This window comes from Olea europaea, unplaced genomic scaffold (genome assembly GCF_002742605.1).
Source record: "Olea europaea var. sylvestris unplaced genomic scaffold, O_europaea_v1 scaffold1187, whole genome shotgun sequence".
In the NCBI taxonomy this organism is placed as follows: domain Eukaryota; kingdom Viridiplantae; phylum Streptophyta; class Magnoliopsida; order Lamiales; family Oleaceae; genus Olea; species Olea europaea.
In genome coordinates this window covers 156,614-218,104 of record NW_019229281.1, presented here as the reverse complement: position 1 = coordinate 218,104, position 61,491 = coordinate 156,614, and the positions used below count along the sequence as shown (strand labels likewise).

At 34.9% G+C, this 61,491-nt stretch overlaps 1 protein-coding gene across 1 annotated transcript; it reads right to left on the bottom strand.

The window, feature by feature from the left end:
* Positions 1–835: 835 nt before the first annotated feature.
* Positions 836–25,559, bottom strand: LOC111373975 (protein MICRORCHIDIA 2-like). The gene is made up of 16 exons (XM_022996574.1): positions 25,170–25,559; positions 24,988–25,062; positions 24,661–24,695; positions 23,753–23,831; positions 23,566–23,655; positions 19,535–19,610; positions 19,081–19,159; positions 18,819–18,947; positions 18,302–18,400; positions 14,817–14,924; positions 14,479–14,628; positions 14,095–14,187; positions 13,695–13,746; positions 13,501–13,612; positions 1,179–1,431; positions 836–942 (listed from the first exon to the last, which is right to left on the bottom strand). Exons 1-16 carry the CDS (start codon positions 25,432–25,434, stop codon positions 853–855), a joined length of 1,785 nt encoding a protein of 594 aa, XP_022852342.1. The 5' UTR covers positions 25,435–25,559; the 3' UTR covers positions 836–852.
* Between the last annotated feature and the right edge of the window lie 35,932 nt (positions 25,560–61,491).

Below are 61,491 nucleotides of genomic sequence, written 5' to 3'. Positions count from 1 at the left end.
TCGTAGGGTACTTCAACATAATCAACCATCACTTCAGATCGATTAACGTCCATCGACAACTCCTTTCAAGATGGATATATTTGTATGATGACCAGTGTTCCATCTCCCCTCAACAAGTTAGTACAGCATGTGAAATCTTAATGTACAACGTAAGAGAAATGATCTACTTTGCACCGTGCTAAACAATAATGACATGCCATTTTGTTAATCGACAAGCATGTATAGAACATACTAAACTTCATTTGTACGTGCACAGGGGTGTCGAGATGGTGAGGAGAAACGCGAGCTTCATATGATATAATCATAAAATTTGCAGTTGACCAAATATGCATGCCTACAACTTCTCAAAGAAGCCATAAAGACTACATACTCCAAAGAAGCTACTTTTGAGCTTAGCCAAACATGGTCAAAATAACGTACCATTTCATGAATGCCGTCACCACCTGATGTTATGATCGTTGTCCTGTAAGCATTTGCATTCTCTGGCTTTCCAAGTGAGAAGAAAGTCTGGCACACTTCTTTCTCGACTCCTCTAATTCATTCTCCAATTCCTCGATCTGTATTTCAGTTTAAATACATTAATAATTTTAATCCGTAATAATAAGATGCAAGTATCAACAAATATATAAATATATGAATATGTGCATATGTGCATAAGTCTTTTCTTTAACTACCACAATATGTAATAAAAAAAAAAAAAAAAATGGTTGGTCAAGTGACCCACCGGGACCCACTGTAGGTTCACCAGTGCACATGCCCCTTCCTACACCCCACCTCTAAAGTTAACAAGCTGAGTTTAATATTTGTTTCTTCAGGTGGTATTAGATTATAACTGATATAAGAATGTACTATTTACCTATTGATCAGCTGGATGTTCTCTTCAGATATCTGATCAATTGATCTAGAATTTAAACCATCTAGAGATGCTTCTCTGGCAGACCCCTGCAACCAGTGCCAGTTAACCAGAATAAGCAACAAAAACAATCTCTCATTTGTCTAGATTAAAAGTTAGACTTTGGGCACAAGTTGCACTTAAATATGGGCATATAAAACGTTCAAACAGCAAGGAACTCAACAAATATCACTCCTCAACAACAATACATGCTTGAAAGAGACCATCTTCACAAGGCATCAGGTACAAAGATTCAGCCAGTTAAGGAAGAAAATGTCACACTTACAGCTACAGGCCAAGTAATATTAGGCAATTTGCCACTGACACTAGTTCTGGTGCTTCGGGTTTGTTGACCAGGCAACTGATGGTGCAGATCATCGGCAAGATCAATAAGAGGTTGAACCGGATGCATATGACTATCAGTTACAGACTGCTTTTGCATAATAGATCCATCTCGAGGTTGCACAATATATTGTTTTTGCAGATTACTCTTGCTCATGCCATCAGGCTGGTGTCCTATCAAGTGACAGTGACCTTTCCTGCAACATCCAATATATACTTGATTTTTCACTTTTTAGAGGAACTTAGATAACATAGGACTGTATGAAATCCTATTGTGAAAAAAACTAGTTCAATTATGTAGAAAGGTAGATGGAGACACAGACAGATGAAAAAATTTCTCTATGAATAGGTAATACCAATGCTGAAAGTCGTCCATTACAAGGATCATTCACCATGGTGTCATATTGGTTTACTAGAAAACGATTTCATTCTACAACAACTGCTATTAAAAGCTGAGAGTGAGGCACCAAAATGGCATATCTTATTCGATTATATTAACCAACTACACGAGACTTCAAGCGATATCGTGGAAGTGAAATAAGGCAGGAAATAAATTTTGTTAAAAGACAAATACAGCACAAAACATTGCCTTTTCCCAATAAATTTGTTGTTGGCTACATAAATGCTTTTTGGCCAGTCCAGTTCATTGATACGTCTATTGTAAGGTCCAAAAGTAACTAAATCCTAACAATCACAACTGCCATGTTAATTTTGGTCCACTCTTCTCTCTTCTAACTTATTTTCCTTTGATAGCATCAATCTTATGAAAGAAAGCCTCTTTAAAGTTTCGCTTCCTAATTACCTAGGTATTTTTCTGATTTTTTGCCAGTCCAGTTCATTGATAAGTTTATTGTAAGGTCCAAAAGTAACTAAATCCTAACAATCACAACTGCCATGTTAATTTTGGTCCACTCTTCTCTCTTCTAACTTATTTTCCTTTGATAGCATCAATCTTATGAAAGAAAGCCTCTTTAAAGTTTCGCTTCCTAATTACCTAGGTATTTTTCTGATTTTTTGCCAGTCCAGTTCATTGATAAGTCTATTGTAAGGTCCAAAAGTAACTAAATCCTAACAATCACAACTGCCATGTTAATTTTGGTCCACTCTTCTCTCTTCTAACTTATTTTCCTTTGATAGCATCGATCTTATGAAAGAAAGCCTCTTTTAAGTTTTGCTTCCTAATTACCTAAGTATTTTTCTGTTAACTTATTCTCAACCTTGCCACCTCCTCTTGTTGACATATATTCTCATTTCTTATGTTCACACATCCATCATAATATCCTCAATTCCACAATGTTCATCTTAAGATTTTTATCCTTTAACAACCTTTCTAACATTCAATACCACAAAGCCTAGCAGGTTCAATAACCAATCAAAGCCTAATAATTGTTTTATAGAAACTGACTTTTTCCTCGTAAGGATATCCTCCTACCACAAAATTCCTGCAAAATTTTTCTATTTCATCCACCCTGGTCTGATCAGTACATTACCTTTTCATCAATTTCTCATTCCTTGTTAATAATCGGATATAAATATTTAAACCAATCCTGTATGGTAAATCCACTATTCCTATTCCAACTATTACTAGGCTTACGCTAAATCAATAAAAACTATATGCATGTCCTGTTTCCTTTCTACATGCATTTGTAGTCAATCTCCTAAGCAGGTAAATGGCTTCCATAGTAAATTGTCCAGGCACTATGCAAAACTGATTTTCTGATACCTTTAGAGTTTCACATTAATCTACGCTCAATTGCCCTTTCCCATAATTCTACAGAGATGGCTAATGAGTTTAATACCTTTGTGGTTTGTACAATCTCAAATTTCTACTCAATCAGACAAGGACACACCGATACATGATTTTTTAAAAATATATTGACAGGACACACAGTCGACAAGTTGAGTAAATTATTTAAAATTCTTCGTTTATATAGTATAAATTTAATCTCATACTAGTTATTAATTTTTCTTATTGAAATCATGCAAAAATGAGTACCTATTTGTTATTTAATAATAATTTTGAATTAAAAATATATAATATTTGTTATGAGCTACATGAATTAAGTTAGGCTTAAATATATTCTGTACATATACGATGGATGTATATATGGTAGGTGCATAGGCATAGAATTATTTTCCTAATTAGACAGGATTGTTTCCTAATTAGAAAGAAATCAAATTAATTATTCTCCTAAATCAACTCAAATGGTATCAGAGCCCCAAAATTTTTCTTGTAGTGTGGTTATCTATTCATAGTTGTCGGTGGCATTGGTGGCTGCTGCTCGTGGTTTCAACGCCATCGGTGGTTGAGTCTTGGGGGTTGACATTTGAAGTCGATTCTCGATCTGTGTCCTTTGTTTTCGATGACATTTGAGGGTTCTGCTGGTGGTTTCGACAAGTTTGTTGTGGGTCGTGATCGAAGCTAATTTAGCTTCGCAATTTCAGTTTCCAGCACCTCTGAGTTCATCGTTTGTCTTCGTCTGAGGTGAAAATCATCATTTCTTCATTTGGATTTGTGAGTTCGTTCGACTACCTGTGTGACAATATTGGGATTGACTTATTTTGGTTGTCCTTTGTTTTCGATGACATTTGAGGGTTCTGCTGGTGGTTTCGACAAGTTTGTTGTGGGTCGTGATCGAAGCTAATTTAGCTTCGCAATTTCAGTTTCCAGCACCTCTGAGTTCATCGTTTGTCTTCGTCTGAGGTGAAAATCATCATTTCTTTGTGAGTTCGTTCGACTACCTGTGTGACGATATTGGGATTGACTTATTTTGGCGGATTAATTTATGCTATTGGGCTTGTTGGGATCTTATATTTTCTAGAGTTGGTCTGGTTGCCTCTTAAGTGGTGTTATTGGACTTGAGTATTTGGTGGATTATTTTGGTTATTGGGCTTGTTAGGCTCATTATTATATTTCTCCTAGGTGATTGATTGGACTATTAAGTTTGTCTGCTGGGTCATGATTACTAGTTTGATTTTTTGTTTGGGCTACTTTCTCTTTGACTTCCATAATTTGTTTATTTAGTTGGGCAACTCCCTTTAAACTTGAATATTTTTCGGCTACTTTATGTCTGTTGGGTTGCTTCCTTTGCCTTTCTGTTAATCATGGCCGATAGTGATAAGAAAGTGGTGAACGAAATCACGGTAACCCCATCCTCAAAAGTCACAAAAAGAAAGTTAACGGGTAGTAGGAATTATGCTCAATGGAAGATAATAGCCCGCTGGTACATGTCAAGTTTGGATTTGGGCAATCATTTGACGAATGATCCAGCTCCACAATCTGTTGCTAATCCTGGTATTCCAAAAGAAATGGCTGATGGAGGACGATACTCTATAATTAGATTCAAAATACCCTCGACTGTATGTCATTAATCATTGTGATACTATAAAAGAATTGTGGGATTATCTAGGATTTTTGTATGCTAGTAAATAGGATGTATCACATATTTATAAACTGATGTTAAAGATTTATCGGGCTAAGCAAAAGGGATGAAATCTGTTTCAATATTATACTGAGGTAAAATAGGCATTTAAAGAAAAGCGGGCCATGTTTCCTATTACTAGTGATGTGAAGACAATGCAAGAATAAGAAGAGCAAATTATGGTCCAGTGTTTTCTTGCAGATTTAGGTCCTGATTATGAGATGGCTCATACTCAAATAGAACCAGTGAGGCACTACCTTCGTTGAGTGATATATATGCCCGTCTCGTACAGGTATGCAAAGACAATGACAATAAGCAAGGTATAATACCAAATGAGATGGTAGCCCTAGTTAGCACAAATTCAAATATAAATAGGCAAGAGGGGGACGGTAGTCGAGATAGAATTTCTAGTGGCAATCCTTGTGGTTGTTATTATTGTGAAGAGCAAGGACATGTAAAATGAAACTGTTGAAAACTAAATGGTAAACCGACAAAGTACACAAGTCAGATTTGTATGAGGAAATTTGCCAATGTAGCTACTCAAAATGGTCTTCTATCTACATCTCTGGCACTTCCATCTCAGCATCAAATAACAATTTTAGCAGATGAGTATGCTCACCTTATACAATTTTATGCCTCTTTAACATCTTGCTCAACAACTTGTTACACCTTCCACTTAAGCTAATACAGGTACTTCTATAGCATGTCTTTCTACGTCGTTTCGCAATTGAGTAATTGATTCTGGTGCCACAAATCATATGATTGGGAAAACAGGTATACTTTCATCATTTCAATCTTTTTCTAATTTACCACGTATCACTTTAACTAACGGCTCTACAGTTCTTATAGTCGGATGCAGGAGAGCACGTCTAACAAACTCTCTCCATTGTCTTCTGTTTTATGTTTACCTTAGTTTCCTTTTAATTTTTTATTTGTGAGTCAAATGACTAAATCTCTTTATTGTAGTGTTCTTTTTTTCCTAATCATTGCATTTTTCAGGATCTTGGGACAAAGCAGCTTTTTGGTAGAGGACGTTAGCTCAATGGCTTGTACATGCTCGACTGTTGTCCCACACCAGTGCCAAGGTCGACTGCATGCACTAGTACCTCTCTTCTAGAGCTCTATTGTAGCTTCAATCATCATTTTCTCCCTATTTTGAAGAAATTATGTCCCAGTCTTAGACTAGTGTCTCAATTGGATTGTGAATCATGTCACAGCAAAGCACCACAGGGTACTATATCTCTCGAGAATAAATAAACAAGCTATGTCCCCTTTTGATTTAATACATTTTGATATTTGAGCCCGTGTCCTATTTTATCTACAATGGTTTGCACTATTTTGTTATCTTTGTAGATGATATGATATATCTTATGAAAAATTGTTCAGAACTATTTTCAATTTTTTTGTGCCTTTTATATTGAGATTAAAACTCAATTTGATAAATCTGTACGTATCTTAAGGAGTGATAATGCCAAGGAATATTTCTCATCTACATTTAATTTCTTTCTTTTTCAAAATGGCATTCTTCATCAATCTTCCTGTGTCATTACACCACAACAAAATGGAGGGGCAAATAGAAAGAATCTTCATTTATTGGAAGTTGCTCAAGCTTTTCTTTTTCATATGAAAGTTTCAAAAGAATTTTTGACAAATGCAGTCTCTACTACACGTTACTTAATCAATCGTATGCCTTCCTTTGTCTTAGATGGTAAAATCCCATATTCAACTCTATTTCCCTCAGACTTTATTCTCTCACTCTTAGAGTGTTTTGGTATACTTTCTTTGTTCAAGATATGAGATCTCAAGCTTCCAATCTTGATCCTAGATCTCTTAAAGTGTATATTTTAAGGTTATTCTCGACATCAAAAAGCTTATAGATGTTTTTCTACTTCCTTAAGACGACACTTAGTGTCTGCAGATGTCCCATTCTTCGAGTCCGAACCCTTTTCCACTACTTCTATATCTTCTGCTCCATCTTCTGTTGAATTCGAAGATGATTTTCTTGTTTATCCTGTGACTATCCTTGTACAACGAGTATCTTCTCGTCCTTCTATTAAAATGTTTACACTTGTTGTATGCAACAATCTTTGTTGGCACCAACTATCGACCATAACTCATCGCTTCTACCTGTTGCTTGCCTCCGGATTCATCACCCCCTCCTGATCCTAGTCTTGATCTTCCCATTACCTTCTGAAAAGGTAAACGGTCATGCATTTATCCACCCTTTTCCACTACTTCTATATCTTCTGCTCCATCTTCTGTTGAATTCGAAGATGATTTTCTTGTTTATCCTGTGACTATCCTTGTACAACGAGTATCTTCTCGTCCTTCTATTAAAATGTTTATACTTGTTGTATGCAACAATCTTTGTTGGCACCAACTATCGACCATAACTCATCGCTTCTACCTGTTGCTTGCCTCCGGATTCATCACCCCCTCCTGATCCTAGTCTTGATCATCCCATTACCTTCTGAAAAGGTAAACGGTCATGCATTTATCTTGTCTCTTCTTTTGTTTCTTACCATGCGCTATCACCACCTTCCATGTCCTTCACTGCCTCTTTAGAGTGTGTGTTAGTGCTAAAATCTATTTTTGAAGCTTTGTCCCATAGTGGTTAGTAGTGGCAATGCAAGAAGAAATGATGGCACAAGAACATAATCATACTTGGGATTTAGTTCCTTTACCCCCTCAATAAAAAGGAAATCGGATGTAAATGGGTATTTACTGTCAAGATGAATCCTAATTGATTTGTTGCTCGACTGGTTGCTTTGAGGTATGTTCAAACTTATGGTGTGAATTACTCTGAGACTTTCTCTCCAGTTGCTAAACTTGCTCCAGTTTGGTTATTCATTTCTCTTGCTACTATCTATCAATGGCTGCTCCACCAACTGAATGTTAAAAATGCATTCTCCATGATGATTTAAAAGAAGTTTACATGGAACAACCACTAGGGTTTGTTGCTCAGGTGGAGTCACGAAAAGTATGCAAATTGCAAAAGTCGTCGTATGGTTTGAGCAATCACCCCGTGCATGGTTTGGGATATTTAGTGAGGTTGTGATTGAATTTGGCTAGCAAAAAAGTATGTATGATCACTCAGTATTCTTTAAACAATCTAAAGTTGAGTGTATTTTGTTAATGGTATATGTTGATGACATTGTGATTATTGGTAGTACGCTGAAGGCTTTCTTGGGCACAAAGTTTTAGACAAAGGAGTTAGGTCCTTCGAAATATTTCTTAGGAATAGTGGTCTCTCGAAGTGGTAAAAGAATTTTTCTACCTCAAAGGAAGTATGTTCTAGACTTACTAGATAAGACAGGTTTAGCTGAAGCACAACGTGGTGATGCTCCCATGATACCAAATGTAAAACTTGAAGCTGAAGATAGAGATGCGTTTGTTGATGAGGACAAGTACAAAAGGATAGTGGGAAAGTTGAACTATTTCACAATTACTCATGTAGATATTGCCTTTCCATTAAGTTTTGTTAGTCGGTTTATGTCATCTCCTAGAACTTCACATTGGGATGCTATAACTCATATATTAAATCTCAAAGGACCTCCAGGACGTGGGATTCTTAATAGAGACCATGGTCATTGTAGAGTTTGAGGATTTCTTAGATGCTGACTGTACAAATTCTCCTATAAATAAGCGCTTTATTATAGGGTATTTTGTTTTCGTTGGAGGTAATTTAGTCTCTTGGAAAAGTAAGAAATAAAGTGTTGTAGCTTGACCTAGCATAGAATCTGAATATCGGGCTATAGCACAGGTAACTTGTGAACTTATGTGGCTACATAACTTACTTTGGAAGATTGACATTGATAATTCCCACTCTATTAGCTTGTGGTGCAATAATCAAGCAGCTATTCACATTACCACTAATCCTGTATGTCATGAGAGAGAACAAAGCACATATAGGCCAACTATCATTTTGTTCATAAAAATCTATTGTAAGGATTGATTTTGACTAAGCATGTCAGGACAAAGGATCAATTAGCTGGTGTGTACGCTAAGGCCTAAATTGGAAATCGAGTAAATTATATTTTTAACAAGCTGGGCATGATTGACATGTATGCTCCAGCTTGAGGGGAGTGTTATAAGCTGTACGCATTAAGTTAGGCTTAAATATAATCTTTACATATACAATGGATGTATATATGGTAGGTGCATAAGTATAGAATTATTTTCCTAATTAGAAATATCCGTTGTATATGTGTGTGTGTGTAACCTGTTTATGAATTTAAAAAAAATAAAAATCAATTATTCTTCCAAATCAACTCACATTTTAATAGAAAGATAAATGACAATGATAGAGCGTCCGATGAATGTCAGTATTCGACACCAGCCCGTTACGTGTTGGATAAGGACACGCTACTCTCGTTAAAGTGTCCGTGCTACAGAGTCAATCACCCTCATGGTTTTAATTTAACTACTTCAGTGTTTTCGTAAGATTATATAGCATTCTCTTTTAGTCTTGATTGTCATTTAAACCATGTTCCACCCCATATTTCTTTATTAGCCTGTTTCTACCCCTAGATTCTCTAAAATCACATTTCCTAAATTTCTAATGTAACTAGTCATCTTATTCAACATCATGTTACTATCTTTGTCTCTATCCCACTTTTCTTCCATTGAAATTCCATCCTTAAAGCTCATATATTTTTTTACCATCCAGGTTCCACCATCTTGTTATATGATCTCAAACATCTTTGCCTAAATGGTAATTCTTTTCCATTTCTTAACAACGTCAAGCATCACCAACCTCTCATGCATTTCATCTCTAACAAGGACTAATCACCTTCCTGTAAAGACAGAATCTATTTGTCTAAATCTCTGCAGCTTCTAAAAGTTATAAGTTGGGTCTCTTTATCAGTGCATGTATTTGCTAACACCAAATGATAAGCAATCCGATGTCCAAAATTGTATCACCATCTTCATGCTGATCTCCTGAGCCAAAAATTACCATGAACTCTTTCCTATCTTCAGTTACTTTACCATATAACTGTTTAAACCACAAACAACAAATATATAATTAACTAAGGGTTGCTTGAATAAATCCATCCATGTCATCCCAAAACTATTGTTGTCCAATCCTATCCATCCATATGCACTGATAACTGTAATTGACTCCTCTAAAAGGTAGTATAACAAATATTATCCTATTCCCAATCCATTTAACTTGTAATGTATGACTTCATTTTATAAACCAGCTTCAACAATTATACTAACTCCAACTCTATCATTCTCCTTGCCCATATCTGAAAGTTTATATCCCGTTTTCCCTATTTCTTTTACCTTCTCCCCCTCATTTGACCTGTCTATTACATCACAGGACCATTGGTATTCAACGCTCGTGGCGACAAAGCGTTGGGTTGCTGATGGGGTATGCTGACTAAGCCTTGCTGACTTTTTATTAGAGTCTACTTTCGGCTAAACAAATTAGTTTACTTATTTCCATATATAGGCTAATTAAATCACAGAAAATCAGGGATTAATCTTATTGTATAGCTAATTATTTTCCATTCCTTTTATAGCTTGTAATATTCTATAAATAAAATGGAATACGCACGAGAAAGGATATTCAGCAATTTAGCAAGGTAACAGAGCCCTAAGATTGACTTTCCAAATTTCCGACGTCTAGCCTTGGGTCATGGTCGGAGAAGTCTTCTTTCATCGTTTGGAGTTTCTTTTTTGCCATTGCCTGGATTTACCTCTTTGCAGCTTCAATTTCCCCACTCGTGTCTATGAGTTTTTTCAAGTCATCAGGTTGGTTTTTCATCTACAGTGGTCTCGTGTTATTTATGTGGGCTGAACTTAATTGATTGGATAGTGTTTGGGCTTGGGCTTGTTGGATATTGATTACGTAATATTTGGTGTTTTTGCGTTATTGGCCTAGTGTTATCTTGTTGGACTTTAATTTAATTGGTATTTCTTTGAGTTTGGGTTTACAAATCTGATTAATCATGTCCTTGAGAAGGATGATCCTATTGCATTAGCTTTACCAGCAATAACTATTTTTCTTGGGCATTACACTTTTAGTTGGTGGTTGAAGGGAAAGGGGATCTATGAGGACATATTAATGGAAGCCTTCTATCTCCTGATCAAGAAAATGATAAGAAATAGTACCCTGCCTGAAAAACCAAAGATTACCGAATTATGGTCCGGATCATTAGATCGGTTGATGCTCAGATTATTCTTAATCTTAGGCCTTACAAAGCTCATGGTGTGTGAGAATATTTGAAGAAAGTCTACACTCAAAACAATACTCGATGACTTCAGCTGGAGTTTGAATTGGCACAATTTTCATAGGACTCGGACCATTGAAGAATTTTAGAATGAGCACATAGATATCATCTATGCCTCGATTTACCTGTTGGGTTGAAGGCAATATAGGCTGTGCATGAAATTACCTAGTAAGATCAGTTTCTCATGAAATTGAGAAATGAATTTGAATACATCAGATCAGTCTTATGAATCGCATATCTCCGACGTTGGATGATTGTTTGGGTGAGTTACTGAGGGAAGAAGAACAGTGTATCAGTCGTGCCTCTTTGGAGCAATAGCAAAATCAAGTAACACCAGTTCCAGTTGCATATGCTGCTCAAGGAAAATTCAAATTTGGATTTTATGTGCAATATTAAAGAGATGAAAAAGATAATCAACACAAAAATTTATGTGGATCGGCGGTGTGCCTATGTCCACGAGAGTGAAGCAGAAATTTCTTTTTTCAATAGTGAAAAATAGAGTTACAATATATTATTTATACTAACCCTAGCCTGGACCCATATAAGACTTTAAGGCCCGTACAGGAAATACCCCTGTACCGTACCGCGGGGGCGTTGTCCCTGCACCCCAACCCATTCGGCGTCCCTAAAAACTAGACAGTTAATTAAACCCGCGCAATGTCGATATCGTTGCTCCGCTCCGCTCCTCTCACTCCACTCCGCTCCGCGCCGGCATCAGTCCATTTGATCCAGGATTTGTGTTCCACTCTATATGAGCCACATGCACAACAATCTCTACCTTGGCGAATATTCACCTCTTAGGAGAAAAAAATATAACCTGGAAAAAAATCACACCATCTAGAACCAATGGGTTGGGACACATCCTCTCTAACACCTAGAGATGTTAATCAAGTTCAAGCAGTGCTTGAACCTATCCATTGTGACTGGCTTTGCCATCATGTCTGCTACATTCTCTGAGGTATGCACTTTCTCTAACAGCTCTCCTGAAGTAACCAATTCTCTTATCTTATGAAATCTCACATCAATGTGCTTGATTCTTGCATGATAAATCTGATTCTTCGCTAGGAAGATGGCGCTCTGACTATCACAGTACAACTTCATCCATCTTGCTTGATCCCAAGTTCCCTGACAAGCCCTTTCAACCACAATAATTCCTTGGCTGCCTCAGTTGCCGCCATGTACTCCGCTTCAGTTGTAGATAATGCTACAAGTAACTGCACCATTGATCTCCAACATATGGGCCCACCTGGGAGTGTGAAAACATGACCTGTATGGGACCTTCTGTCATCCAAGTCCCCTGCATAATCTACATCTACATATCCTTGAACTGAAATATCACCATGTTGTCTCTCAAACATGATCCCGCACTCCATTGTACCTTTCAAGTACCTGAAAATCCACTTTACAGCTCTCCAATGCTCTCTACCAGGATTAGCCATATACTTACTAACCTGAAAATCCGCTCTGTTCCATTCGATGCGCTCCACTCCTGTCACTCCACTCCGCTCCGCCGGCATCGGCCTATTTGATCCAGAACTTGTGTTCCACTCTATATGAGCCACATGCATAACAATCTAGTGTTCAATATTACAGCAGTAATAGTTTTGGTCACATGGCTCTTCGGTGTCCCAAAAAGTAAGCAATTATTGCAAAAAGCTTGGACATGTCATTAAGGAATACCCTATTTGACCTCTACACAAGACCAGAGTGGGTTTTATTGTCAATTTAGCCTCTAGTTCTACTACACCAGCTACTTCCAATCATGCTTCACCAGTCCTTCACAAAACATTGTCACTCCTGAGATGATCCAATAAATGGTTATTTCTGCTTTGTCTACCTTAGGTGTCTCAGATAAACATCAATTGCTTCTTTTGCTTGGTTATTAGACTCAGGTGCTCTTAACCATATAACTCATGATTCTCAGTTGCAAGGTAATCTTAGACCATACACTGAATCTCTCCATATAAGCACTGCTAATGGTAACACTTCCCATCTCGACCGTAGGAGACATTACTAGATTTGGCTAATATTTTAGTTTCTCGTCTATCAACTAATCTTATATCTGTTGGTTAGCTTATTGATAACAACTGCACTGTGTCTTTTTCTTCTAGTTCGAGCAGGATCAGGTGTCCGAGGACGATTGTGAAGAGGTCTAAGGAGGGACGTCCCTTTCCTATTTCACTGAAACTTGTTTCATCTTTTCCCATCGTTTATAATTCTACTACTTTCGATATTTTTGTCTAGCATAAGAAATTGGGACATCCCAATTCTAATGTGTTACAACATTTGTTAAATTCTGGTTTGCTTGGCCGAAAATAGATTCTAATACTTTTCACTACTCCCAAGATCAGATAGAACACATCACTAGTAGGGATACCCGAACAAATTGCATAAGTTGATTTATGTCGTAAAATGTGACAAGCCGGCTGTCAACCAACAACCCTCTACCCAGCTTAGAACTGGCTATTAGAAAAAGGATGCAATAGAAATTATTTGCCAACAAAACAAAACTAACCTGAGTTTCAACTTAATAGAGATCATACAAAATAATGATACCGCTGATTAAATTTAAAAAATAAAAAGCAAATAAGTAAAGAAATAATACCAATATTCCATAACCATTTGTTTCAATCTCATCTCCAGCTTGGAAAACAGAGATGACCTCTCAAAATCCTGTTTGTCATGTGCTGGTTCTATGAAATTTGCTTCCAGTACTCCTGAACAAAATAGATTAGTTAGTTTGAAAGAAATAGTAGAAAAGTAGCCTGAACAAAAGAATAGTATATCATTAAGCATTACCAACAACACCGTGTCCTTTATTAGAACCATCCCCAGTAACTTTCCAGAAGGGCTGTTGGAACACATCATTTTAAACATCAATGTAACTTGAGATAGAATCCCCATCATTTAAATGTGAAACTTCAGCATGCATAGTATGCATTCATTAATTATTTCCATTTCAGACCACGTCTTTGCTGTAGGCCATTTTGATTACCTCAAATTATTAAAATCCAGCTGTTTAAACTTTCTTTCAAAGATTTATTCATATATACCATATATTCAACGACTGTCGCAAAATTATATATATGCATGAAGGCTGGCAAAATAATAAACTAAAACCTCACATTGACCGTAATTATAGAGATTACTAGGGAAATGAAACTACACCCACTGATTTTTCACGTATGAATACGCGTACCCTGATGAGACGATTTTTATGGTACACATTGAATCCACAAACTCTAAGTGCAGGTGCTTCTTTAATAAAGCCAATGGTTGTTTCCACCACCACCTACCACAGAAGGGGAAAAAAATTAGAGTAACAAACATTGATAAAAATAACCAATCAACTTCCAAGATCCACCCCAATCCGCATATTAATCCAAAACATAATTGACCACTATCAGAGCAAATATCCAATACTGATTCCAGCAACACCACAAATATCAACTTCCACTAACAAATAGAATGTTGTAATTTCATTGTCCATAACATTTCATGTGAGAACACTCAATCAAAATGGGATCTACCTAATTGAATTTTTTTTCAAAATACCCCCTCATAAATCTATTGCAAATCATACCTCTTTTGATGACAAACCAACAGTGGGCCTGTATGTGATTGCTTTCGAGTATTTCAAGTCATCCGCAATATATAACTGCTGAACAGGCTTCCCTCTTAAAATAATTTGGAAGTTCGTAAATTTTCTGAGATACAGTACTGACGCATATGCCTGAAAAGAGACATCTACTGCACTTTACATTCATTAAGAGAAACTTATGAAAATATCTAAAAGTGATGATCTAAAAATGCAACCAGTCTGTGTTTCATATCCATGTAGAGTAGTATCTATGTCTTGAACCTGAAGTCTGTGTTTCTTAGAAAATAAGACACAAGGGAAAGATAAAGTTTAATGGTCACCCTTAGTGAAAAGCGTATCCGGTAGGAAATATGTGATTGAAGTTCAAGGACCCTCTTCAATGTTTTGGATGGATTTCCTCGATTAGCTTCATCTCTCAACCTAATATCCTACATCAAAGGGTAATCAGATATACATTTTTAATAAACAAAAGTCAAAGAATGTCACAAATGTTTCCAACATATCATCGGTAACAAATAACCATAGTTACTCGGAACCAAGAACCAACAATGTGAAATGCGAATAGCTGCAAATAAACTATATAGTAGTCAAAAGAAAAGATCATATGTGATAAAGCCTCCTTTTGGCAAAAAATTATAAATCATTTTTAGATGGTCAAACTTCATTTGAACCACACTTTCCAACATCCACAAGTATTATCCACTTATCCATCACTCATTTCTATGAATTTATAAATTAAAACATATATAAATTCTTCCCAAACGGAGGCATAAATGTATAGAAAGACTTCAAAAGAAGAGTCGTTCATTAAAACCAAATGAAGTACTGCTTCTAACTGAGCCTGAAAGCCTATATGAGCAGTCCTTTTTAATGTTTAAGGTTAAGAAAAGGATGCTGTGGTTACAGATGACAAAACAAAGTGTCGCTTCACATAAATACTAATATACACATGCTCAATAATGATATAAAGTGCCACAAAGTACTGCATGTTCAATGTCAAAAACACACACAAGAAAGGGAAAAAAAAAACAGTTATTTATTACTGATACATGTGCGTCAAAGACAAATGATTTCAAACCAAGCCTCGTCCTCGTCTAGGATTCCTAACAAGCTATTGTTATCAGCATGTGATATGGTGTGAACTCTCTTTTCAATTATCGCCCACCCCAACACACCCCTTTCTTTTGGTTGGAGAGGACAATGAGCTATCAATGCTGAAATTCTTGTAGGAAATATACAAAGAAAGTAGCACCAGAAGTAGTGTGGACAAGCCTGCACTTTGGAGACAAAAGCTGAAAATCAATATGAACTTGTTTGTTACGCGCCATGGTATATTTTAATAGTTCCTCCCCTCCAAAAAGTTGTCTGGTTGCACTTCCAAATCTTTTGAAATCCCGAAAATATGATGAAAATTCTACCTACCTTAATTAACATTGTATACTTAGACAAATTATTATTAGGAGATTAATTGAAAGAGATTCTTTAGAAAAATTTTGGAAATTTGTTGATTTGTACCGAGATTCAACTTAAGTATCTCTCAAAGGAAAGGTAAGGGTTCGAATCATGAGAACACGAAGAAATCTGTAGAAAGTAAGATCGACTCAAGCTCTCCCATAGTGGAGAATATGTAAATTAATCACTTGGGCACAGAGACTGCATCATCATTACAAAAAAAAACATGCTTAGTACCAACTACCAAATAATATAAAAAATAAAGAAGTTAAATTTTTTTTTTTCTAGTATACTATTTTAAATTAAGATATATCAAACATAAGATTATATTAGATATTTAATACAGCTCCTAGTGAGGTTATGCCGCTATGGCACGAGCTACAAATTGGGCTCTGAAGCTCTTGCTCCGACTCTTAACCCCTTCTCCGAGTTACTCCTCTAACTCTAGCAACTCTAGGAGGCAGTACTTCTAGGCTCGAGTCAGTAAAGAATATTTCTTTATATATATACAACAAGAATGATCTACTAAGCACCGATGATTTTCTTATGTTATGCACTGGTGACATATTATATAAATCCATTGGTGGATAAACATATGGTGGACCTCAATATTTGAATTAAATTTAAAATCTACCAATGAATTTATGTATGACATGTCATTGGTGCTTAACATAAGATCTGCATAGTAGATCATTATATATACATAATATTTAGATTCATGTATGAATAATGCTATTCACCAATAGTGCTAATGTACCCATCTGTTCTCATATTGTTCAATAAAGTTAAAGAACACTAGACCTGACATTGCGTTCGCAATTAGTATGGTGAGCCAACATATGCATTCTCAAAAGGAAATTACCTAGAAACAATCTACCACAAGATACTCAGATATCTTAAGGACTCCTCGAAAAAAGGACCATTCTTTAAGAAAAGTGAAAAGGAAAACTGTAGAAGTCTTCATAGACGCGGATTGGACAGGTTCCACAGAAGATAGGAGGTCGACTGCTAGATATTGCAATTTTGTACGGGAAAATCTGGTAACATAGAGCAAGAAACAAACATGGTAGCAAGAAGTACCGCTGAAGTTGAGTTTAAAGAGGTGACAAGGAATATGGAAAGGACCGTGAATGAAGAAACTTCTAAAAGAACATGTTACAATGAAATTTTCAATCAAACTATGTAAAGTTGCCATCAACATCTCTCAATTCAGTCCATCATGATCGAACAAAACATGCAGAAATGGATTGACATTTCGTCAAAGAGAATGTGGAAGAAGGGATTATTTGCACAGCATATGCTCTCACACAGGAACAAACTACGTATATCTTCACCAAAGGACTTGTATATTTGGACAAATTATAATTAGGAGATTAATTGTAGAAGATTCTTTTGCAGATTTTAGAAAGAGAAAAAAAAAAACCCTTTTACTCTCTTTCTTGTACTATAAAAATGGGATAGTTAGGTTGTAATAATAATAAAGAATAACAGAATGTTTCTTCTATTTTCAAAATCCCTGTAATCCATGGCCAACTAACCTGTGAAAATTTCTATATTTGCCATAATACAATGCCATCAACGATTGAAGATTAACATCACCATTTACCTATTGATTATGCTACCAGGACTGTGGTACCACGATGTTTATATTTTTGACTTACACACAAATATTCTCAAGTTCCAAGCAGTGTTGTCACACTTGTATTTGAACCTTATACAACTAAAATGTGAAAAAATTTGATAGATTTTGAAAAATCATCCTAGCTATATAAAAATTTATGCGACTGCATTATCTTGTCATTGACAAGTATTTGGAGCCTTGTTAAATTGTTCTTATTTACATGAATTGTTCTAGTCGGACAACGTACTCACAAGAGGGGAACCCAAGATTTTTTTATTCAGCGTGGGCCCCCTCCCATGTGTGTCATTGTTAACCCCGATTGTACATGTAGCATAACTATATTTACATTTTGAGGATCAGCGACATAGGATATACTATCAGAGTATGAATTTTTTCTTTCTAGACCAAAGCGTCTATAATATTATCCAAGCCCGACAACAGTTCAAAATGATCCTAGTTTTGGCCTATTATTTAGGTTGTAGTTGTAAAGCTTATGTTTAGTATGCTTAATCTGCAATATCTTTAAAGAAAAGCAAGGAGAAATAGAAACGAAGTCTTAGCTGGAACCAGTACAGGACAATGAGAAGCAAACAAGAACAAAATTTGGGATAAAAACATTAGAGTTAAAAAATTTCCAAGTTGAACTTTAAGATTAATGAATGCAAAAATCCAGCTATCAGTAAATACATAGAAATTAGTAAAGCTCAGGTACTGCAAAGAGATATTACTAACCTCGTCGTCGTCGTCAAAATTCAATTCATAGATGCCTTCATCATTCAGCCACAGGTTATATATTATGATCTTTGTTCCATGTGACCCAATATTTTCGAACTGGAAATAATGAAAGAATACATTATAAAAACATTAATCTGTGACAGAAATCAAGAATAGCCTAAGAGAGTCGTAAATTTGCAATTGTAATTGCAATTACTGAGATAAAAAATTTTCAATCATAATATCTGGAGTCTCTTCAATAATTTACCATATAAAAAACTCCAAGTTTATTTCATGTACTTCTGTTCCCCATCCTTTTAACTTATTTTGCCTGGGTAAACCTTATTTCTAGTATTCCTTCAAAGCAATATTTGTTTGTTTATTAAATCTCAACAAGAAACAAATATAGCAATCAAAATGTTTATGCAACTAAATTTGGAGGCAAACTTGCTTTTGGGTAATCACACCATGATATGATAAAGTGAAGAACTAAAAGTTTCTGCTCTAGAGATGTTGCATTTCATCAAAATTGAACCTGTAGCATAATTTCGTCCTTAGATGCAAATGGAGACCATTGAAGCATGATATTCAAGTTACTGGACCAATCATCCTTCGAGCTATAGATTATAGGCTCTGCCCAGTGGTCTGAGATATCAAAATCAACCTGCAAATTATATTCAGGGAAGAAGAATGACAAATATTTTCTTGTAAGAAAATAAAATAAAAACTCCATGCCCTTTTATGTTAGACTGTGGACAACTAAACGAAGATTTCATTATTAAGCATAAAAAGTCAACCATTGGAACAATCACATCGTCCTGCCAGGTTCTCCGCAAAAATGTATACGAGAGAAGACCAACACTTTGGGTTGCGCGCCTAAAGAACAAGATCAAGAAAATTGTCAAAAACACATCAAGATGGTAAACAAGATCTCTAAAGCACTAAAAATGAATATTGCCAATTGTAGTCAAATCATATAGCTTTTAAAGCATAAAGGCATTGCTACAATTAAGTTCATTGTAATAAGTATTGATTCTTCTAAAATAATTGAGAAACTGCACTTTGCAGTATTTTCTCATATAAATTATCAGTTCCAAAACAACTCTAGAGTTTCAATGATTTATTTTTTGCATTATCAAAGAACTCTAGAATTTCAAGACCCCTAGACAAATTGAGACTGAGGAATGAGCATATATGCAAGTAGCTTAGTGTAAATAAATAAAGAAGGTATAATTAGAGAAAAAAAAATACCCTGACTTCATTGCACGACTAAAAACGATCACATCAGCTCCTAACCGCATGGTACTTGTTTTGAATCCATTACCATCTGAGATAAGATATCATATTACAAAATCTCATTATGTACATCTAACGTTTCAAATAATCACTAAGAAAATATTTATTAAGGTCGCAAGTGACTATCAATCAATTAACAGATCACTGTACACAGTTTCCCTATGGGAATCCTAATTGACTGAAGCTAATTTGAATTTCCTTCAGAGGATCCGTACAAAGATCGTACGGATCCTTATCAAATAAAGAATGGATTAACTGAGGCTGTTCAAACATGAAAGTTCAGCTCTGGAAGCAAGGATACTCTCTAGAAGCAGATCTACACATAGGTCAGGATGAAATAAGGCTGTTGAAAAAAGCATAAGTCATCTCTAAGAAGACTAGGCAAGAGTGACAACATCTCTCACATGTTGGAAATGGAAACAATATTAAACAGACACGAAATAGCGCATTCTCAATATATAACGTTGCTAAACCCGGATAGAAGTGAACACGTTAGGGATTAATTGTGAAATCCTAAATACAACTTGTTCACATGCTAAAGTCACTTTTGAGATCAGAAAATAAGTTTAATGGTACAAGAAAAGAGTAATTTCCTAAGACATTCTATCAACAATGACCTATAACATGATTCAACAATTAGTTACATGTGACGTGCTTTATGCAGTTCTGTCAAGTAATATCCATTCTGTTCATCAATAATCCAATTCAAACATCAGCAACCTATCCAGAGATTTTAAATTGTCCTGCCTTCACCAGTAATAGTGCATATAATTCTGAGCCTAAGTTTTTCAATATTTTAAATTGAAAGAAAAATTTGGACAATATTCCTTATAATGATTTTGGATACACTTTCACATGAAGAATGTCACCACTCACAAGTAGAAATACTTGAACATTGCAATTTTCAAATTCCTGCTTCAGAGTTAACAATAGAAAATTGGGAAATATTGGCGGAACTTATTCAAAATCATTTAAAATATTTGATTCAAAATCATTTAAAATATTTGATTCAAAATCATTTAAAATATTTGATTCAAAATCATTTAAAATATTTGATTCAAAATCATTTAAAATATTTGATTCAAAATCATTTAAAATATTTGATTCAAAATCATTTAAAATATTTGATAGAGAATAGACAGTAAATTTGAATTTAATACAGTGGTGGCCAGGTGTCACACAATTCGAGTTGATATGAAGTTGCATACATGGATCAACAAGACTGATATGGAAACTATCCTAATTGCAGTATTTACAGGTTGTACAGTATCACATCTGTACAAACTGAAACAGCCAATACAGGATAGCATATCTTCCAACAAGTATTTATGATGGAGCAATCAGGAGCCTGAGATGCAATCTCGGTATAAGTAGAAGAATTTCGCATCACAGTCCGCTTGCATCAAGATCTTTAAGTCTTAATCTTTAAGCTTTAGTCAATGAGACCTTAAGAGACATCTAAAATGGTTAGACGAAATTTCTTTTGGTGTATGATTTTCGTCGATCACATAGCTTTTAATTGATGAGACGAAGAGAGGGATTACCAGTAAGTTATAACCTTTTGAGACACTTGAACCCTTAAAAAATAAAATAAATAAATAAATAAAAATAGTAAAACTAATGTGGAATATACAGAATGTTCATTTAGTCATTCTAGGAATAAAGAAGGTGTTGGAGTGACTATGGAAGATCATCATGTTGCAAAGACTCGGCACTTTATAACCCTGAGGGGTAGTTCAGCAGTCAGACCTTAGGTTTGTTCCCCAATAGTCACCAGTTTGAGTCCGCTCAAGGCCACTGAGGTGAGTACCCGACTGTAAACTTTAGGGCCTCGTGGAATTAATCGAGGTGCACGTAAGTTGGCCTGAACACTCGTGGTTATAAAAAAAAAAAAAAGATTCAGCGCTTTATGTCCTTCGTCCAATTATTAACAAGGAATGAGACTCAATGAGGACGTAGCTTCAGAAAGTCTATGTGATAAGAAGATAACTATAAGGTTAAAATGCAAGACTTACAGAACGTTTTAGACCAGCTATATATCATGGTAGACAATGTTAGACAGTGACAAAATATGAATAATATGAATGTAGCCACAATGAGAATGCTAAGACAAAGTATAGAATAGATAATATGTAAGAATATATTCCATGGCACCAATTGACATAGATTAAGGGATGGACGGTTAAGGTGGTTTTGACATATCTTGTATGACATAAAGAAGATCTCATTCACCCAAAATTTATTGCAAATAAAGCTCAACATCTTTGTGTAACAAATAGTATGATTGGAAGAGTAAATAGAAAATTGGGTGCATGATGTAAGCATGTAGGAATGAACAACAAATTTTATTATATTTTCTGTTTTGGGTAGGACAGGGGACAGTGGATTGGCCTTTTTCAACTTATGTCATTTTATACAAATTTGAAGACTGAAGAGTGTTTATGAAGTAAAAGAAATATCTGAGGACAAGAAAGTCATGAATCAACTTCTCCTTATTTACAATCATGTCATCTTTTTCTCTTCGGGCAGCTTATGTCAGATTGCAAAAAGTTAGAACTTAAGGATTGACCTTATATCAGAAAAAAGTAGCTTCTACCCAGTTTCAGAATGCAAAACAGGTTTCAGCCAGAATGTTTTACAGGAATGTAAAACAATGAGCAAACTAAAATGCAAAACAAATGTTACATTATAACGAACAAAACCCGGCATAAAATCCAATCCTTCCGGCATCTAATTAGTACATACCTAAATCTATTCATATACATGCATGCATCTACAGACAGGCCAAATGACTCGGTAGCCATACGCAGAAAAGCTCTACTGTGCTACCACAGAAACTGCAACATCAGAAGCTCGTTTGGCTGTCTAGCTATTAAATCATACCTCTATCATAACAAAAAACAGTTGTAATAAATTCACACATAACGTTCCCCAACTTTTCAAATATATTTTATTGTACAACTCCCTGTTTTGGTACTCTATGCTTTAAAGTTGAAGAGAAATATTATTCTAAAGTAAGGAATATATTATCCTCTTTCGAATTGTCAAGGTTCACCTTCCGGTTCATTATTTCATTACAAGTCATGAATCCTTATTTTCTTTCTCTTGCATCAAATTATCCTTTACTTCATATGATAATCCATATTGATCTATATCAATTTATAAAAGTCAATTCAATTCTCAACAGCCCCATTGTGCCATATACCAGTGAACTATGAACTCAATTGCTACTGCAGAATAAAAGCCAATAATTCTTCTGAGCCTCAGGGTAAATAAGAGTGGCTACTACAGTAGCCAGAAACAAGGTTTTCAACGTAAAGGTTTTCAACATCAACTGGGACAATATATTCCTACCATCTAAGGGGCATAACTAGGGAGAAGTTTCTAGTCTCAGCTTTGACACATTGCTGTAGAAACCAAACATTTCTTCACTTACTAAAAGCCATTTCATCAACACACATAATCATTGTTTCAATGTAAGAAGCATCCTGAAGCTAATTGTTCCTGAGGTGATCCACATTAGTTCTAGTTTGTATACCATTTCATTTGATCCTTTATGGGGTCAATGTTGATTGTAACATTCAAATCTCATGGTCAGCATCTGTGGATATGTGTATTTACTTTGTTGTCTTAATTAATCCCCAAAAACTTGTTGAAGATTTATTCTTTTTCATTTTAGTAAAAAGATTAGATTCTCATACCATTAAACGATGATGCTAAATACATTCACGTGTATTTACTAGCACACAATACTAGAAGTTTTCTGATTTAGGAATATCCGAGAACAAGAATAAAAGCTGCGTCTGACTAAAACTTGCAAATTGTCCATACCAAAAAGCGCCTCTTTTCATCCTTCTTCACTATGAAAGTAGATTCCAATTTTTCTGCGAACACTTTGTTTTCTAACACATGGACTAACTGCTACAGAAATAATTTTTATTTCTTCAAAAAATAAAAAAATAAAAATTGAGAAAAGTATTGCTTACATTGCCCAATTGTTGTATTGGATGTCTTTGAAGAGTAACCTAAGCTCATGCATTTCCGAATGCCTTCTGGATTCATACCACCACCATCATCTGCACAAAGTATTCAAATTTATCAACTACTTTGCATAACACAAATTCTAGAAATGCATGATATGAATAAATGAACTGTAGACAAAAAATACTACACCTTGAAAAAGTAAGGCAGGAGAATTATCCTTTGCGTTATAAATTCTGTCAACCTTCACAAAAGTCGCTCCACTTTGCATCTGGTTTACAGGCACATAGAATCATGCATGCATAAAGTTTTGATGTAAAATTAGTCTACACGATCAATTAATTGCCTCTTTTCAATTCAAAAAATATCATCATTGAGTTGAACCATCAGGAAAACAATCATGTTCTGTTATGGTTTCGGTTTTCCCCTTCTATAAAATTAGTCCTATTTTGCCAAATAACAACACATAGCAAAAAACTATAAATTCTACTATACTGAAATGGCTTAAACATGCTTAGAAAAATGAATACACAAGCTAAAATTCAGCAAAATGATTAACATTTCAAGACAAACCAGAAAGACACACATGCCATAATCTACATGGCCAAAGTAATGCTCCACCTTCCAGTATTTGGAAGAAAGCCAACAGATATCATGCGAGACGGATTTTGGGAAGTATATCCTATTTATAATGCATCAGAGAATCAAATGAATTCTCAATTTATGAACACTACAAGGCCCTAGTGGCACATATGTACCTCAAAATTCAGCAAATCTGATTTACCATCCACAATACAACAAGTCAACGACAACAAAACATAAACTAAGCCTTGTTTTGATGAGAATCTCATCCACACAATAGATGAGAAAAATTATAGCTGTATCCAGTATAGGATCTTGCCCCCTGTTGAAGCCATATAAAATTTTGCCCCTGTATGAGCCCCATTCCTTAAAAACTTATTTTCAACCACGCAACCCCCACATTCTCCAAAAAATCACTATTACAAATCTCATTTACCCCAAAAAATAGGGCTCGAATGGGGGCACCATATATCAGAAAGAAAGTGATGACCAACGACTCAAAAAATTATGGTAATTACCTCATCCACAGCATTATCCAAGAGCTCAGCTATTGCTGCAACACATGATTAACATGTCAGAAATTGCAGCACAAACCTGACGGCATCATTTGATTCTGTTTCTTTCTTCTTATTTTATCTCTATGCGTTGCCAATTATTGATTAACGTATACTCATGTAAATCATAAAATTAGCTTAATACTTGGCACAGAGGATGCATGAAACATTATTTTCTGTTTAATTCTAATCCAATTTCGATAGTGCAGGCTTATAATCCTAATGAAACCAGAAAAAATCAATTATTCTCATATTTGAACAATAAGAAAAGGCTTAGAACAGTAATATTACCCCCAAATGCCCATTTATGAGAGGTCGCATTTGAATGCAGAAACTTCGGGTGAACACGAGCGTGCTCCAAATCACCTGCAGTTACAAAATCCAAGAACGCAGAAAGGAAATAACTAAAAATTTTACATATCCTTGCGCCCCGAATACATTTAAAATAATAATAATAATAATAAAGAACCCACCTTGAAATGAAGTAGATTTAGAGGGGCCAATTTCATAAGCGCCAGCTTTCCAGAAACTTCGAGATTCGAACGACCTATAATTCGCGTTGTCATCAATTGGGTCGGAAGGTTGAGCATTCGGTGGTTTGCTTCGTATATTTACGTTATTTGATGATTTGTTGACATTTTCTGAAAATTCTGCGACGGCGGCGCCTTCATCGTCGCTGCTATCAAGGTCGACTACCTCGGCGGAGATGGGAATCTTCCTCTGTTGTTTAGGCAACATTTTATTGAACAGAAGTTTACAGATGTTGGAACAGAGATTTTGTGAGGGTTTCTGCAATCAATGATCCTGCACTTGAAGTTGAAGAGGTACGAAAACAACAAGTAAAGTGGTCCTCAAATTTGGCCTTTTAATGCTCAAACGGAAGAAATATATGTGTGTGGATGGAAATAAAAGTACCTGGAGACCTCCAACATAAAGTTTTGGGATTTCTTTGGATTCAACAACTGCTTTTTTTTTTTTTTTTTTTTTTTTTTTTTTGTCTGTCTGTCTACTTGCTCAAGTGGAAATTAAACTAGATGTCAGCTTAATGTCAAATTTTGAGTTTGCATTTACAAAAATGTCACTTTTTTAAAGTGCTTACAAAATTATCAATTTTGGACATTATTGCCCCTTTGAATAATTTGAATACCTTATATGCTCTTCATTAAATGAGATGATATGACTAGATAAAAGATTGTACCAAAATTGTGTCACGATAGTAAATGACTATGAAAGAGTGGAAATATAAAATAAAAAGAAGAAGAGTGGAAGGAAGAGGTGAAATGCCCAAAAGAAGAAGAAAAACAAATGCCCACCCTCGTCCACTGGAATCGCCCATCTCCCTCCTTGTCGTCAATGACCAGAGTAACGTCCTTCACTGTCAATATTGTTACTCACACCTACTCTGTCATTCAAATCAGCCGGAACCGAGCACCATGTCCCCTCTGTCATTGGAATCATTTTATGCCCAACCATCTTCGATCACTATGAATCACTCCACTGCCAATGAAAACAGTCACTAATATATTGGGGCTGGTGTTTCTTTTCTTTTTTTGCATTTTCTAAAAAAGAGGAATATGAATATGAAGCACCATATTGAATATGAAACACCATGTGTTCTTATGTTTCCATTTGACTAGTTTAGTAGGGAAGCAAAGTAGATCTTGCAAGCTGCAGTGAGGCGTACGAGGCCTCTGCCTCAGGGCGAAAATTGCAAAAGGCCTCATTTTTGGCCGTTTTATTTATTTTATTTATTTATTGATTGATTAGATGAATTGAAAGGGAAAAGAAAATTTCATGTACCACTAAGCTGAATTTGATCTAGCTGACGTGGGATAGTTGTTTTTTGTATGACTTTCTTTTATCACAAAGGTAAATGTTTGTATCTGGATGCGTTTTTTTTCAATTCGTCAACGAATTCTAACTTTTTCAATAGTCGTATTGTGTGTTCATGGGACTTCGAATGTTTGTTAGACCTTACTCACTCAGAATAAGAATGAAGTACAAAAGTCAATCATACATGAATTTTATTGTTGGGGAGTTATCATTATTTCTGCAAATTGACGTAGGAATTGGATACAAATGTTGCGTAGTCCCTTAGATGAATATTTAAAACTGAAATTTAATTAAGATTTCTTAGCTTGACCATGTAAGACTTAAAAATGCTTGATGATTGATAGCAGCCATTGAACTGGAAGACTGTACAATAAAAATTTATGCAAAATCTTTTCCTCCCTCAAAAGTGATCCTTTTGAGCTAATTTTTCCATTTATTTTCTCTTCAAATTTATTCATACATTTTATTTACATATAGTACAATTAAGGAAAGTAAATATTTGCGTTCTTCAAAAAGTAGTGTGTTGTTTGCGGTGTTATTGTGGAAGCTCTGAAGGTCGATACTCTCATAAGCTTTGCTCTTCATTTGAACCATTTCTTTGGAGAGTGGTAAACAGTTCCCTTCTACGATTCATGTGAGCAACTTTCCTGCAACTTGTGTATTTCTATTTTTATTATTATGTTTTCATGCTTCTTTTTGTTTTCATTTCTTCAATTAGTCATGAATTCGAATTTGTTCTCAAATATGGAGATCTAACTAGTCGAGGTAGACACTTTTCATGATCTTGCACTAGGTAACTAGTGAGATGTGTGTGGAAAATATCACATCAGTGTTTTGTCGGTAAATGAACCTGGCTTTAATGCAATAGAATTATACATTTGAATTAGTGTTTGATCTTAATTTTTTACTTCAGGCTTGTGAGTTGTGACGATGAAATTCTTAAGGGTGTGATTCCATATTTTTTTGTCGAAATTCTACTAATCAGGTAAGTAATGAACTTGCCTTAACATGTTATTGAATATAATGAAAATTTTTTAAACATTTTCGACTTATATGATTGGTTATTGTATGATCAATTTCACAGGCGCACGTAGTAACTACATTGAAAACTTTGATTGTGAGATGATTGAGATATTTTATATTTGTCTTTTAGGTTAATTATTAGGCATTAGATATAGACTCATACACCATGCCTCCTAGCATTATGAGTCTAGTGTTCAAAAGAGAAAACGGGAACGAAATGACATTACATTAACACGAAGTCAACCAGGGGATATTTACCGCTATTTTAAAAACAACTATGCGAATGCATTGGATTTTGCATTTACACTAATTTCGCAAGGGATTAATTTGGACTTTACTTCGAGCCCCGACAATCAAATAATGAACAGTCCTGTAGGGAATAATCCCTTTATTTCATTATTCTTGAAGTTTAACATCTTATTTCATTCCACAACTTCTCAGAATTAGTTTCGTAGAAAGAAATAGGTTGTAATTGAATATATAAAATATGGGAAATTGAGCTACAATTTGTTCTTAAAATATGAACATTAAATGAGCGTTCAAGAAATTATAAGAAAATAATATGAAAACGAAATAAATACTGCATCATTTGTAGGCCCCTGGTGCATTAAAGTGTAGGATTAGATTGCATCACACAATTCAATTTCTCAAGTACTAAAACAAAATTACATAATTATCCAGCCTCCGTTGATCTATGAATGTCATATAAGCTTCTATAATTTGAAGATATGTCAGTCTTCTACTAGGATTGAACAGAGTAATCAATTTTTTCAGCACACGCGATCTAATTGGTCTCACTTGCACACATTTGGGTTGTTGTCTTATATTGGGACTTTTTTTATGGTCACTTCTTATTATTTTTTTCCTATCTTGGACAGTAAGTAGGATAACTTGAATGGTCAGAAATCTGTAGCTGATTTGGTTATCGAAAGAAATTGTTTCCCAAAAACTGTTTTTCTTCCCATTTGTTTTACAAATGGCTTTAAGCAAGAATTACAAAATCATACCTTGCATTCGTTTTAAGTTATGGTGCTTTGGATGTAAAACTTATATTTCCCATGTGTTTATTTCAGTAGACAGCTGACTTCTGTAGGCAGATGACATCACATTGAACCATCGTTCCCAACAGTTCACCTCTGGTAATCTCGACAGATGGTTGCATACTGATAGATTATTTTAGTCATATGTCAATATTAACTATCAATATCGACAGATGAACTATTCATACCGACGGTTGATGTCAGCTTCCCATGACAATTCGACCATTAAGAACTAGTAGTTTTGGTAATCATCTAACAAAAATAGGGTTCATTCGAACATTACATCAGTTACGCATACAATTTTATGTGTGTTACACATTATTGTTTCACATGTGTTACATTATAATGTTTGGTTCATTCGAGTGTGACATGGGTGCTTGGCATCGACATGTACATCATATTATGATCTAACCTTTCTTTTTCTCACTGACCTTGTAGCACAGATGGATTTTGAATTCCAAGTTCCGAAAAATACACGGCTGGGGGCTCACATTTCACAACGAAGCAACTTGAAGTATGTGAAGACGGTGACGAAGCATTTTGACGAATGACAACGTGAGGTTTTCCACAATTTATGCCTCGTGTTCTTAGCCGAAGTTCCTGAAATCTAATTCTTTGCCCAACTTATCCAACAACTAGTATTCAGATTCATTCGAACTGATAAGACAAATGAGTTGTGGTTCAACGTACAATAGTACATGATGAGGTTCAGTCTGTAGGAGTGCGATTACTTCACTTGAGTGCTCTAGAAATGAAGAATGAAAGAGAAGTACTTCAAATCATTGACAAGATTTCGTGTGCGCAACTCCAGACTACTTCTCTCCGACCTTCAACGTCCTAAGCAAATCGATACAAGCTCGGTCTGGTTCTAATTGTCGAAAGAGTTTTCAATGCTCCGGATAGTAATGTGAGTATCGATAGGGACATGCTATCAATCATCGACGACCTCGATACCTTTTTTGCCTATCCTTGGTATAAAGTGGGATACAGATATATGTTGAAAGGATTTTGGGATAGTTGGGTAAGAAGATTTCGTTAGGTAGAGAGAAAGAAGGAGAAGAGATAACTTATATAGTTCATGGCTTTTCCATTATCATTTAGGTATGAATATAATTTATTTTTCATGATTTTTTCATTATTTCAATGCAAATATATTGCCGTGCCTATGGAGAGTCATGTCATATTGATTTTTTGCTATGACAGATATGGACGTATGAGGCCCTTTTGAAACTTGTGAACATTTTGGTCAGAGGCTCGATAAACGAATGCCACAACTTCTTAGCTGGTCGTCTACAAAACAACCACAGCGTACGAGATATTCTTCAAGAACGTATAAGTACATTGTGATTTTGAATGTAGTCAGTCTTTTCATTCCTCGATTGTGTACAAAACATTTTCACTGACACTCAATTCCTTATTTTAGAGCTGCACATGTATCCAACACTGCGTCCCACCGAGGTCAAGCGTGAGCTCCTGTATGTCTCCACTCTTGTGCATTACGAAGATCATACCGTGCCTGTGTTGGATGACATTATCAGGAACATTGTCACTCCACAATTTCATGTAGAGCGCTCCGACAATGGAGGTGATGACCACCCGTCTAGGGAGAAATCCGACGATGGACAATCCAGTAGAAGCGGCCTGAATGGACCTGATGACCACGATGGGTCGTTGGCTAGTGATTGTGACGACTTAAGTGCTGAAGATAGTGGAGACGAAAACGGTGACGGGTCCACCGACGACGACAATGACAGTAAGCATACCCGCGGAGGGCACGTCTTCCATGAGCACCATTAGTTTCTTCTTCCATGCATACACATCAACACATACATGACCAGCTAGAGCTTTTGGAGCAAGCTTGACGAGAGCGGATGTTGAGGAAATGCTGTTGGATCAAAGAATCATCATTGAAATGCGACTCTAGACCATGATGCTTGAAATCAGTTAACACATGACCTCCGAATTTACAAGATTCGGGGAGTTCGTATTTACCCTCGTGTCGCCACCCGGTTCGACCGCCAGTGCAGATGCGGCTGATATCGAGAATGAGCCCAAACCTTCAAGTAATTTATAATCGAGTCATGTATTTTACTTGGTTAGAAGATCATATCCATACATATAACGCCAGTTGAGCAGTTTTCATTTAATGTATCGCTAACATTTTTGTTAATATTGCAACTGTGACTTAAACATGCACGGAGGAGACGACGTCCCACCGCATGAACATGACGATCCATTGCCTAATGAGACCCATAAACCGCAAGATATGTACGTTAATTATATTACACTTAACAATTCTAATTCATGACATCTGTACATTTTCTACGCAAATGTCAACCATGGAACTCAGTAATATAATTGCAATTATTGTTTGTCAACTAGATGGAGGAGACATCAACGTGTTCTCAAATGACCATGACGATCCGTTTGGTACTGAAGTGCATCACATGAACGGTACATGCGTTAATTATGAGAAAATATACCAACAATATGATTACACTCGCACTAGTATTTCCCTAGTCTGAAAACTAAATATTGACCCATGTCATTTAATATTGAGTGTGTTGTTTTCATGTAGATAGAGAAGGCATAGACCCCAAACAACCGTGCCCCAAAAACGATGAAGTCCTTTCGATTTGTGGCGAGATAGAGGTGGATGGTAAGTTTCGTATTGGAAACGTGTCTATCTTATGCTACATTAACTTGTTCATATTTCGGCTAAATATTTTCGCCAATTTGGTTTTTGCATAGACGGTGCAGCTGAATTGCCAGTTGAGGACACTATACCTGAAAAAGGAGGCAATGTTACCACAAAGAGGTGGCGTTCAACACATCTTCAACGTCCAGCACCTTGTACCAAAACTCCATACACAAGGGGAAAGAAAACAAAGAAATAGGTGAGACGATGTATGTTGACATAGGATGAGAAAGTCGTTATTTGACAGTATAGTTGCGTGAACACTACTTTTTGGAGCAGCAAAAGCTTTACTATGATTAGTACGATTTAGTTTTTGTTTAACATTGTTTGTTTGTTCATGGATGACGTTACAATGGGTGGATGGTTACTCATGCTGGGTTTAATCTCTGCTTAGTTGTCTAAGTATTTTTGTTGGTTTCCTGTTATTTAATTAGGGCAGTTGGCTATTTGGTAACGCCTACTATTGTTTTCACATTCGTATGTTATATAGTTTAATCACGGATATAATCTTCGTCATTTGTTTTATATTAGGCTGTCGTCATTGTCATGAGTCATTCTCTATAAGCTTAAAATCATATGCAATTCAAATATATAATTGTCCATGTTGGTAATGTAGAACTAGATTACGATGAAGTGAATGAAGCTCTTAATGAGATCTATATGGCTTTGGAGGATTCGTGACAAATTGCGTGAAATAATTGACTTCCATTACAAATAATGAACAGATTGGCCTTGCAAAATTCATAATGAAATGTCTTGCATTTCTTCACTTGGCTTTGTAATTCATTGATATTGGGGCTAATTTATAGCATTTATTTGAACAGTCGTTGCGAAAACATGAGCTTCTTCAGATGAGGCATGGTGGCCAAGTGAACTGTTACAAAACGTTCAACGAAGTTTGCATTATTGGCGTATATACTGTCAAGGACAGCGTATGGAAGAACCTTTTTATTTCCCATTATTGTGTAATATTTTCGTCTGTTGGTGAATTTTCTGTGACATTGATACTTGGAAATTAAGCAGACTATTGTTAAAGGTTTTGACTAAACTCCATTATGAAACGCTCGGCCCTTGGATACTGTTTGAAAAAAAAATGTAGCTTTGTATGATGGTAAAATGTTGGCAATATTATCCATGTTCTTCAAGTTGGTCTACCGTTTCTTAGTTTGAAAGTTGTAACGCGATAAGTGAACATCAGCTGTGTGGGGGTTAGTTAATGGCTGATGCTTGGATTTGCAAGTGATGAATGGCTATATACACGATTATTTGTTTTTCGATGAAGGCATGAGCGTCTTACTAGTAATTCTAGTTTCCTATGACCATAAGTTTCTTCTTTCTGGATCAATGAAAAAGTTCATTATCATTTTATGATTATGTTATGATGATGAGCCATTTAAATATGCCAAAGCCATGACAACCATGCTACAATTAATTTACAAATGTGTTAATGAAAGTTGCAAGAATCTTGAAGACGAAATTGTACACTTGATTTAAGAGTTATAATTTCCTATTAATTATGGAAAAATGGGGAATAAAGTTACACTTATATAGATGAACCATCATACCAACTGCTTTTCAAATTTAGATGAGATTGGACTTGGTGGTTGGGTAGTAAATAACCATAATTGCTTCCCCTTCAAGTTGATTATAAATAGGAAGACTTCAATTTGAGTTACATGTAAACACTATGAGCATTGTGAGACTTTATATTTCTCACATACACAAATTGTTTGAGCGGCTGCATTACATTGACATCATAAGTTCGTCCACGGAAAGCAACGAACCATTTAACTTGAATGAGCCTCTGTCAATTCCCAGTTCATCCTCATTATTTTCAATCTACATTTCGTCGGATGATGATGAAGTTAATTCTCGGACTAGTAGAAGAGCCATTTCCATTGTTCCTTTTCCCAACTAGGATGAAGTTGTGATTGAAGAGGCACAGACACCGAACAGTGTGATGGATATGGTGTTCGAGGTCATGGCTAGGAAGAAGATGAATCCAACGATGATTGGTTGGTGTACGTCCCACCTACTGAGGTAATTGTCATCTCATCGGATGATTCTAATGAAGAAAGTGGAGGAGAATGTTCATATGTTGACCTCGAATAAAGTGTACAGTAATAAAATGTAGTGTAATAAGTTATGTATACTCTCTCTTTTGTAGGGATGAATTTGGTAATGTCTTTACCAAAGAGTCAGCATAGGCATATTCCCTATGCCTCTTACGTGTAGTGTATATTTTGTACTACAGTCCAAGTGTTGAGAATGACAGAAACAATCTGTTAGGAACAATAGATGAATTGTCGGGTTGTCATGCAATATGTTGTCCATGAATTCGTATTTTGATTGTGAAGTTGAACATGTATTGGCCTGTCCGCGAACGGTAATTGAATGATAATGACGATATAAGTTGAAGATAAAAAATGTAAATTGATAATGCGCTGGAGAACACCTTAAGTTGAAAATACCATTACGACAAGTATGTATGCTTCAGTGAAATTTTTAGTTTATAAGCATGATAAGCAATAAAGATAAGGAAAAAGAGGCATGTTTGCTAATTTTTTAAAAAAGTTCAAAAAGCACTTCAACTGTTAAATTGTTCAAAATAATTCAATCCAATTTTGCTAATTGTCATCCTCACTTTCTCCATAGTAATATTATTTAACATTAGTGGTGTTTATCATTTATGTGTCAATTGAGTTCACTTTGTACAATTTACTAATTTCAATTTATTTGGTGGGGATTAAAATTAGAATTCGCATTTCATGATTGTGATAGAAGATTTTCAATTGTGGTTGAATTATTTTTAACAACCATAGAGTTGGAGTGTCTTTTGTATTAAAGAGCCAGCAATTTAACTTTTTCATTATCTTTTATTCTTTTTTAAGAAATCAATAATTTACCTTTTCGTTATCTTTTTTGCTTTTTGTACATTTTCAGTGAACTTTTCTACTTTGCGATTTGTGTCGCGGATGAAGAAAACATCTACTGGGTCCGACAGTTTAATTGTCGGGATGTTGTGCAGGTCGTCAACATAAGGATCTATAATTTTTATGCCAACATAAGAGCAATAACGTCCGCAAATGATAATGATAAGAAAATAATAATATAACTTGATAATATACAACGCAGTAGGGAAACATTGTACATACAATGTCAACAACATGGAGCGACTATCTAAGAAACATGTGTTATATTGAGGTTTGAACATGTGGTCCGGTTATGATCGACTGAACCACAACAAGTACATTTTGTGAGCCGTGTGGCTGACTCGCATCTGAAACGTTTACGCCGTGTCGGTGGTCTACCTAAAGGATGACATACGATGGGTGACAAAATATGAGTACATGTAATTAAGTTTGGAACAACCTAGTCCACTTTCCGCGAAACAGGATATATGGCTTCGCTATAAGCACCCAACTAGCATTCAGATGTATAATAAGGGGAGCATAAGTCGTACAAAGACTTCCTTTTTAAGCAAGCAGCACGAGTTACATAAACGAATGTCATACAATCTAGTTGGAACTCACGACACTTGTAGGTGTCTTCGAAAAATTCTACTACGTCCGTGTCGTTGGATATTCCAACTTGGGCTAAGTTGTCTATCAACACATGAGCACGAAGCATACTATTAGATTCGAATGTTGTTCGTAACTTATTCTCCATCCTCGACAATAATATGGTACTGCATTCGATCATATTTGTTTGATGTTCGTAAAATCACTTCTGCATAGTACTCCTAATGTGTTCGACCAAGTAGATTATTGGTAATGAACGGCCTTGTCTCAACATCGAGTTCAAAGATTTGCATTGTTGTTTGTCATAATGTTGTATTGGTGGCCAATAAATAGTAATCGTGATTGAAAAGAAAAACTTGTTATCTCCAAGTACCCATACTATCTTTTACTCACCCTACGAATATGTCCCATGAGTCTTTTTAACTCTTCGACCCGATAAGTTGTAGCAACTCGTTTGAATAGAAATATTGCACTTACGTTGTTGTACCGTTGTATTAAGTTCTTTTTTTATATCCAGATACAACAACTATGCTGAGATAATGAAAATAACCGAGTAATTGGTTTCTCAATACTATTTTTCTGTCTGGAACAAATACGAATTCTTCCGAGTCACCTATAAGGTCTTTCAAGTTTGACATAACCACATCCGGGATTTATTTGTTTCAACATCCACGATCCTCCATGCTAAGGGATAAATCTGTTTGTTGACATCTTGGACAATTTGCTAGTAGAAGTGTACCTCTATATAGATCTTTCAAGTGACTGTCGTCAACATAAATAATGGGCCTCAAGTACTACATGTAACCACGCATGCTTGCACTGAAAGCTAGGAAGAAGTAATGAAATCTATTACGAGAATCAATCTAGATGTGGGTTACTGTCTTCGAGTTACTCTTTCCTAGGACATGACAGTATAAAGATAGTTTTTGAAAATTGTCTCCCAGTGTACTATATAGCGTATGCAAAGTAGCCACCTTCCCACTATGTGCTTTGCTGTTACTGATTTTTACATCGAACTCACGTTCCATGTCACTTGCATAATGGTAGGGTCATACGGTCAGTAAGGATTATCCAGTTTTTTCGAAATGTGCTTAACAATTACAGAAGTATTAGCATGCGTGGACGTTGTTCAATTTATGGATCATGAAGACTGTAGATTGCTTGACAGTCGAAGCACGTAGTATCCACTTACAATTATCATCCGTGCATACAACGATTAACATTTTCATGCTTGACTTTTTGATTTTAAATTGGAACTTGTCTTGCAAAGAAAGTACATGAATCTTCGAGTACAACTATTTTTTGCTAAAGAATATTTCTTTTTCAGCGAGAACAGATGTTTTCACAGTTGCAATCCAATCATATTTGCCTGAAGTTATGGAATGTGATGATATTTGGTTGTCAATGTTAGCAATATTATCACCCTCTGTACCATGTAAAGGGTGTGTGAAGTTTTCATTTAATGCTTAAGTCTCGATATCAACAATTGGAGGTTCATGTGCATTATTGTTCGACATATTATGTTAATGATTGAGCTCATCATGTTGTATATTCTGGGACACATCCGCTGAGACGAACAAATTCCCTGCACACTTTGCATCCCTCCCCATGGCAACACTTGGGAGCTCGATTTCCAACGTAATAACACAGTGCAATTTTCTTATGAACAGATATGTACCAATTTAAGTTTTCATCATCGCGTATTTCTGTCGGAGGTATATCTAAGTTTGGGACTTTGAACTTTAATTCAATTTAAGTGCGGGGCTCAACAATACTAAATTTGTCCTTCAACCGTAACACAAGTTCGGCTACGGTAATACTTCTTGACGCTAAAATAAAAGTGGTTTTGTCCTCTCTCCACTTCCATTTATCATCCACGTGAATAAACTTTCCTCATGCGACACGATAAATCTCAAATGATGACTCATACCTGAAATGTTGGGATTGCAAATGTGAGAATTCTACACATTCTATATGTCCATATTTAATACCATCAAATTGGAGCTTTTGAATATCTAGAGCCATGTAATACTAAAAAGGGAAAGAAAGGGTGTCAACAGTTTTTAAGTGTCGAAATCCCCAACAGTTTGTAAATGTCGAGTTCGATAGTTCAAATATCTAACCCAACAATTTCGAAGATACCATTCGATAGTTGAATTGCCATAATTTTCGGGAAAGCTTGAAAAACATGTGTTTGATTCTTTGGAAAAAAATTATTAAAAATATTAATGGTGATAATCAATTCTCAACTACAATATCACAATATCTTCCCAAAAATAAAATAAGGAATATCTCAATGCTTCATTTAATATGGAATGCTTTACATTTTCTAGAGGTTGTTTGTAATACCCCAAACTTCCCGTTATACATTTGGCCAATATAATTCATGTATTTCATGCTAATTACATTGTCATTTACATCAATTTTCTAATTGTTTTCTCTTAAAATGATATATTCGATCATTAAGGCTTTATAATTTTTACATGGGGATAACCTTCGACTCCTCGACCTAGATGGTGAATTTTGTATTGAGCTATGATAGAAAATTAGGTTAACTAAATATTAGAAATTGGCTTGGTAAGTAATGTAATATTGGAAATGCCGGAAATTAGTATCGACGTAGGTTCAAGCTTTCAATTTGGCTTATCGAGGTCACTTTAAACCCTAGATAGGTAATTGCCATATTTGGGACATGAGGCATGAAGTGACATGATCATGACATAATAATAAATGTTTTATATGATGTTATAAATATGGAGGTGCGAATTATTGAAATCGATCGAGAATCGGGTATCAATAGGGTAAGTAATCAAATGAACAGTTAAGAAATTAGCTCTATAATATGTTTTGGGATATTTGGGCAAGTAAAATGGATTTTAAGACATTAAAATAAGCTAAGGATAATTGATTTATACCTGCAAGGATAGATATAAAATTGGATTTCGCTATAAGGAACACCTTGATATGTAATACACGTCATGCCTATTCATTTGTCTTTGTAATGGTCAATTCCTTCACTTTTAAGCATTATTCATGTCTACAACTCCTTTAAGACTTCTTATATGAGGTATATTATCCCTAAATTTCATAAAAACCCTCCACGAATAAGTAGGAAATCAGAATTTAATCAAAGGAGACAACATCTACTTAACATGTGACGACTTGTCACTTTAATCTCTAACTCCTTCAACCTTAAGCCTTCAACATGTCCTATAAGTCCTTAGCACTTTACACAAGATAGTTATAACTCTTCTAAGTCACATATGGCTCCATATGGTGCAAGGGAGAAGTCAAAGTTGGCTGCAAGAAGCCACTTCCTACTTAGACAGCTCATGCTAGGAGACTTATCACTTTAATATATATTTGCTTCAACCTTAAGGCCTCCAGCACGTCTTCTAAATCCCTAGAACTTTATATGGGATAGAAATGCATCTCCTAAATCACAAATGACTCCATATAAGGTAGGAGAAAAGTCAGATTTGGCTGCAAGGAGCCACATCCTGCTTGTATACCTCATGCTTGGGGAATACTTGTCTTGTAATTACAAATTCCTTCACCTTTAAGTATCACTCACGACCCCAATCTTTAAGACCCCTTAAATAGCTTCTAAATAAGAGATTTGACTCTGCAAAGATAACCCCAAGTGACCCCGAGTGGACGTGAAAGCAAAGGAAGCAAAAAGGGGAAAGAAAACAAGAACCTGAAATTTCTAGACAGCTTTGTTACTTCATGATTTGAGGTTTTTATCCATTATTTTCTTAAAGGGTTTATAATTTCTTGAACATATGAACTTGCTTGTGATTAGGTTGGAGTGTTGTTAATGATTTTATGATACCAAAATAGGGGTAATTACTTACAAGAACTTGAAGGAAAACAACCTGGGCAGAGATGTAGGTTGTTGGATTTGGGTGGTTTATATGTTGATTTTGGGATGATACTTAGTGTGTAACTTATATCTATCAATATGAACATTTTTATATGTAAGTATGAAGTATCGAAATGATTTTTAATGGCCTAGAATTCTATTGGTATCATACTAATACAATGGAAACCGAAAACTGTCACAAGGAAAATAAAACTGCCTGATTTTGTGTAGTGGAAAATTGAGTATTTTTGAAGCTCAAAACCCTTCATTTGTCACAAACTTATGACCTGATTATCTTCATATATATGTTATAGGTGGGTGGTATGAATTTGGGAGTTTTCGGATATAGTTAAGTAGGTGAAAAAGGATCGAAAAAATAATTGGATGGTAATGAAAATCTGAAAACAGATTTTGTCCATTTAGGTTTTTAATGTGATTTCAACATTTATATGTCCATTAATGATCTCTTGGGCCTAGAAAATAGATTCTAAGGGGTACTAGGCTAGTGACAACAATTGGATGACGTTGACATTCATAATTGGACTCAAAAAATAGCGAGAATTATGGGATTAATTTGTAATGCCATCGGTAATTTGCAATAATGATTTTGTCTAAATTGTTTTGGCGTGAATGGATGTATTTTGGGATTGTGTGTGTTAAGGTTATTAAATTGAGGATTGTCCTTAATATTAGATGGTAATATAGGTGATTTTTCAATGTTTAGCGAAAACGAAAATTGATATACACTCCGTAGGAGCTTGCACACACAAAGGCGAAAGATAAGTAAAAATTCATTTGCAACTACGATTCAAGAACCTAGTAATTATGATGTGGTAATATTGGAAGATTTAAATAACTTTGATAAGAGGTTCATTGCATATCATATCATGGTTATGGTCATTGAGTATACGGTTGCGATATCTATTGACAGCGATTTTCTTAAATATGTCATTCATGAGCATTTTCATATGCATGCATGACATGTAATCGTGATTGAAAATCCTGCATGTGAAACATGATTTCAAATTAAGTTTTATTTATAAATATTTTATTGACCACTACTAAGGCACCATGTGAGGCATGCTTATATGATATGTTTGGCATCGCGGGTGATACTCTTTGGGTAGTTGCAAAGGTAGACAAAGGATGTGACTTTGGTGATCACAGGAGGATGGACCACTTAACTATGCCCTTGTGATATTATGATTATTGGCGCTGCCGGGTGGAAGACTTCTTGGGTGATCATAGGGACAGTTAGGGGATGGGCCTCTAGTGGTCACGAAAGGATGGTATACTCGTCGGTGTCGATTTCATATTGGTCATTTGATTATTGATATTGATATTGCTATTATGTAGAGCTCTATCTTGTGCATAGTAGGTGAATCAAGGGCCCGATGAAATGAAAAGTTTCAAATGAAATGATTTCGAGTCAACTTTGATGAATATTGGAATATGATGCTTCTTTATCGTGATGTTTAAAGTAAATGACATAGTGGCATATATCGTTATTATTCATATTCATGACATTCATGATTTTTGTTTACCCAGCATTGACTTATGTAGTTCTTGCATTGTAGGTGAGCCTGAAACTACATAGAGAGCACTGCTAGCTGTGGATCTCTTACGGGATTCCCGAGTTCAATGTACATGGATGGCGACCTGTAGGGTTATTTTGTGAGCTGCTATTTTGAGCTTATGGCCTATTGTGTTGTATATTGGGAATCCTGTGTTATATATCTTTTGACATGGCATGTAGACATGTTTATAACATCAGAATATATAGCGATATGATTTTGGTTTAGAGACATAGCTTATGTCATTTTATAAGGTGAAAAAATGTGTTAAATTCTATGTTTATGTCGAGTCATCAATTTCATTCCTACATAGATTAATGGATAGTTATCCATATGAATGGGAGTGTGACAGTATTGGTATATTTTCTCTTAAAAAATATATCGAAAATCAAACAAATCAATGAATAAGAGTTTCAAAAATTTCAAATAGATATGAGAATGTTGCATTCAACATTTAAAATAGTAAACTATAAGATGATAATATAAACAATTTCTAATAGCTAACCTTCAAAAATTGATGATCAATTCAATTACTTTCACTCGTTCATGATGGGATGAAGAGGATGAATAAAAATGTAGGGTTTGTGAATGGTCAGAATTTATGTGTTTTTTCACTTTTCAAATTCCTTTTTTTATCAAAATTTATGTTACCCTTATAATAATCATATCTCAGATATTTATAATAGACAAAACAAATCATCACATCACAACATTAGTGACATTCAAATCAAGCATTAAATGTTCCTAAAAAGTGTCACAAAGGGTAATATGGACATTTCGCAGCAAAAAAGTGACATTTTTGGAAGAATTTGGTGAAAATGAATTTTTTTTTACATTTTCAAATTTAGTGAATTTATGAAAATTCCCCACTTTTTAATTGTAACTCTCATTATGAGTCTTATAAATTCGGGGTACTCCTTAATAATATAAACATTTAAATTTTGGTTCTTTCTATTTCTTCACTATATTTTTCTCTTATTCCTTTACTTTTATAACACGTTATCAGCACGAAGAAACTCACCCAAAATAGAAAGATAAATCAAGATCAACAGAGCAAAAATTCGCAGGATCTGGACAACGTGTGCAGTTGTGATTAAAATGTTGATATCTCAGCATTTTCCTAGTTCAATTGTTATGAAATAAATCCATGGATTGACCCATCATCTCCTTCCCGTAGGAACTATGAGATCACCTCAATGAAACCTTTGGCATTCAGGGTCACAGATCGACATTAGAACTCTGTTCAATAAGTAGAAAGTTTACTAGTCTATTCTCAGGTTAGACAGTAAGGGTCATGTATGATGTTCACAACTCATTTTCTTCAAATCCAACCGTTATGATTTAACATTAAATGGTCCATTCGTGAGAAACCCATACATGAATAGTAACAAAAAAGGAATCATTGATATTCTTTTAAATTGGCAGTATAAGAATTGCCTTATCGTCTTAGTTACACAAAACGTGACTACATTAAATAATTATTTGAGTGGATGCATTCATCCATCAATCCAATTGATAATCTAACACATTTTCTTTAATTGATTTCGTCCACGTCTGCATTCCCACCGTTAACGTTTGGGATATGTAGCTGATCTTGAGGAGCATTGTCTGTTACGACATTTTTGTTAGATTTTGAAGTTTATCCATGTTTCGTTTGTCTCATCCACTGTATAGGCGATCGATATAGTAGTATGTGAAATACGACTACGTCCATTAATTTGATCACTAGCATTTCTATGTGTTGCGTTTACCGTGTCAGAATAGCTTCAACTATGGGGTGAAGGCCGTTATTTCGAAAATGAATCTTAGATAATTGATGCACTGGGCCACTGTGCAAATATCGATTTCCTATTATCTTAAATCCCTGTTGATCGTCGCAATATTGCGTGGAATAAATACTAAGCAATACTATTTTCTTGTCCAAGAAAATGTACCACTACAAGTCCTCATCGTTAGCTAAGTTGATAGAGGCAATAGTGAATGATGACACATTGAACTTCAAATTAAGAGTAAAGTTATTGTCATCAACGTTCAATTTTCCTTTACTACATGGGCAAGATCATCAAATAGTAAACACTATATCACTTTGAAGTTTTATGGATGTCATTCGTCTACAACACCAATTACATTCATCATGTGCTCTTGAAATTTCCACTGTGCATAACAATAAATCTCTAGATAGATGTCATATGTGAGAAAGAAAGATAATAAAATTAAATTGACATTCAATAAAGATAAATTGCGTCAAGAACTTAAACAAATAGTATAAAATCCTAAAACATAAAACATACAATCTTAAATGAAAACAATTGTTTAATCAACAATTAGGGTAAAAATGACAAATTAAGCCCCTGTCTGGCCCCCTTTCTCTTTCATTTTTTCCTCTCTTATTTTCAATCACATAATCTTTCATAAAATAATATTACACGTAAATCGAAAAAAATTTCTTCTTTTTCAACCATATATTCTCTAGAAAAAATTATTCCAAACATTAAAATTTGAAAAAAAAGGGGGGCCAAATGGAGGCTAAATCTTTTGTCCACAATTAATGTAGCTATAGTTAGTTTCCATTGAAAAAAATGGTCGTCACTCTTTTAAATGGCATTTAATATACTTGGGATTTTCGAGGTTAATTGTCTTTAATAACATTGAATATAAATTCGTCATTTGCATGGAACATTCAATAGAAAAATATCTACAAAAAGTACTCGATCATTTAGTGCATTCTACCCAAAACACAACATATTTATTTACAGCAAAACAAACTATAAAACTGAATGAAATACTTTGATACTTTGTAATTAGTCAAACTTTACATTCAATGACACATTAACATGTCATTGAACAAGATCAATAACATAGTTAACTCGTAATAATACTCGGTCAAGATGAGACATTTATTATAGTACTATGTTGCTTTCTTTCCTCTTGTCAATAACAATTCTAATTTGTCTATGCTATAGAAAATACATATAAAATATAAGTTGATTATTATTTTTTAACACTATAAACCTTAAATTTGAGAAGAATATTGTAAAATCAAATGGTGACCCCAAGGTCTCAGCTGGCTCTTTTTAATTAAGGCTTGTCACTGGGACAAAATTTTGGATAGTGGGTATCAGTTGGGTTGTGGAAGGCAGAGGATGGTGGAATCCAGGGAAGATTCCGGCAGAATGAGCCGAAGAGGTGGTCGAGCTATCGTGGTGGAAACGAAGAGGTGACTATAGCGAAGAAATGAGATATGGTTCGGTCGACAAGAGGGTTTAGGATACGGGTCAGATTATGGATCTCAAGGCTTCAAAACCTATGACATTTTATTAAGTATGTGAATTGGCTCACAAATGAAAATGGCTTTGGCTCACAAATGAAAAATAGAAGAGAAGAACGTAATGACGTCGTTAGATGTAGACACTTTTGCCATTGTAAACTTAGGCCCTATTTCGTATTGATTAAAATTCAGATTTTAATTTATGTCAACTTCAACAATCAATTTTAAATACATATTTCATGCATCCCACAATTTTTCAACCATATATTTGATTAAAAAATTGATTTTAATTCCCACCAAATAAGGACTTAGTTTGTTTTGTGTCTAGGCCAATATTTTACTACTGTATTTATTCTATATGATATATATTCAATAACTTAATCATTCAATATATGTCATATTTGATAACTAAGATAGTCGTTTACTATGAATAATATTACACCATAATAATTTCTAGAATTAGTTATATCTTAAACTATGTTATTGTTTGTAATTTTTGAGATATATGTAATTATTTTATAGTAAAATTGGAGAAGCCTACATTTAATAAGTTAAAATGAGCGTAAGTTACATTCTATGTTAATTTAAATGTATTTCTTTGAAATTTTATATTATGTTCTGTTATTGTAGCTCTAAAACCACCACAAATTCAAACTTTCCACCATCAGCTTTATCCTTACTCATCGCACAAAACAATAACTCGATCTACATACAAACCTCAAATTTGCATTTGAAACTCGAGGGTAGTCACTGAACCACACCATCCTAACCGTGATGGAATCACATGACATCTTCACTTACGTTGCAGTCAACCACATCGCCACCACACACAACATTACATCTATCAAACTGATCCACACACAAGCTGCAAATTTGCAATCAAAACTTTAGCAATAGTTGATTCACATGTGGATTGATTTGTGTGTATTTAAAGGTTATTGGAGATTATTAAAGATTAGTAGAAATTTTAAAGAAAAATTTTGCAAAAAAATGCATTAGGTTGAGAAAGAAATGAGAGAGCAATTTTGGAGGTTGTAAGGGAGAATGAGAGAGAGAATTAGATATAGAGAGAAACATGATATATTTATTTTGATCATATCTGGTTTTTCATTTTAGGAGACATATACCATAGTGGACCTAATTTCCACTACACTATAAGTTGAGAACTTTACACATGTATTTTTTTTGTGAATATTACACTTGGAACTACCAGAATATAGTTTTGAATTTTAGGTAAATTTCATTAGAGGTGACTAAACTTTTACCGTAATTTTAATTTACACAATTGAATTTGACCTACAAGAGATGAAAAGTGGTGGTTGAAAATTAGACAGCTTTGAAGTTTTAGCTTTTTTAGCCAGATAATGAGGAAGAATATGTAGATGATTTCAAGAAGTATTTGTCGATAAAGAAGGCTATTCTAAGAATAATCTAACATAATGTTCTCGTTGAAAGGATGAATAGGACTTTAAATGAGTGTGCTAGAAGAAAGGATTCATTATTGTCCAATCAAACATGACAATTGATAGAATTATTAAAGGAAAGAATGTTTTACAAAATCAATGGGTTTATTGGTTAAAAGAACAAGATGGGAACTAGCGATATAAAGTAAGGATGGTTGTAAAGGATTTCAATAGAAAGACGGCATTGACTACCTTAAGGTTTTCTTTTCTGTGGTGATATTAACCACAATTAGAACAGGTCATGGATTATCAGTGAATGAAGATTTGTAACTAGAGCAGTTGGATGTAAAGGCAACCTTTTATCATGGTGATTTGGAGGAAAAAACTACATGAAGCAGCTACAAGGTTTCGAAGTGCAAGGAAATGAGAAAATGGTGTGTTGACTTCAAAAATCTTAGTCTTAAACGAGATCTGAGACATTGATATAAAAAGCTGGCTAGTTTTATGGGTAGTAATGACTTCATAAGGTGTCAGGTGGATCATTGTTACATGTGAAAAACCTTGGTAATTCCTATATTATTCTACTGCTATACGGTGATGATATGTTGATTGTAAGTGCTTGTAAACAAGAAATATACAAGTTGAAAAATGAGTCATGCAACGAGTTTGTAGTGAAGGCCTTAGATGTTGCAAAACAAATACTTGGGAAAAGAATTGCTAGGGATAATATCATCTTGAAATCGTCAGAGGAAGAGAGTGAAAAAGATTTCAAGCAAGTTCAGGATTGATGATGAAAAATTAGCGAGTATTTCTTTGGCTAGTTATTTCAGGCTAGCTAATGAGCAATCATCCAATACAGAGTAATAGCGAGCTTACATAGTAAAGGTAATTTATGCCTCTGCTATTAGCAGTATATTTCATGGTGTGTACGAGATACAACATATAGCATATGTAGTAGAAGTCGTTAGTAGATATATGATAAATTAGGGTCAACAACATTAGGAGATTGTAAGGTGTATTCTCATGTACTTAAGAGGTACTGAAGATTAAGTTTTATGTTCTATAAAATTAGCTTGGGATTATAAGGTTATGTGGACCTTGACATGACGTGAGATATTGTTGGCATGAAGAGTACTAACGGACATGTATAGACTTCGGGTGGTAGATAGTTAGTTGGGTGGTCTAAGCTATGAAAGATAGTTGCTCTTTCACCTATTGAGGTTCAGTATGTTGTTGTGATCGAAGATAGCAAAGAGATGATTTGAGTGCAGTCTTTTTGGAAGAATTAGGTCACAAGCATGGACAGATTGTTGTATTGTGATAGTCGGAGTGTTATTCATTTAACAAAGAATTCTATTTATCATATAATGACAAAGCATATACAGGTTCATTATCACTTTATCAGATTGACTTTGAAGGATGAAATTATAGTAATTGAGAAGATTCAAGGAAGTCGAAATACGGTTTAAATGCTAATGAAGAATGTTCAAATCAAGAAACTGAAATTTTGTGCAACTTTAGTTGGACTTCTCTTTTGAGGATTGAGGAGTTGTGTACTTCTCTTTTAAGGATTGAGGAGTTTTCACTGCAGATGAGCTATTAATGGTGAATTAGATTCCCAGTAAGAGATTGTTAAATTGTAGATATTAATTATTATCGCTAGTGGAGTTAGTACGTGAATTGACGCTCAAGGTGACATCGTTGTGAGTTTGGAGGGGGCCAGGAAGCCCCTCTTTCGGAAGGTACATTTGAACCAAAATTTCATTAAGTATAATTAAAGAATTTATTTTCTTGTAAATTATGGTTTAAGAATTTTTGTCCTTTAGATTTTGATTTTGCTCTAATTTGTCTTATAAATAGGGAATTGTCATTAAGCCTAGTATGACCATCAAAAAGAAAGAAATGTTAGAGAAAATAGATATGTGATTTTCTCTTGTAAACTTCTTTTCATTATAATGAATTATTACAATAAGGAAAGAGGATGTAATCTCATATTGAGATGAATTTTTATAAATCTTCTATGTTTTTATTTTTTTTTGCTAATTGATTGTTCTCGATGGAATAGAAAATAGGATTTCTAATATCAAGATTCTCATCACTCAATTTGTGAAACCTCAACTACCACATTCAATTAACGCAAGCCAATAATTACAAATATAATACCGAAGATTCCAAATGCAAATTGAAAGAAAATGAATATTCAAGTACTCTAGTTTCACTTTAAAGATCCAATAAAACTATGAATAACACTGCCATATGTGGAAATATATGATATACCAGAAAAATAACACCACGACTGAAATTTTTGAAGTTCGAAATTCGATGATTATAGATCTGTTGATAAAATAGTTCTATAATTTGAAGCAAACTAATTTTCAATAACAAAATTTCAAGTGTAGTATCTTTAATCAATGTTCACGACATTTTTTCCCTTTTATTTAGTGTTGAAGAAGTAGTGTCAATGATAGTTCTTGCAGCTTAGTGTTTGTTTGGTTTGGTTTGGATTCATTTTTATAGTTTAAGTTTATTTTCAATTTATTTTCAGTTTTCACTTTTGAGAATCCGTTTTAAGATTACTGAAAATTCATTTGAGTTGTCACTTCGAAAAAATATTTCTCAAAATTAATAACTACAGAACAAGTTTGATTTGAAAATTTGAAAATTTATGTTATAAAAATTTATTCCATTAATTTTAATTATTCAATAAAGTGGAAAAATTTTGTGTTAACGTGTTATCAAATAAACATTATAAAACGGGTGAATCTTATAATATTTTTTCTCATACAAAAGTAAAATACAAATATGTAAATAATTAATTCAAAAAATAGTGGAAATAATAAAAAAGTAAAAAATATTATATAAATAAAAGTTAGATTTTTTTTTATTTTTTTTAGAATTTTAGAATTTTTAAAAAATTTTTGATAGGTAATCAAATAATTTTATTAATCAAAAGAGAGTAAACAAAAAGTGTAATCTCAATTTAAATAAAAAAGAAACAATGTGAAATTAAGCAACCCTTCTATAGGATTAGTAGTCGAGTTATTAAATCAAGTATACAAAGTCAGATAAAACAATTATCTGATCTACTCTGTCATTTGTGTTTGGTCTTTAAAAACAACAGTTGTTCATTTCTCTCCTTACACACCATACAATGCATCTCGGGATAAAGATCCTATACAAGTTTATTATCCTTATCACGAAATTTTCTCCTTCATGCCCATAACACGTCCTCTATGTGCATAGGCAACAACCAATCCATATGTTGAAAAGTCAGAATACTATTTCACAACCAACAAACACCATCATAATGAATGAACAAGTGGTCATGCATCTCCCTTCACTCTTACACATTTAACACCACTCGGTTATATAAAAGCATTTTTCTTCAAAGATTATCTATATTTAACACCTACCCCTCACAACTGTCTACAATAAAAATGCCACCCGTGGAGGCAAATTGCATTGCAATACCATCTTCTAGGGCAATGAACTCTCCACAAGCCCAAAAGGGATCTAAAATAAGTGCGGACTGAAAAAATATCATCTCGTGCCAACCTCCATCTGCTATGATAACCCTCTTCAACCTTGATTTATACCTCATGTGAAGAGGTCAAAAATAGTGCATTATCATCCAATTCCTAATCCTGCTAACCGTCTAACTAACCCTCTAAAAAATAATATTCCAATTGTAACTCCTATTGTGAATGGCCAATACACCATTCACCATAGCAGAAAGCATCAGAGCAATACGATGTAAGGAACTATACCCCATCTTTAGTGGTTGATCTCCATACCAACAATCATCCCAAAATCTAATATTATTATCATTCCAACCAAAAATTCAATCTATCCCAAAGGTCACTTCATCCTCATCGGATATATTCCATAAACTCACCCTATAAGAGCCACGACCCTCAATCGAGCACCAACCCCATCCGTTACATCATACTTCGTCCCTATGATTTCTCTCCAAAAACTCTCAATCTCCACTCCGAATCGTCACAACCACTTGCCCAACAAGGAGTTATTAAACAAAACAATGCTCCTCAATCCGAGGCTTCTATCCTCATAAGAGAGTAAACAATTCCCTAGTTAACCAAATGAAGTTTCCTCTTCTCCCCCAAACCTTCCCAAAGAAATTCTTTTGAATTCTCTCTAATGTATTTGCCACTACAACAGGAATAGAAAATAATGACAAAAAATTAGAGAGATTAGAGAGAATGGATTTAATTGAAAGGTATGTACGATTCCACCTCGCTAAACTCTTTTCCACGCTTTCCACAATTTCACTCAAAATATTTATACTTTTAAACCGTACCCCTAAAGGGAGCCCATGATATGACATAGTGCGCATCTCTACAACCCAATATATTAGCCAACTCCTCTACATTAGCAACCTCTCCTATTGGAATAACCTCAGATTTTTGCCATATTTATCTTCAATCTAGACACAGTTTCAAAGATAGGAGCAAGTGTGCAACTTATTGAATTGCTTAGCATCTACATCACATAAAATCAGTGTATCATCTGCAAATAACAAATGGGATACTTGCAATTGACCAACCATAAAGCTCTTTATCAAATTTTCTCCTACAGCTTTCTCAAGCATCCCACTGAAGGCCTCAATTACAATAACAAATAGCAATGAAGACAATGAATCCCCTTGCCTCAAATCTCGATTACTCCAAAAATAACCCTCAAGGATACGGTTGACCAAAATAGGAACGAAACAGTAGAGATATAAAACTGAATCCACTTACACCACTTATCTCCAAAGCCACGTCGGCTAAGCATATATAAAATGAACCCCTAGTTCATATGATCATAAGCTTTCTGAACATCGAGCCTGCATAGCATCCTTGGAATCCCTAGGCGCAATCTTGAGCCAATGTATTCATTTACTATCAGCACAAAATCTAAAATCTAGTGTCCTTTCACAAAAGCATTCTAAAACTTAGACACCACTCTTCCTAGTACCTCATTTAGTCTATTTTCCAAACATTTTCCAATAATCTTGTACATTCCACTGGCTAAGTTAATAGGGAGAAAATCCTTAATATATGTCGCTCTCGATTTCCCAGGGATCAATACAATAAGTGTAGCATTTGAACTTCTTACGAACCTACCATACTTAAAAATAAGTAAGAACGTCCATAATGTCTAGCTGCACGACCTCCCAACACGCCTTATAAAATGAGAACAAGAAATTGTCTACTACTGGGGTAATTCATAGTAAGCATCGCATCCTTAATTTCCTCCTCTCCAAATGGTTTCTCTAACCATCTAGCATCCTCTTTTGTGATGGTAGAAAAATCAAATCACTCTAACTTTGGCCTCCACTCTAACTGCTCCTAATAAAGATTCCGATAGAATCTCACCACTTGAGTCCTAATATCCAGTGGGTCCTCATAAATAACCCCACCTACCTCCGACACTATGATGGAATTGTTGAGCCTATTAGAATTGGCAACACTATGGAAAAACTTGTTGCATTTGTCCATCTCTTTCAACCACGGGATCCTAGACTTCTGGTGCTAAGCAATCTTCTCCATCTCTACCAACCTCTCCAGCTCTCCTCGTAATACTCTGTCTTTCTATTTCCCAACCAACCATCTACTCTCCTCCCGCCTATCCCACTTTTCAATGTTCAAAAGACACTAAATTTTATGGCAATTTACGTTGCCCACCACCTCCTCATTTTACCTCTTTAAATCCCATTTCAAAGCCTTCAACTTCTGATCTAGCACATAATTGGAAGACCCCCTACATCATCATAAGAGGCCCATCAAGTCCCTACTTGCTCCACAAAACCTTCTACTTTTAACCACGTCTTCTCAAACCCAAAGGGCTTTATTCCACAATCCCTTGTATTCTTAGATAACAAAATATAGAAATGATTAGAGTACACCCTCCCCAATCTTTCCTGAGTAACATATGAGTACTTAGCCTCCCACTTTCTACTAACCAAGAATCGGTCTATATGATGTAGAGCAGGTTGATCCCGATTAGATAACCAAATAAAATCTTTCCCCAATCATAGGCATATCTACCAGTATATGCTCCCTAATAAAATTTGAAAATTCCTCCATAGCCCTAGTTACTCCCCTAATACTAGACCTTTCAGTAGAAATCGAACTACATTACAATCACCCATAATACATGTTGGAAGATTCTACCAAGCCATTATACCAGCCAACTCATCCCGCAAGTCCCTCTACTCTATTAAAATTAGGTCTATAACCTCCTTTAAATATTTACTAGAATCTATCCCCAATATTTCTAAATGAGAGCGATATAGAGTAAGACCATACACTAACCTTTTCCATATCAAACACTCTAGTTTTCTACATAACTAGCACATCCCCTGATGTCCTTGAAGATCCCAAAAATGGATACCTTACATGCTGTCCACAACATAAGCTACTAACCACAACCTTTGAGATGAACTCCAACTTAGTTTCTCGTAAGGAGACAAGGTCCGCCCTCCATCTCTTTAATTGATTTTGAACACCTAACCTTTTTTTAACTTCATTAAGCCCACTCAAATTCCAGCTAATGAGTTTTGGGGGTCATTTTAATGCTTCGTCATCCCTCCTTAACATCCATTCTTTAACTCGCCACCTTTAACGTCCTAATTTACTGGCCATTCTAGACGCTTAATTTCGCGATCACTTTTTCTTCTTGATTTACCTCATTGTGTACTCATCCACTATCTATTATTAGCCTCCAGTTCCTTGAATAATTGCAAGAACTGAAGCTTAAATTTTTTTAAGGACCGATTTTGAAGGTTGGATCTAACTTCAATTGCATTCACTTTTGTTGTTTCCTCTACATGACAACACTCCAAAGGATCATAGAAATATCTATCCCTTTTCCCAACTTATATAACATTACTATTTGTTTCTTCCTTCTTGGCACCATCTACCCAAAATCGGAGCTTTTTCAGTCCTTAATTCCATTTCTTTAGGAGTTTAGAGTGCCTTCTATTGTTTGTGCTCCCAACCATAGTTGTCGAACATGTCACCTCGTGCTCTTTTAGAACTATCGAATCTGATCTTCTGCAAATACATGTCTAGTCTCTTGCTCACTTGATAATAATCCATCCATCGACAGAATTATGTCCATTATACCTAGTGTCATTGACTCCAAATTCACCATATTCGACCCCCATTCCTTAGAGCAAGGTACTACCTCCAAACATGCTTCGATCTTCGAGTCATTATCATCCCTATCCAACCCCACTGCATCAACCCGTCATCATTTTCGAAATTTGCCACTTCAATTCGTGTCTAAAACATACAAATGGGCTTAATCATCCCCTGCTTGTCTTAATAATGGGCTACATTCTGTGATAACTCTTTAGAAGCCAAGCTTGCTATTTATTTTCCATTGGTTGGAGACTCATCCATGCTCAACCCACACTTATGACAACAAAACATCTTGGAGCCGGCTTCAAATCCACATCTCACTAGCCTAGTTAATTTATCCAACTCCCATTTCAACGCTTGGACATGAGCCATTTTTTCAGCATTATTCAATAAGCCACTATGTGAACCTTCTGCACATGCTTCCCTAGATTTAGGCACCATAAAAGGACCTTCATTTTCACTCACATTAATTGCCCTTTCTTTTGGTAATAGCACCCATTGATCATTATTCTACGAAGCCTATAAGTTTGTCATAACTTTGGCATAAGTCATTCATTGTTGATTTTTTTCATCCATCGTTTGACTTTGGCCTTATTTCTAGCGACAAATGATCCTTGAAACACCCGTGAGATCAATGCCCATCCCTCTCGATTCCTACTTTTAGGCACCATCACAACTCACTTTCGACGTCTCTCCTCATACTATGCTATTATTCATACATTGTTGTGCCAAAAAAGCTCTTTATGACTCATTGAACTTGGAGATAAAATCCTTCAACTTACTAGTTACCCTAAACTTATCTACCATATTTACCATCTAAAGTGCACCAAACCTCCTTATACAGGTTGTGTTTGATATCTTTAAGCCCCATTTTGTCATCATAATAATGTCAAAATTGTTAAAAGACATTGTGAACTCCTTCATCTCCACTCAAAAATGATGATTGAATAACATACCGTATGCATCAACCAACTTTATCCCTTGGTTATGTGTAAATGGCACATTAGACGATAGGACGGGCATTTTAGGTGATCTGGAATCAGGGTGAGGAATTTTATGGTTTACTGGTGTCGGCGCGTGGCTGACACGCACCGACATACATGTCATTGTAGTGTCACGTGGTCCTCACCACAATCTCTTCGACATCGGAATGACTTGCACAACCCGTCGATGGGGCACGTATACTAGAATAGTGGTCAGATCTTGAGTGATCAGGGTTCGGATCTTAGATGAATCCATCTTATTATCTGTATGTTTTAATCTTCCACCAGTTCTTTCGGTGCCCAGGGTCTCACATTGACCCAGTATGTTGTGCCTCCGGTCACAACACCGATTTGAGTGACGATGCTAGGTTTTCTACCTAGGGCCACTGCCTATATGTGTTGGTTGTGATCAAATTGACTATTGATATGTGGTGTGAGGCTGTTGATACGAGGTTTTGCCTAACGACGCCTTATTACCATCGCTGGCATCATATGGCAGTTGGATGGTCCTGAGGTGGTTGGATGGTTTGGAGGGGTTTAGGGTTTTATGTTTTTATATTTTTAAAATTTTGTTTAAATAATTGTCTTTCGTGTTTTGAGATTACTGAAAATGTCAAAAAAATATTTTGAGTTTTATGATATAAGTTTAATATTGTTTTCAAAATTGCATTTCAAAAATAAGAAATCAAACAAGTTTTAGGTGTTTTTCAAAATTTAAAATTGAAAACAACTTGAAAATAACAAACCAAAATGCACCTGTAATGTCATGGAACAGTCCACTGTTTGTGGGGTTTTTGAAGATGGTGGTAGCAAGGAGTGGGATGTGCTTCTGTTGGTTATAGGTTTGGAGATGGTAGCCTCATTGGTGGTAATGGTTGAAGTAGATGGGTTTGAGAAATGTTATTACAGATGGGTCTTTGTTCTTGCTATAGCTTATTGGTTTTCTTGGGAAGGAATGATTATATGATATGTAATAGTTCTATAAAACAAACATAGTTCGTGGAAAAACTAAAATATGTTCATTTAAGTAATAAGTAATTATTTGTTCACATGTCTATAAAGGTAATAAAGTCGCTCAACCATGGAAGGAGGTAGTTTGATTTTAGCCTTTGTTTGCTTGTAATCTGACTTGTTGCCAGTCAAGGTTTTTAGTGCAGATTGGTTCCCAACAACGCTTTTAGATGGCTACAATAAAGAAATATTATTAAATACTGTCTACAAATCTGCTCTTGTAAAATGATCTGATTAGTTTCTAAAGGTTTTCTAAAGATATATCATTTAGAAGATATTTTACATTCATTTTGTATAAATTCACTAATGTTAGTCTCCAATTTCAATTCTCTTACCATAAATTCAATTTGCATAAATACATCATTAAAAAGTACAATTAATCGAAATACGTATTTACATACATGTCAGTATGAGTATTATACTTTTAAAAGAGTATTTATTTGATATATTTCAAATGTAGAACAAGTGGGGTAAGTGGAGAAAAAAATGTTGAAAAGTCAAAAGTGATGAGCTATCTCGAGTAAAATGTAGCCATCTCGATAAAATGATCATAACTTGAGCTGTAGTTATTGAACCAAGGTGATTCAAGTAGGGTTGGAAATATAAGCTATGCATCCACAACTTTCATGTTTCGCAAGAAGTCAAATTCGCATCACAGGGTAGCCAAAATTACAGTGCAATATCCAAGTTGTTACCTGCTAGATACAACGTTTTTTACCCGGGAGCAGCACTCATTTTTTTGGCCATATCTGAAGTTGTATAGATCCAATAGACATGATATCTATACCAATGGAAAGATAACTCAAGTGGAAACAACTTATCTGCTGATCAAAAGTCCAAATTCACTGGACAAAATATATGAAAATTGGTATCAATTTGCACATTCCAGCTATCTTCAAGTTGGACGGAAACAAGTTGTATTGTCCACTTGCATGTTGGATGTTCCTTTGCCTATTAAGGGGATCTTGGCCAAAAGTTTGATAGCATCAATTCCTTTTCATCATATTCTAGTTTCCTTCATTTTCTTTATAACATTTTATTATGTACTTCTAAACCTTTAGCTAGAGCTAGAGGTGAAACTTTGATGAATGTGTAGTATTGTCTTTGATCTTTCACTTTGTTCTTAAATGTTCATCTTTTTGTTTGGTTGAAGTATATGTTCTACAAATGGTTTTGGTTTGTCAAAGACTTCAATTTATTGTTGACAAATTTGGCACAATAAATGCTTAGATAATCTCTACATACCAACAACTTATTTTGACATATTTTCTCAAACAATCATCAAGAACTATCTTTTAGTATATTTGCGATCAATGTTTTTTTCCATATGAGATCACTTCCTAGTTGATTTTCATATGATTTGAATAAAAGATCAAAAAATAATTTCTACTCATTTATTCGAAGTGAATCCCCAACGCTCCAATGTTTTCTTCATCGTATTTCCACCAACCATTCACTACTCATAGACTAGTTTATTTCCTTCCAATTCCTTGTGGTTCGACCTCAAACTTCTGAGTTTGCTATTTGAGACAACCTGCACTTGGGTTTGCAACCTTAAAGTTGTAGCATGTTCCATGCTTTTTCAGATGAATGATTTCCCATCGTTCTTTTTTATTTTTCTCAACTTGTAAAGTTAATTTCAAAAAGCTACTTAACATTCCCAATTTCCCGTCATTGGAGTGTTTTTCTTGGTACGATTCTAGAACTTTTTTGTGCTCATTTCCTTAGGATGATTAATTTTGTTATATTTAATATTATATGCTTTGCTATTCATGATGACTTGTTTTACCCTTGTGCAGTTTGAAAAAAGGAAGCGTAAAGCTCAGGTTCAAGTGGCCAAATGTGTGAAAAACATGCAGAGAGTGTGTTCATGAAATTGTTCTTTCGATTTAAACCTCCGCAAGTGTACGGTTCGTTAAAAAGTAATAAAATAGATAATTTGAGCTCGAATATCATCCCACAGAGATTGATTTAGTTCGATATTATTTATCTTGGCCTTAACTGAAGCTAAATTTTAACAAGTGATTTTATAACCTAATTATTTCCTAACCTAAACTAATTATGCAATTAATTATGCGCGCAACGAACAAAATGCAATTTGATGTTTGGATGAACTAAAATACTATTAAATGTTGAAAATGCAATTTAATGTATATAGTGATTGTATAGAGCACTAGGATCACAAATTTCCAAGTAATGTTCAATTTAACCATAATTTCACAAATTGACAACATTATGAAGAATCAATACTCCTAAATCTATCCAACAGTCTCTCTCGAGCAAAGTTGAACCTACTCTCATATACCACCAGCCTATATCTCTAAGAAGGGTGCAAATATAAACGAATGAATGTAGTTTTGTAAGCACTTAAAGATTCACGCAGAGCATAGCGATATATCTCTATCCCCTATTGGACTCTACGATGATTTATACCTTGTCGGACCTGTTAACCTTCTCTCGAATGCAAGAAATAAGTTACCCGAACCCACACAATTATGGGCCCTTAATTGCAAAAGAAATTAAATGCATATAAATCATTCAAAATAATCAAAGGTGTTTTGATGTAAAAAATATGAAACAAGTAATTAAGAATCACGTTAAAGGGCTCATCGATCTTCTAGCACATAAAAATCTAGCCTAACATGATGGAAAGAAGAAAACAAACTAAAAAAATAAAGAAAAGACATCACCACTTTAAATCTTGAATTGAATCTTTGTGTCTTGATTTCAATCTTTACGTTCTTGCCTTATTCTCCTCTCTCAAAACCCTTATGAATGTATTATAATGCATGGTGTATGCTTAGAGATGGCCCTAGGATTGTAAAATACCTCAAAAGATTTGTTTTCATAAGAATTTCAACCAAAATAGAAAACAAATAATTTTTGCGATTGGCCTGGGATGTCGCTCAGGCAAAATCCAGGCAGTCGACCAGGTCAAAAATTTCTTCTCAGTAATTGATTTTTGACGTTGGGCAGTCCTCCACTCTAAACAAAAGGGATTTTAGTTGCTTCCAATTGAACCCACAACATCTTTAGTCTTCATTTTGTGGTCCGAATCAACTATTGAATTGTTGCAATTTAGTCCTCATACTTTGGGTTTCCTTCATTTTTTTTTATCATTTTTCTTTTCTTTTCTCTTGAATTCCGCCACATTCATCGATATTCTCCTATAAAACAAAATTACATAGAATTAAAACACAATTCAAACACTTTGATCAACAGTTAATCATGTTTTGTGGCCAAATAAGTATGTAAAAACGCACTTATCAAACCCTCCAAATTTCAACTATTGTTTGTCCTCAAATAAGATAATGACTTTAACTCTACACAAAACATGACTTGACAACTTGTCGTATCTAATGATTGGAATTCAGTAATCAACATAAGAAATAGTTTCAAAAGTCCAATAGTAAAATCAACCTTCACTTGTAAATGCATAACTCGACGTGTGTGTGTGAACTCATGCCAGCTTGTTAAGCTCATGATTGGTTTACTCTCTACCCATAGTAGTCAAATATATCCTCTCTTCGCTCGAGAGATACACACCCCCAAACTTATTCTTTTCACTCAATTATCTCTGGGTGTGTTCTAAAGTTAGGAGTTTAAATAACTGCAGTCCATTCCCTCTCTTGGCTTGGATTGGTTTTACTCTTACAAGTTCACACGTCAATGAGTAAAGGCTCTCTTAGTTTTGATTGCTTCGACCTTTAAGATTGGACTAAGTTACTAGCCTCGCATCAAAGGTATAGTTTTATTAGGGATGTCAAAAGGGCCGAGCCGCTCATCGGCTCGGCTCTTGAAAACGCGGCTCAACTCTTGAAAACAGGGCTCGTGGGTAGCTCAGGCTTGTAAAATCATGAGCCCGAGCACGAGTCGAGTGGGCCTCGCTGGGAGGCAAACCGAGCCCGTTCAGGCGAGCCAGCCACAACATTTAAGTGACCAAAATGATCACTTTTTAAAAAAAGTGACCATTAAAGTGACCAAACGGTCACTGAATTTTTTTTAGTGACGTTTGGGTCACTGAATTCAGTGATCGTTTCGGTCACTTAACTATTTTCTTTTTTAATTTCCCCCCTCCTCCTACTATAAATACCTCTTCCTCCAAAGATTTTTTGTCATATCAATTGCTACTCCAAATCTCTCAACTCTCTTTTATTATATCAATTATCGAGTTTTTACTTTCTTGTGCTGAAAAATATACAATATCAATTAAATTTTTACAGTTTATTAGTTACAATTCCAATTCATCCAATTCTCAATTCTCACAATCTCACTATATTTATATTCTTCTAGTTAAGATTTCATCATAAACAATCAAACAAATGGATCAACGTTCATTTGTTGAAAGCTTGTTCGATATAGGATGTGGGCCACATCATGGCGAATCACCTAGGACGTCGTAAAGTCAATTTTCAAATGAATTTGCCGGTCTAAATGACCTATCGATACCTGAAGATGTTCACATTCACGGTCAGGGAAGCTACAATCCAATTGATTTGGATGATATTAACGTTCTTGAAGCATAACATGAGGATGAAGATACTGAATTAAACATCCCATATGCGAAGGGAAAGTGAAAGCCCAAAAAACAAGCAAAATGTTGGGATCACTTTAAGTTGATTTCAACGGGAAAAGTCATCGATGGCCTTGCAGAATCTAAAGCAGCATGAAAATACTGCCAACAAAGATTGACATGGCAAAAAGAAATTGGTACCATCTCAACCGCCACTACAAAGCATGTGCGGCCAGACATGGATTTCTTCCAGCTGGTCAAACACAATTGCAATTTGGCAGTCCAGGCGTCGATTCTTTAACTTCACCCCTATCCACGTGGGTGTACTCGGAGGATAGTACTCGAACCGGAATGGTGAAATTTGTTGCTGCCACTGAGTTGCCTTTGGCTATTGCAGACAACCAACACTTCGTCTCGTTCGTGAAAGAATATCTACAACCGAGGTACGTTGGGGTAAGTCGAAACACTCTTCGTACCAATATAATAAATTATTTCAATAATTCAAAACAACAATTAATTATAAATTTGCAACAATATGGGGGTGCTATATCTTTAACTTCTGATATATAGGAAGGGGTTAATAAAATGGCATATATAGCTGCAACTGCACACTATATAGACCCACTTCAGTGCGTGCATAAGAAAATTATTGCTTTTAAAATTATTGAGTTTCCTCACAATGCTAATAATATATATAATGCTATTATCAGTATTGTTAGAGAATATCATTGCGAGACTAAAATTCAATCTTTTACTTTTGATAATGCTAAAATTAATAAGGTAATCGTCGATAAATTGTGTAGGACACTTCAACCTGATTTTAGTGGGTATTTGTTTCATATTCGTTGTGTGTACCATATCTTGAATTTAATTGTGCAAGATGGTTTAAAACATATAAAGGATGAATTTCAAAGGATTATGAATGCATTAGTATATATTATGATCTTTCCTAGTAGAAAACAAGCATTTGAAGATGTTTGTGCCAAACTAGGGGTGACGACTGCTAAAACATTTGTTAGCAATGTAGGCCATAGATCGAACTCTACTTACTTGCTATTAAAGTCATGTGAAGGTTTCAAAAATTTAATAACTGACTTTTATAACAATAGACATGTTAGAAGTGTTGACGATGGTATGTTAAATAAATCCGAATGGATTTTAGCTTTGAAAGTTAAACGATTTTTGACATTTTTTTATGAGACCACAAAAATTTTATCTGGCGTTTATTATCCCACAAGCTGTATGGTTCTTGAACGCCTTTATATAATTACAAGAACATTCCATAAATATAAAAATGATCCTGCTTTTAGTGAAATTATAATTGCTATGGAATTAAAATTTAGAAAATATTGAGAAGAACTGCCTATGTTATTTCCTTTAGCATGCGCAATGGACCCCCGATATAATATTTCGGGAACTAAATACGTAATTAATCAAATCAATAAATCTTTAATACTTGATACACCTATCACCTATAAGAATTTAGAGCAAACATTATGTGGAATGTATGATTTATATGCGGAAAGAATGGGTGCGAACGTCAGTCGGGTACCCTCTGTACCTACTCTTTCTGCTGAAATTGAAGAAGATGACGTCGAAATAATGAATTTATTTCAAGGTATTAATACATTTAGATATGATGCAACTGCAATGTGTTCATTTACTGCCATGTCGTCTACATTTGCATCTTATCAAACATCGGTCGAAACTCAAAATGCGATGCCTGCCGAATTAATTGATTACTTCGATCATAATATGCCAACAGACAGAACAATTAAAAAAAGTTCAGAAGAAGTAATTGAATTCTGGCGAAAGTATGAAAGATGTTGGCCAATTGTTTCTGCAATTGCGAAAGATCTGTTGTCACCTCCAGTTAGTACTGTTGTTTCGGAGTCTGCTTTTAGTGCAGGTAAAAGGGTTTTGACCGATGTCAGGAGCCGACTGAAAGAAGATGTTTTGGAAGCGTTAACGTACGTGAGGAGGATTGACAGGACGCTCATTTTCGACTACAAGATAAATATGTTGAAATTGTACGTCGTCAGGTAAGTGATATTTGATTTAATTATATTAATCATAAGTTCTTTATTTTTTAATCGTTAAATTTAATGTTTTTTAAAAAATTGTACACGTTACAACAAGTTGTTCGTGTACAATTTTTAACTCCGTCTACTTAAAATTGATGTAGCCGGTCTCAAGCCCGGATAAAGGAGGAGGGTTTACATTTTATCTATTTTAAAAAGAAATCAAAAAAATATATTTTTTGTAAATGTATTTCAAAAAATAATTCGTCTTCATTATATAAATATTTTATACTTTATAAAAAGTATTACAATATGATATAAATAAAAAAAATAAAAAATTGTTTTCGTTAAATTATTTGTATTTTTTAACACTTTTTATTTTTTTTAAAAGTGTTTTCTATTATTTCATTTATTTGTAAAACTGTTTTAAAAAAAAAAATTGACGAACCAATGAGCCTAAGCTCGGCTTGGCCCACGAGCTCGTGGGCTGAGCTGAGCTCGCCCAAATTGAATGAGCCGAGCCCGAGCTCGGCTTGTCACTAGCGCGAGTTGAGCTCGTACGATTAAGGGTCGAGCCAACTCGGCTCGGCCCATTGCCACCACTAAGTTTTATCAACCAAATGTCCAAGGGCTTTCCTCATATTATTGTGTCTTTTATCTCTTGTTTTCTGTTTTTTTATTATTATTATCATCTTCTTATTTGCTTTCTATTTAGCCCCTAGAGCGAGTTTTAGGACTATGACTCCCAAACCAGTTGATTTTAGGGAACTAGGTTTTAAACCCTAGCAAACTTATTCACTCGAGTTATAAAAGCTCGGTAAGATGACCTTTTATTAACTTATCCCCTTCTTGCTTTCTATATGACCCCTGTCGCAAGTTTTAGGCCAATGACTC

Excerpts from the sequence above, each read along its gene's own strand:
- LOC111373975 (XM_022996574.1), bottom strand. The coding sequence starts at position 25,434 with ATGTTGCCTAAACAACAGAGGAAGATTCCCATCTCCGCCGAGGTAGTC. Across the intron at positions 23,656-23,752 it reads TCCTGCCTTACTTTTTCAAG|ATGATGGTGGTGGTATGAAT; the intron begins GTGTAGTATTTT and ends TACTTTGTGCAG. Across the intron at positions 13,613-13,694 it reads TAAAGGACACGGTGTTGTTG|GAGTACTGGAAGCAAATTTC; the intron begins GTAATGCTTAAT and ends TATTTTGTTCAG.